Raw genomic sequence first — 72089 nt, 5'->3', positions numbered from 1 at the left:
ATGTCCCCCCCGCCCCGCAACCAGGAGACATATTCAAGGATGAAGCAAGTTCCATCATTGTTACTTTTCAGTCACTTCATACATGTACACATTTTTGACACTAGAAAGTATATAGCTTAGGGGAAGTTTGGGATTATTTATTTATTCATTCATCTTTATTATGTATATGGGTTCACCAGGGTCTTTTGCTACCACAAACAAATGCTCTCTATATGTGGATGGCTTGGGAATTTAACCCAGGCCAGCAGGCTTTGTAAAAAAGTACTTTTAGGGCTGGAGAGATGGCTTAGCGGTTAAGTGCTTGCCTGTGAAGCCTAAGGACCCCGGTTCGAGGCTCGGTTCCCCAGGTCCCATGTTAGCCAGATGCACAAGGGGGCACACGCGTCTGGAGTTCGTTTGCAGAGGCTGGAGGCCCTGGCGCGCCCATTCTCTCTCTCTCCCTCTATCTGTCTTTCTCTCTGTGTCTGTCGCTCTCAAATAAATAAATTTAAAAAAAAAGTACTTTTAAACACTGACCCGTCTCCCCAGACCCATGCAACTAAATAAATGAGAACAAGAGAAAGAAAATTACTTTAAAAGTTATTGATCTGGAAAAGCAGTTCCATATCTCATACTACAAAAGAAAAGCACTGAAAGTTATTGATATTATTCACTATGATTATTGTAATCCCAGATGTTAATAGGAAAACTGACTTTTACTTGCATTTATTTTATTTAGGTATGATAGCTTTGGTTAAATTAATCTGTAGTGAAATGGCCTGACAGAGGCATAGGAAATTTCTTTATTGTAAAGATCTCCAATGGACCCTCAGTGTGTAAAGAACTAGAGGAGCAGAAAAGTCTGGTACTGCACGGGTAAAGAGTGCCAAATAAAATAAGTACCTGAGTAGTTTCTGAAAACATAGTGGCATAGTCTCCCTATGGATGGTCCTGCCTTTAGAAATGCAGATATACACCATACACCACACATGTTCACATTCACACATACCACACCAAGAAAGGGCCACAATAAGACTGTGTATTTTTTACTTGAACATCTGATGTTTTCATTCATTTTCTCCCACCCTTGAGAGTAGAATAACCTGGTAAATCATAAGAACATTACACACAGCAATATGACATTTTGGTTTGTAGGAAAAAAAAGTGTGATGAGAATGGTATGATAGAAATATCCCAAGGCAGACAACATTTAGATAGAGGTATGTGAGTATCTCCAGAGTTTTTCTTAAATCATTGTTCTATTTTCTAAGACTTATCATCTTCTCCTATGGAATGTGGTACTTAGCTCCTGATAGTCCATCAGCATCACTATCACTACCGCCATCATGGAAGAAGACTGGAGAGTTTCAAGTGAAGAGATTTAGGATGATGGGTACATAGTTAAAAGTTATTCTGGTGAGGGGATATGACAAAGAGCAGAGTTATGAAGTGGAAAGTGGGGGAAGGGAGGGGAAGGAAATACCATGGTTTGTTATATGTAAGTATAGAAGTTGTCATACACACACACACACACACACACACACACACACACACATATCATATATATATATATATATATATATATATATATATATATATATATAATGTATAAAGTTATTCTGCACAGGTAAGGAGGTGCATACCATTGCAAGAATATGTCCTATTTATCTTAGAAGAACTATATAGATGTATAGGCATCTGGCTACTATGTAGCTAGATGATTTCCTCCCATCAAATTCTGCTCTTTGCCCTACTTAAGGCAAGCAGGTGACACACAAGGTAACTTTCATGGCCCTGATACTTTATTCCCTTCAACCTCTCCTCTCCTGTTCCTCCCTGTTTGTTTCTTCATTCTAACCTTTATGGCTTAATAAAACAATGGTGTCAAGTGAAGCTTAGCATGACAATAAAACTTGATTTCTTTACCTGGGATAATGATTATGATAACAATGTTGATTTAGTAGGAAGAATCCACAATTTTGAGCACTTTATAAGTAATCTTTATAAAAGTTTATACTTATTTGCTGTTTCCAACACTACCATATTCAGTCCTTATACTCCTATGATGGGCCCTTTTGATAGATGGAAAAATAAGGCATAAAATAATTTAACTATTTGTCTAGTATAAAAAAGAAAAAAAAGTAGTTGGGCACGGTGGTGCATGCCTTTAATCCCAGTATTCGGAAAGCAGAAGTTGGAGGATCAACAGGAGTTTGATGCTATCTTGAGACTACGTAATGTATTCCAGGTCAGCCTGGGCTATAGCAACACTCTAACACACACACACACACACACAAAGTTACCAATTATGAAAGCCAAATTTCCCTAATTCCAGACTTTGCATATGGAGGAATGTTAAGCCTCTTTTTATATAGCACAAGGTACAAAAGTTTTGCCTGTTTGGAATATGTTGGTAAGGGCTTCTGATATCGCAACATCCCACAGTGAAATATCCCAGGTCAGTCCTTACTGCCTTATGAGTGCATTAGCAGCTGAGCTTCCAGTTGCTTACAAGGATGACTAGAACAAGCATAACTTACAATGTTTGCTTTTATGTTAATATTTACCGGGGCAGTATGTTCAGTTGTTTCCAAGTATTATCACATTGATGAGCTTCTGTGGGCTCTTTTGCTCATGTGTGTGTGTAATGTTGTGTGTATGTATATGACTATGTGTAGTATGCATATGTATGTGCTCTTCGGATGAACTCTATGCTAGCATGTGGTGGGGGGTCACTTACCTGCAATGATCAGAGTGTAATGTTGGTTGTCCTGCTCTGTAGCTCTTCCGCCTGGTCTTGATTTTGAACCTGAGTCCCTTTACTGTTTTCAGAGCTTGTGGGGCTCGGTAGATTCTGAGATCTGTGTTCCCCTGTGGAATTGGGGTTATAGGAACCTTTGACCATGCCCATGCTGTTTTACATAGAATCTGGAGATTTAAACTTGGGCAGTCTCAGGCCCCCTCAGGCCACATGATTGTATAGGAAGTATACCTAACTGTTGAGCCATATCTACAGCCCACTGACAAGCTGTTATATTCAAAATTTACTGAATAAATCTATAGTCTATGTGAAGTCCATTATTCTGCAAGTGAGGAAAATAATGTCACTGAGGGAAGGCCTCATTGGTTCAGAATTATGAGAAGTCCCTGACTACATTACAATTTATCCAAATAATTCCTTAATCATTCCACAATATGTCAATTTTAACTGTTTGTACAAATGCTTCAGTTGCTTCTTGGGAGCCATTTTTCTACATAGAAAGTGTTCTTGAAAAATACAATATGGAACAAGAAAGTGTTCCAAGCTCAGAATGATAAAGTTTGTAAGTAGGCAGGAATTTTTCAGAAAATTTAAACATACAGTTAAGCCATATAAAATTCACTCTTATGACATGCATGGCTGTCAATGGAGGACTGGCTACAGAATGATCTCAAAGCACTGAGGAAACAGGGAATGAGAGCTAAGCATCTTCACCTGTGCATTACTAGAAGCACCTCAGGCAAAATGAGTTAAATGATGACTATCTCTTTGGTAGCAAATGTATTAACTAAGCATCTGTGTTTTTTTATTAGAAAATGTTTTATTTTTCTTATTGCAAAGGTTACATGACTATTTTCTAAAACTGCATATAAACCAACAGAGAAAACGCAGCATAATGTAATCAGATGAACATTTATTAATTCCATACTATTGAAATGTTGCCTCTGAACCTAGGTTAAACTAGGTTATGATAGATAAGAACTTTACAGGTGGTATTCATATGTATAAATATATAAATACAACAACTATTACATAGGGCATAAACATTTCAGCCTTACTTTTTTCAGTCAAGGTAATATGTATATCTCTGCATACAATTGTGTAAACTTTTAAGAATATTTTAATGATTGTGCAATCTGGAGTCATTTAATTGAAAAGTCCTTTGACAACTGATATGAAAATACACAAAATCATTTGATATTTTGACTTTCTTCAATTAATAATTGAGAAATTTTTATAAGTATATTTTTGTACTCATTACTTTTTAATTTTCTCCTTTTTATATAAGATGGTTTAATTGTTAGCAATCAGTTTCTAGTAAGTCATTGAGTGATCACTGAGATAAAGATTTGAAGCCTGTTTCCTTGGTAGAAGTAATACATAAGTTGGGGAGTAAGATCCCTGAAGAGTTTATGAAACAAGAACACAAAGTGGAAACTCCTCATAACATCATAAAAGTTCTGTACACAAATTGATTATAGCTAAAGCACATAGAGTACTGGGATACATCATTGAACATGACTTGCCAAGTTTGGGACAGCAAGGGGCTGAGTCATCCAACTTAGTGGACCATGGTGGAAAAACTCAGTGTTTCATATGTTTTTTTTTTTTTTTTTTTTTTAGAAAGATAAGCCAATAACTACAATTTTGTAATTTGTAACCCAACATAGATAAGAAGATGCTTTTCTTTTAAAAATACATATAGAAGAATTGACAGAGAGACTGGGGAGAAGGATGCAGCGTCAAAGTTGGAAAAATAAGACCTGTAATAATGATGAGCCCAATGTTTCCACTCAAGTAACATTGGCACAGTGTTTGTTACTATGTGTTTCATGAAATGTTAAAAATTTTATGATAAAACAAGATTCCTGTGGCCATATATGTCTTTAAACTAATATATCCAGCAAAGTTAAGTGTATCTATTATAAGACTTTCTTTTCTGTAATAAGCTGTTGTATATATGGAGTCTGTAAAAGGGAGATAGAATTTTGTGCTAAATTTGTGTCACTAGAGGACTCCTTGTGAAGCATTTTTCAGGAGTAGTAACAAATGGAAAACACTGGGAAAAGTACATCCTTAAACAAAGGTCAGATTAAGAGGATGGACAAGTAAAGTTTAGGTTCATCTTTCACATTGATCCATTTTCAAGGAAAGCAAGTTAGTACCACTCATGTAATTGTGTCCCTCCATGTACCAATGCACTCTCAGTGTCAGTGAGCACATCGACTATTTTTAATGGATACTTGTCTATGCTAGGCTCATAAGAGAATAAAATTTTCTACAAAAATGTGAAGAACATCCAGAGACAACAACTCCCATGCAGGGATAAAAGAGAAATTATCAACGAACATCATGTCTTTTGCTGGTTGAGCTTTGTGGATAAAAAAGCAATATTTAGATGTTAAAAATCCACCCAATCACATTGACTGTGCACATAGTATTTATTATTTACTGTTTTACTTTTGCACCCAGATATGAGTAGGTTTAGACTAGTCTTCATGAGACTGAATCATAGCTTTTCAGAGAGGTGGAGGAAGAAGGCCAAGAATGAATGAGCAGTTGAGCACAAATGATAAGAACTAAAAGTAAAGTAATGATTACTATGGGAACTGAAATAAAAGCCATGTAATCTGTATCAGAGATGCTCATAAAGACCTCATGAAAAAAAGAACAGGAACAAGTGGAAGATATTCAAGTAGACAGGGGCATCTAAGAAAGAAAGGCAGTATGCTAGCCACATAAAAGTGGTAAACAACATAGAACATGGCAGAGGGCTGGGTGCTGAAATTGCACAGATCTTTGCTGAGGAGTAGCTGAAATGAGGGAGAAAGGCAGTACCAGATTGTGAAGGACCAGATATGCAAGCCTAAGGTTTGTGCTTTATTCTTTAGATTATGGAAGGATGTATTGAAAAGTTTTAAATAAATGAGTCATGGTGTGGTAGTTTGACTACATGGCCCCCAATATATTCAGTGTTTTATCAGCTTGTAGTTTGGATCTGCAGCCACCTGGCTGGAGGTGGTGTCACAGGGTGGATTTTGGGTGTGGTTTTGGGTTTGAGATTTCAATCTAAAGATATGCAAAGTGTGCCTAGCAGGAGATCATGAAGTGAGCTGTGTGGTGTGGCTTTTGGCTTGGGACTTCTTTTCTCTCTGTTTGGTTCTGTGAAAGCAGGACAGCTTCTTCCACTATTGTGGAACTTACTCTGTATCTGTAAGCTTAAATAAATCCCTTCCTCTATAACTGTGCCTGGCCTGGAAGTTCATCTCAGTGAACCTGAAGCTGTCTGCTATACATAGGAACAGATTTAAAGATTTTCACAGGAAAGTCAAACTTTGGCCATGACATGAAGTATTGTTGAGTGGAAATGTGGAGAAAAGACTCTCAAGCTAGTGGCCATTTGTGGATAGTTTAGTTAAGAAATGACAAGACACTGAACTAAGAAAGTGATGTGAACTGCAAAATCAGGTTCAAACTTAAATGTCCACCTACGTGTTATGAGCATGTAAGGACCAGCATATGGTCCAGGGACAGTTTAGATAAATAAGTTTGTTTTTCTTTGTGTGTGAGAGTAAAAATGAAAAGTCAAACTTTGTAAGCAAAAAACTAAGAGTACAATGACATAGTAAGAGATTAGCAGAAGGTGTGTGTGGAACCCTAGATAAGTAGTGGAAAATACAAAAACCCCAGCTGCTCAGCAGCCGTTGTCCCAGTCCTCCCGACACCATGACTGACTGAACGGCTGCTCAGCAGTCCGGACTGAGACCTCCGCGAGACACATCACCGATCCAAATTCATCTGCCCGACATGCTGTCCGAACGACCGAGACGTGCCTTGAAACACTGCGAACCGAGAGAAAAGTCGGAGCATGGACCCGCGCCACCAGGTTGTAAAACGTCAGAAATCTCGCAGACCGAGTCTCGCGTTGAGACCGAGTCTCGCGATACTGCGTCCCAAGTCTCGCGATATCAGGTTGTATACATGTTAGACTCGTTAGAAATATTCTTGTGTTAGTAGTGATGAATATAATTTGGATATATATTATATTAGCTATAATATTAGTTGTGATAGTTTGGACTTGCTTGTGTGTGACTTTCATCCCAGTAAACTCCTTTGCGAGTACACCAGCGTCTGAGTATTATTGACCTTCGTGGGTGGAATCCTCTCAACCAATCATCTTGGAGAGTGCTCGTGACACTACGTTGAATGAGATTTTCTGAAAAGACAATGCTAATAGGAATAACAAGACAAACATTTAGCAGTAATATCAATTCCTTAATATTGACTGATGAAAACTGGCAAATATGTCGTCTTAGTCCTCGTTATATGTTCAATAAATATTCCTTAAGTTGCTCATAATTAGGAATATCAGTAGGATTTTTAGCAGGCATGCTTTGGGGACATTTTGACTCTGCTAATATTAGTGCTCTGATGATATAAAAGACTGAGTTCTGTCAGCCAGGATTATTGTAAATGACTCAGGAAGGAACTTGGGGGGGAGGTGACAATGATAGGGAAAATTTAAGTATTCAAATGTATGCATATGTTTAGAACATCAACTAGATCCTATCAGGAGATGTGGTTTTTAAGAAGTCCTGGAGGTTAAAAATTTCCTCTACTGGGCTGGAGTGATGGCTTAGCGGTTAAGCGCTTGCCTGTGAAGCCTAAGGACCCCAGTTCGAGGCTCGGTTCCCCAGGACCCACATTAGCCAGATGCACAAGGGGGTGTACGCATCTGGAGTTCGTTTGCAGTGGCTGGAAGCCCTGGCGCGCCCATTCTCTCTCTCTCCCACTTTCTCTGTCTGTCACTCTCCAATAAATAAAAATAAACAAAAAAAAAATTAAAAAAAAATTTCCTCTATAATAGGGGAGATTCCTGACTTTCTGATCCAGAGATCAGTCTGAGCCTGTTTCCAAGGAAAGGCTCACAGAGAGTCATTCTGGTGCTGGGCTAGAGCTGATTCAAACCTTCTTTTAATTCTCCATGCTGCTTTCTTCACCAAACTTTCTGTTTAGAACATGCTTAAAGAGAGATTACTTTGATCTTAGCTTCCCAGTCAAGTCATTAAAAATTTTCAAATAATTTCGGTGATAATTGAAAGACCTGGAAACCAGACTGGCGCCATGGCAGGCTTCAGTAAGACGCTGCCCCAGCTAGGCCTACGTTTCAAATTCCTGCTTAGACAAAGGACCTGAGTCAGTCCCTAGACATGTCCAAGCATGCCCAAGACTTGTCCCTTCTGCCTTTCTGCCCCAGGCAATCAAAGGAATACAAGTACAGTTATTGTTTAAACCAACCAATCATGTAACCACCTCCTACTTCTTTGTTCGAATCCCTATAAAAACCCTGCCCTCCTGCTATTTGGGGCTCTTGTACAGATCCACTGTGCTGGTGGAGTCAAGAGTCCCTGCTTAGTCCTGAAATAAAGCTCCTTACCTTTGCATATGTATTTGGTTCTTCTTGGTGGTCACTGAGGCTCTGAGAAGTGGGCATAACAATAATAAGCAGTTCGTATGATTTATTTCAAGTAGGTATCACTATGACCTGTGAAATAGATACAAATAGCATCCTGATTTTACAGATGAGATCAGTGAAGTCCAGATAAACCTGTTAAACTGATCAAGTAAAAGTATTTTGTCAACAGTAAAACTCAGCATGAACCAAAAGATCCTGGCTCCAGAGCCCTTGAGGCACTCACCTAACTCTTAGAGGCTTTTAGCAACAAGCCTATTGCCATCCTCCATGGGCCACAGGGGTTGGTTCATCTTAAATGGCTACTATATTTAAGGCTCAACTCATAATTTGAAAGCTAATTGAAAAGTAAGTATCTGCTACGATGAATATAATACTATTTCAAAAGTAGTAGTCACTTTCAATTTCTCAGAGTGCTCTTGGTTCAGATTATCATAGATGCCTAACAAATGATAGAAACATTTTCTACTTCAGGGCACTGACCTGCAATAAATAGATTTTATCCTTTTAAGAAAGTTGTGAATTCAAATGTACACTAGGTGTTTATCATGAATTGCATTAATGCTCTAAGATTTTGGATTATTTTATTTAAGCAGGAATTTATTACTAAAGCAACAGTATTTTTTGAATGCTATGAAATGAAAGTATAATGTTATTGATGTTTCCTTCTAAAGGGTTCTGTAGCAATGAAGACACAAAATCAGAACTCACAAAATTGTTGATAGGACAAATATTGGGGGAAGGATCTTTTGATTAAAGGCATGAAAGATGGCTCAAGTAAATATAAATAAATACATGCACTCATATGGACTTATCAGAAAGATAGCGATCTCCCACACACAACTTCTAGGTTACATGCACACACACACACTTCCAGTTCAATAACCTATCTGTCCTTGTTACCTTGATAGGATTGAACTCTTCAGCTTACTGATGAGGACGGATATGAAAGATAGCATCAAGGACAATAATATTTGTGCTTGTTTAATGATTATTGTATTGAATATTTACTTTTGAATTTGATCTAGACTTGGAATCTGAAAAAATAAAATTACTCTCATAAGAACTATAGCATAGGGGATTATGATAAAAAAGATTATTTCAATGAACCATTCCCAGCAAAAAATACACCTTATATTGAGAGGGATTATTGTTCAGAAGCTGGTAATTTCCATTTTAAATGAATCTGAAATTTCAACTATTTTTAGTGCTACAAAATTTTTACAACCTTTGACTGTGTCCCTCCTACTAAACATATCCTTTCAAAAGCATAAAATGTTGAAGGTCTGTCTATATTATTCAAACCAGCAATTAGAAACAGATGTTACTGCACTTTATATTTAGATACCACATTTCAATATCTAAAAAGGAAAGAATACTTGTGAAGGACAGAAAGAATAATTTATAAATGCAATTATAGCATATTGTTTAGATTCCTTCTCACTAATTTACCTGATTGCAAGGTAAAATTAAATGAATTCATATTTAAATGTAAAATTGGACCAGTGAGTAATGAATTTTTTTAAATTGTTTGCACAAGGATAAGATTCCAGGTATACAACTGTTGTGTAAGATGCATTCATTTGTTATACCCTTACTATAACATCTTCCATCTTATTTACAAGTCAGTCAAATGTTATATAGGATGGTGAGTATATTTTCTGTAAATTTAAAAGAAAATACATTAATCATTAAAAGCAACTTGAGGGGGATGGAGAGACAACTCAGCAGTTACAGGCACTTGCTTGCAAAATTTGCTGGCCAGGGGTTGATTCTTCGGTACCCATGTAAAGCCAGATGCACAAAATGGCACATGTATATCTAGAATTTGTTCTGGTGTGTGTTTCCCTCTCTACTTGCAAATAAATAGTAAAAATCTTTTTTTACAAGGAGTGACTTGAAACTATCTACATGCATTCTACAGCAGCAAAGCTTTTCATGTGGATCTATAAATGTTGCAAATATGACAAGCTTTACCTATAGCTTGAAATATTTCTCATTTAAGAAAACAATAGAATGGAAATACTAAGTTTCAGTCAATATTATCTGAAAGAATATTCCCTACATATGGAATAGTCATAACACATAAAATAGATTTAAATCCTAAAGCTTGTTGATCCACATTATTAGTGCTAAGAAAAATGGAATAGCTAAGCTCTTTACCCCTACAACAAACAATCTAGTTATTCTTTGTTGAAACTCTGAAAATATTGTAGTATTTTAATGGACTTTTAAGATTATGATTTGGTTTGGCTGATATATGTATAAAATTATTTGACCTGTTCAGAATGTATTCCTGTTGTTGGTGGCAGAGAAATAGCTCCCTTGCTTGTCTGCCACAAAGGATTCTGTAATGAATTAATAACCTGGTGGCATTGTTGGAGATGAGGAGATGAGCCCTGAACAGATCTTTGCCCTGAGATAACCTCTGCCTTGAGATAACTTCTGCCCTAAGCAACTTCCGACCTTTCCTCATCCCCCCACCCTGCCATACCTAACTGATTCCATCCCCTCACCCCGCCACACCTAACTAATTAACATCCTGCCTGGCGACTGCAGAGACATGAGAACTATACCGTGAATTCTTGGAATAACTGCAAACTGTCCTAGGCCAAAGGCCAAGAAGATTCTGTAACTTTCCACCACCTGCCTCCTCCAGCCCCCCCCCACCCAAGACCCTAATCCTAACCCTTAAAAAGGCCGCTGTGGCTCAATAAAATTGGACTCTTGACAAGTGTACATTTGCTTGAGTCTCTTCCTCTCTCTCGCCCATCTTATTTCAGGTTAGGGTCCCCCTCGCCCCCACGAATAACGAGGTCCCACGGGTCGGGACACGTGGCGCCCAACGTGGCGGCTCGAGGCACGGACCCCTGCTGGACGGAGAGCCCCCAGCACACGAGCTCCGGAGTGTTCCTGAATGGTCACCGCTTCTCCGCCCAAGAAGACGGCAAGACCTGGTAAGTTTTCCTTCTTCATTCCGTCCCATCAACATGGGCCATTCATTGTCTAAAGAGGCTTCTTTCATAAAGGATTTAAAAGCCTCTCTCAGAGAGCGAGGAATACGGGTAAAGAAAAAGGATCTTATACAGTTTTTTATTTTTGTTGATAAGAGATGTCCATGGTTTATGATTGATGGACCTAGCATTCATCCCAAGAAATGACAAAGAGTCAATAAAGAATTAAATTAAAAACTTACTACTAAAGAAATGGCAAAGAGTCGACACCTCTGTCTCCTGCGTGAGATATGTGTCGACCCCAGAGCTCTGGTTTCCTAAATAAAGCCTCATGCTTTTGCAGCAAGTTGGGTCTCCTGTGTGTCTTTGGGTGCGTGCTATCTCGAGACTTGAGTGAAGGTCTCCCTCTGGGGGTCTTTCAATTGAGGACTCGTCCAGGGATTTGCACGTCTACCCCGGACTCCAGAGACCCCCTTGGAGGTAAACAATGTAAATGTCTGCAGCGCTGCTTGTCTGAGTGTTTGTCTGAGTGTTTGAGTGATTTCTGTGGTTTCTGTTGCTCTGATCTGTTTTAATTTCAGTTTGGGCAGCTGTTGTTCAGGACCGTGAGGACCTGACAATGGTGGTTGGCAGGACCACAGGCTGCAATCCTGGGGGACGCCCCAGGATCTGAGGAGAGTCAGGGTGGCTGACAGTCTCCTATCTGGTAAAGGAAGATTGTGTATTTCTCCTTCAGGAGAAACCACAGAGGCATCTTCCATCTGAAACTGCATATGGTTTTCTGTTCTGGACGCATCAGAGGTGTCACGGTTTTTGGTTTCTTTTTGTCAGTATCTATTTTGTGTTTGTTTGTGGACTCTTGTTTCTAATTATGGTACAGACTGTGACGACTCCCCTGAGTCTGACGGTATCTCATTTCTCTGAAGTTAGAAGTAAGGCTCATGACTTATCTGTAAAAATTAAAAAAGGTAAATAACAGACTTTCTGCTCCTTTGGGTGGCTGCCAGAGGGAGCATTTGATCTAACCATTATTTCTGCTGTTAAGAATATTGTTTTTCAGAAGGGACCCATTCTCACCCAGATCAACAGCCATACATCCTGGTCTGGGAGAGCCTAGTGATGGATCCCCCGGCATGGGTCAAGCCCTGGATCCACCCCCCCCCACCACAGTCAGGCTCCCAAGTCCTGGCAGTGGCCCAACAAGCCACGAGAAAACCAAGCCGAGTGGCCCCAGACCCCTCGGCTCAACCCAAAATATATCCTGAAATAGAGGACCCTCCCGAGTGGCCCTCTGCCCTGATTCCATCTCCCCCACCTTAGCCCCCTGCTCTCCCTGCTCCAGCTTTGCCCGAGGGAGGAGGAGATGGGCCCGCTACAGGGACTAGAAACTGAAGGACCTGATTCTACCGTACAAGCCTTTGGTCCTCCCCCTGACCCTAGCATGTCTCAGGCCCAAATGAGTAGCCTACCTAGCTCCCAAATGAGATTGATGTGGGATTCCCTCTCACCCGACCTGAATGGAATTACAACTCAGCAGAAGGTAGGGAGCAACTGACAGTCTACCGCCAGGCTCTGATGGCAGGTCTCAGGGGGGCTGCTCGCTGCCCCGCGAATCTGGCTAAGGTAACCTCCCTCTATTTTTTTAGAATGCTTGATGGAGGCTTCCCGGAGATATACTCCTTTTGGCCCTACTTCTCCGGGTCAACAGGCAGCGATAACAATGACATAGATAAGGCAGTCCGCTCCAGACATTAAAAAGAAATTACAACATCTGGAGGGTTTACAAGATCTAGCTTTGACAGACATAATTAAGGAAGCTGAAAAGGTTTATCATAAGAGAGAGAGAAAAAGAAAAGAAAGAAAAAAAAGGAAGCAAAAGAGAGAAAAGGAGACAAGAAAGGAGCTTAAATAGGATATTGGCTGCAGTGATAGAAAAAAAAAATTTCAGGCTTAAGTATGTTGGGATAGTTTGCTTGAGCTTTATCAAATTTAAGTCATGGGCAAAACATAAAATTGTTTTATGTTAATAAAAAATTTCTGTGGTGCATGAAATCAATAGTTATCAAGTTTAAGCCAAAATCATTGGTTGTCAAATAATGTTTTTTTCTTTCAAAAAGATTTATCAAGGGTTATATTAATATTTAGCTAGCTGTTTGGGCTCAGAAAAGACCAGATTCTACTCTGTTATATGTAAAGTAACTGTCTCAATTTTGGCATCTTAAGTCCAGTGCTTATAACAAAATTAACCCTTAAGACATATTCCCTACTTTAGGGCACAGCCTCATGCTCAAACAATGGTCCTCATCTGAGAAAAAAAAACAAAAAAAAAACAAATCAAGCTCCATGGTTCTGTTTCCAATGTTCTCTGGGTAATTTGTACCCACACAGGTATCTGAACTAATCAAAGATGTTTTCACACAGGTGCTAAGACCTTATACTGTCTTACTTGTTTTCTAGGTTAAATAAGTTAAGTTTGTAAATCAACTGGTACTGTTTTCAAGACTGATAACAGGTTCTGCCTATACTTATAAATGTTGGATATTTAAAATGGGAGATGTGCCTACTTTCTATACCTCAGATATATGGCTTATGCTACCACAGTACAACAAAAATTTTAAAGATAGGACAAAATGATTTTAGAAGCCCTGTGCCATTCTTTAGTTAAGTCTATTTCAGTAATTAAATGTGCTCCATGTGTATGTACATCCAAGCTGATGTAACTACCTTTCTAAGTGTGTTAATCACCTATGTAGAAGCCAAAGCCAATTGGAATCATCGGAGTAAAAAGTGTCAATATTTTGCCCTGTGCTCCCATGTCATGAGGCCACTGGAGATGATGGGACACTTCTACACTGGCCCCCTGGTAAGTCACCTGTCTTCCTGAGCAGGGAGGATATGGAGACCCAAACAAAAGTGGTGTACAATGTAAAACAGGAGAGTCACAATTGAGAAGCAATCAGTCCTCCTGACTTCCCAAAGAAGGGAAAACTACTTGGCCAGCATGACCCTGACTCATCCTAACAGGCAAAAGACACCAGTAAGCTATGGGGCTACTCCTGTGTCCCGAAAGTCTCTTTGGAGAGCCATTAATGACCTCCAAAATTAATCCTTAATTAACTTTTGGCTATCTGCAAGGTCTTAAACACTAAGAGAAAAATGTATAACCAAAGATAAAAAATAGCTCTTTATTATTAAGATTAAATGTTATGTATATGTTTCTGATAACTCTGCTAGCATCTCATCTGTTTTACAAGCCATGTTAAATACTACTGTGCCATTTAATGATCAGTTATGAAAGAAAATCTCAGCCAGCTCATCCTCAGATGGTCCTGAGATGATCCAAGCCTGTCTACCTGGATTCCCTCGACCTACAAAAAGACCAGTTTGCTGTGTGTTCACTTCTCAGTAACTCCTTTTATTCTTTCTTTCCAAAGTTATCTTTCAAGATTATCTTCCTACACTCTGGGGTACATTAAAATAGTTCCCCTCTCTAGGAGAGATTCTCTAACTGCAACAAGTCTCCACTTTGTGTCCCGTTCAGCGGGAAGTAGTAAATGATCTGATGTCTTCGACCCAGCCCCCTAAAGCAGTTAGAGTGTCTTCTCATGAGAGGGAGAAATAAAAGGGAAATAGACTGTCTATACCATACGTTCCTGTTGTCATAGATAAAGTTTACTTAAAATAAGTTTATTTAAAGTTCCTCAAATAAAATTATAGAGCTTGATTGAAATGCCATACAGATTAAAAGTTCTAGGACCTCCCTTTTATGAGGGAATTGCCATCCTTACATCTTCTGTGTCTACTAACAGTGCAGAGGGATTATTCTGGCACTTTGCCCCAGAGGGGGGTATTACTCTTGCATCCATTTCCGGCCTCGGACTGTGTCTATTAGGCCCTGATATGCTCCCTCCTCTGACTCTTGAACCAGTATGCAACCAAACTGCTATTATCAATGACTCCTTTATATATACTAAAGCCCCTAGTAACTCCTATCTTGCTTGTTCCACGGGGCTGACTCCCTTTATTGTCAACAAGGACTTTTTACAGACTAAGGACTATTGTGTTGTAGTTATAGTTTTGCCACGATTTTTCATTCATGATTCTGAAAGTTTTACAACTACTATAGATCAAGGCATTGCCATTAGACCAAAAAGAGAGCCTTTAACTGCCCTCACCCTGACTGTGCTCCTGGGACTTAGTGCTGCAGGGGCTGGGACAGGTATTGCCTCGCTGGTAACCTCCCAACAGCATTTTTCACAACTCAGTGCCTTAGTGGACAGAGATCTTAACCTCATACATGAGGGGATACAAGATCTCAAAGATTCTTTGGCCTCGCTCTCTGAGGTTGTACTTCAAAACCGGAGAGGGCTAGATTTGGTGTTCTTAAAGGAAGGGGGACTCTGTGTGCCCTCAAAGAAGAATGTTGTTTTACTTAGATAAGACTGGGCTAATACAAAATAGCCTTGATAAAGTTAAAAGAAATCTAGAGGATAGAAAAAGGACTCGAGAACAACAAGAATTTTGGTATAAAAATTGGTTTTCCACATCTCCCTGGCTAACTACTTTGCTTCCCAGTCTTTTAGGCCCTTTTGTTGGATTCCTTTTGCTTATCTCCTTTGGCCCCTGGGCCTTCAGACGACTAACCAGTTTCATTAAGAGTCAGGTAGATTCTGCAATCAAGCCGATGGAAGTCCACTACCTCGCCTTGCCACAGAAGAAACATCTGCCGCTGACCTGCCAAAAGAACAAGACAACCCCCCATCTCGACCCTTAGACTTTACCTCCCTGCAAAAACCCACCCTGGGGTGGAAATTTTGGTCCCGCCCCTCCGAATAATAACTCAGGTCTCCGTGACCCCTCATACTAATTGGCTACCAAACATATTTCCTCCAGGATCCTTATGTGGCATTGACGGTCTTGTTGAGAGCAAAATGCATTACATTTCCACAAAGTGAGTGGTCTGGTAAGTCAGCGACAGAACGGGTGGCTAAGTCTCGACCTGCCTAAGACAGGATGACCTCGCCGAGAGGAGGCCGATCCAATGACGGGTAAGGGTCCAGCACTGCCCTTCTAACAGGCTCAGACCATTTGTGCCCCTTGTTCTAAGGTCAATCCAAATGACTTTATCGAAATCAATGACCTATGAGTAACAGCGCTCAACCTACTCTGGGGAACGCTCGCCTCTCTGATGTCAGGTTGCTGTCAGGTTGCTCCTCTGGATCCATTTCTACTCTTAAACAAAAATAATCGGCCACCAAAACAAGCCCTTCTTTGGGACATCATTAAGGGGTTGCGGTAACCTCCCTATCCTGGTCCTTGTATACAGAAGAGGGGGAGATGTTGGAGATGAGGAGATGAGCCCTGAACAGATCTTTGCCCTGAGATAACCTCTGCCCTGAGATAACTTCTCCCCTAAGCAACTTCTAACCTTTCCTCATCCCCCCACCCTGCCATACCTAACTGATTCCATCCCCTCACCCCGCCACACCTAACTAATTAACATCCTGCCTGGCGACTGCAGAGACATGAGAACTATACCGTGAATTCTTGGAATAACTGCAAACTGTCCTAGGCCAAAGGCCAAGAAGATTCTGTAACTTTCCACCACCTGCCTCCTCCAGCCCCCCCCCCCCACCCAAGACCCTAATCCTAACCCTTAAAAAGGCCGCTGTGGCTCAATAAAATTGGACTCTTGACAAGTGTACATTTGCTTGAGTCTCTTCCTCTCTCTCGCCCATCTTATTTCAGGTTAGGGTCCCCCTCGCCCCCACGAATAACGAGGTCCCGCGGGTCGGGACATGGCATGATACAAACACAGGGTTGAGAACTTAACCCATTGATTATGGAAAAAGTTGCTAATCAGTTGCAGAGACATTGTTTTCTATGACCCTGTGCCAGAGACACCATTTTATGTGGATATTCCATAGAGGACAAGGATTATAACCCTCTTTGGTCATGTTTCAGTCAGGCTCACATTGCTTGCAGAAAACACCAGATCAATAACATCTTGTAGGAAAAGAAAAGGTTTATTTTGACTTTGGGAAGCTCCATGATAGCAGGGAAAAGACATGATATGAGCAGAGAGTGGACATCACCTCCTGACAAACATCAGATGGACAACATCAGCAGAATGTGCCAAACACTGGCAATACGAAACTGGCTATGATACCCATAAGCCCACCCCAATAACATACTGCCTTCAAGAGGCATTAATTCCCAATTCTCCATCAGCTGGGACCCTAGCATTCAGAATATCTGAATCAAACCACCACATTCCACCCCTGGTTCCCATAAACTGATAACCATACATGATGTAAAATGTAATGCATTCATCCAACTTTGAATGTCCCCATACTTTTTAATCAATCCCAATGATGTTCAAACATCCCCATAGTCCAAGGTCTTTTAAATGACCCATAATAACAAAAATAAACCAAAAGCTTATAATGGCACAGAATACACATTCACACTGCAGAAGATGGCATTGGGCATGGCAAAGAAATGTTCAACAAATACAAGATTTAAATGGGGCAAACATCAAGCTCTGTAGCTCCAAGTCCAAGAACTCTAGTCAGTGACAAATTTCCAAACCTGATAATTTTTATCACTGTGAAATTTTTATAGTTTCAATTTTTCCCCTCAAGTCAGGCTACTCACAGTCCTGGAAAACTTAGCTAAATCCAACAGCTCTTCTTGCCAGCCATCTTGTAGTCTGGTCATCTCCACTGGGTCTGCACTGCAACCCACAGTCTGTCTTCATGGCTTCATTGGGTCTCCATGCAGACAATCATTAGCAGACCTGCTTCACACTGCCATGGCCGCTTCCAAAACACAAGACTATGTTGCAAATTCAATGACCCTTTTTTCCCTGAATTTCTTATACTCCATAATACCAAGTAGGGTGCCAATTTGTTAATCCAAGGGGGAATAAAACAGACTTTGAAGAACAGAACACTCCTTCAATATTCAGGCTCCCTCAAAAGACTGCATTCTTGCAGTTGTCCCAATGTAGGTCAGCTGGCCCAATCTCAATTGTCGTACTCTCTCATACAATTATAGCTGAACAAACAACAGTTTCAGCCCAAAGAGTTCTTTTTTTTTTTTTTTTCCCCATGCCATGTCTCTCTGCTCACACCAGTCTTTTTCTATGCAATGCAACCCTGGATAAATTATCAGTACATGGGCATAACAAGACTGTCACACCAACTGCTTGTAGCCTAGTCCAGGCAAAGCTCTTTCTCACCCTCATAAGCCAAACCTCACAGTCCATAGTTCTTACTACATTCAGGTCCTTCAACTCTAATCAGAATAGTCCATCAAGCTGTACTTACAGCACTGCAAGGTGTTTCTTAGGCCAAGATTTCAAATCCTTCCACATTCTTCTTGAAAGTCAGCTTCAAAGCTGCGTGTGGTAGCACATGCTTTTAATCTCAGCACTTATGAAGCAGAGGTAGGAGGATTGCCATGAGTTTGAGGCTACCCTGAGACTACCTAGTTAATTCCAGGTCAGCCTGGACTAAAGTGAGAACCTACCTCAACAAACAAACAAACAAACAACAATAACAAACAAACAAACAAAATAGTCAGCTCCCAAAGGCCAAAGCTACACTGTCAGGTTTCAAGCAGCAATGACATCACTCCTGGTACCAACTTTACTGTTGTAGTCAGGCTCCCATTGCTGGTAAAAAAAAAAAAAAAAAAAAAAAAAAAAAAAAAAAAACCAAAAAACAAAAAACAAACAAACAAAAAGCCAGACCAAGAGCAGCTTGTGGGGGAAAAAAAAGTTTATTTTTTATTTTTTGCCTTTGGCTTACAAACTCAAGGGGAAGCTCCATAATAGCAGGGAAAAATGATGACATGAGCAGAGGGTGTACATCACCTCCTGAACAACATCACGGTGACAACAGCAACAGGAATGTGTGCCAAACACTGACAAGTGAAAACTGGCTATAATACCCATTCCCAAATCTCCATCAGCTAGGAACCTAGCATTCAGAACACCTAGATTTATGGGTGACACCTGAATCAAACCACCACAGGTCTGTAATTCGTTTGTCCATAATTCAAGTGGTCAATGAATATTTTAGCATGCTTTATAGCCACTATTCTGTTTATTACTTCAAGTGAATTTACAGGTAAATGAAAAGCTTGCTCAGTCATTCAAAACAGTATGTATCCACATTATACCAAGCACTAATATATGTGGCTGAACATTTACATTAATTGTGATTAGCTTCCTTTGTGGTCTCAAAAATGTCAAAGCAAGTCAGGTGTGGTGATGCACGCCTTTAATCCCAGCATTTGTAGGAGGATCACCATGAGTTGAGGCCACCCTGAGACTACATAGTGAATTCTAGGTCACCCTGGACCAGAGTAAGACCCTACCTCAAAAAACAAAAACAACAACAAAAAATAAAAAAGAAAGAAGAAAAAGAAAAATCTGATATGGAAGAAAAGGAGAAGAACACGATTATGTATGAAAATACTGAAGAAAACATTGCCAAATGTGTGCTTTTCAGGACTCTCTTATTGTCTTTAGTGTGTCCTTCTAGTCATATTCTTTTCTTTACATTTATGTATGTATTGGTGTCCTCTTGTGTGTGAGTGAAAATGGGGGGGGGGGCTACGTGTGCATGTGTGCATGTGTGTGCAGGCCAGAGATAAATGTTGAGTGTCTTTTCAATCTCTTTTATCCCTTACCTTATTTTTTGAAGCAAGTTCTCTCACTGAGCCCAGAGCTTACTGCTTTTGCTAGACTCATTAGTCAGCTAGCTCCAGGGATCTGCTTGTTTCTACCTCCCCAATGCTAAGATTATAGGTATATGCCACTTGGTTGGATTTTACATGAGTGCTGGGGATCCAAACTCATGTCCTCATGCTGATATGGAAAGCACTATACCCATGGAGCCATCTCTCCATCCATATATATATAAATCCACATCCTTGTAAGTCATTGGTAGGATCCCTGTCATGAGATGTCTGAGGAACAGTTCCCACCAAGCTTTTTGGAAAACTTGACTAACAATATATAACATTCTTCACAGTGCAGATAACAAGTGTTTTCTACCTGTTTGGCACAAAACTGATTCAGTAAATTTTCATTAGAATACCTTTGTTTATCAAATTGGACAAAAGTTATTGTTTGCTAGTAATTATTATATGTGCACAACACTTTTCTTTAAACTTCCTCTTTATTTAATGGATGATTTTTAGATGTGAAACAATTCTGAAAGCTATACTCTTAAATGATTATTTTAAAACTGAACAAGGGACTCTGAAGATGGCTCAGTGGATAAAGTGTTTTCAACACAAGCATGAGTACTGCAGTTCAAATCCTCAGTACACTTGTAAATGCCACATATGCATGGCAGCTCATCTGTTATCCCAGTGCTCAGGAGGCAGAGAAAAGGGATCCCTGGGGCAAGCTGGCTAGCTATACTAGCCAAATTAGCAAGCTCTGGGTTGAAATGAAATGAAACACACTATCTCAGGAACTAAAGGGAAAAAGCAATTGAGGAAGACACACTTGACATAAACCTTTGGCTTCCACATGTATGTACACATATACCCATACAAATGTGCCCACATATGTACACACACATGAATGCATATGCATGTATACTATATACACACATCGATGGAAAAATAAAATTAAAAAAATACAATAAGAATTAACTAAAACTAAGGCCCCAATGTAGAGCGTCAAATGAGAAGCAATAAGGAATAAGGATGGTAGGGGAGTGGATATTCCTCCAAAATCAGTGAAATCCAGGAAATGGGGTTTTTAAACTCTTTTATATATCCAAATCTGGGATCTTGAATTAACCTAGGTACCAATGGCTATGCCTCAGAGAACATCCAGCTGATGTAGACACAAACAGACCTAAGCTGTAGGAAGATGGACAATGAACAGGTACTTTACAGCTGGAGATAACAGAGTGCAGTGAAGATAAGCTGCATCCAGCAGTTTGGTGTTCAGTGCTACCATTATTCAGGAGTGCTGTCTCAGTATGCTATGTTGAGCTGCTGATCAAGTGACAGCTAGTAATTTCCAGGTGGCATTTCTGACCCAAGACCACCCAAAGAATCACAGGTTAGTATTCTGTTGATGACCTGAGGCTCTTTGTATACCACCTTGGTTCTGTGGTGCTCCTTGTAGGCCATGTTGCCTCCAGGACAGTTGGTGATGGTTTACTTTTTATAGACCCAGATTTCCTATGTAACCTGCTGAAGTCTGAAGTCCAGGTGATTAGTGTCCTCATTCAGGAAGTTCATGTGGGGGATTATAACAAGCCATCAGGCCAGACACACTCAGCACTTCTGCTTACCAAACAGGTTCTGGATTGGGTTTACCTGCTATTTCCCAATGAGGTTATATCACACAATGATCTACCTCATCTACCACTTCTCCCTTGTTTCTGGGTAGCATGTCATCATGTACTCTAAAAGGGAAAGGTCCAAGTCCTTCTCCTCTTGTAAGTGCTGATGGCAACAGTGTATCTTGATGTAAAAGTGCTTTGGATCGTTTTGTCTGCATGAGGCAGCTCTCTAGTTAGCAGCTTCAAAGGAGTGGACTCTCCTGTACTGCTGAGTCATACCTGAGCCACTAGTGAGTCAAGGTCAACACCAAATTCTAGCTTCATGCAGATGTAAAGCCCATCTTTTGTATACCTGAAGCCCATGTTTAGCACAATAATGATGGGTAGTGCGATCTTGCCACATCATGGTAAATAAAATGACGTTATCTGACAGTTCACTGTCAGTCCCAATACTATCCCCTTCTGTAGCATATTCTTTTTTTCTTTGTGCCTGCTAGGCCATTGTGGCACCGCCAGGACAAAACTAGCAATGTAGTTCCTCATGTATGCAATATGATCATGTTATCAGTAGAACCAGTCCATTTGGTTCTCCTCCAGCTCCAGCTGTCCAGCTGTTTCTTCAAATATTGCTCATAGTTACTTGTATAATACTTCAGATTCTCATTGTGCATATGGAGGATATTGGTGTAGACCTCATGTAGGAAATCCTGAGAATAGGTCACAAAGACCAGAATGAACTTAAGATTCTTTAGTTTCTCTTCTACCTATTCATCACAAGTGTCTAGGTCCCAGTGTTTGGTGGGTTTGCACAGAAACAGCATAAAGGGTCAGGTAAAGAAGTCTCTGCAAAGGGGAGCCTCATTTTCCAGCCCCTATTGGAGTCTTTTTGTTTCTTATGCTGCATGGCAGGTATGAAATTTAGTCCATGCAAGATTTGTGAGGTTCTCACCTCAACATTATTGGCATCCAGCTCCTCAAGTCACTTATAGAATTCAAAGAGCTTCATACATTCCACATTCTCATCGGTCAGCTGCTCAGGTTCTGTCTCCAGCATGGCGTGCTCTGTGACCACTTCTATCACTTAGCACAAAGGAGTTTCACCACTAGGACACATATGATTCAGATAATAGATGTCAGTGTACACAGGGATGAGTACTTCATGTGTCCTGGAAGCAGAGAGCAGCATGGACTTCCCAATTTCATGCAAACCAATGAGGCCATAATGATGGGCTGAATTTAATTCCATTTTGGTGTCACTGAGAAGCTCTTGCCCATGAAAAGTGAGAGGTTGACAATATGGATATTAGTATGTAAGGCTGAGAGGCCAGGACAGCAGTAACGTCTTGAGCAGCAGCTTTCTTTATCTCAAAGTACTTTAGCAATTCCATTCCTATGGTCTCTCTGCATTGGCTTCTTCACTCTTCTCCTCTGTCACCTGTGATTCTGTGATAGAACCTGTGGACCTGCATTTGTTCTGTGTCACCCCCTTCCTGCCTGGGCCACTACCAAACGTTGGTGGCTTCCCTTTTTATTTTCTTGACTGCCTTATTCTTGGGCAGATCACAGGGCACAATGATGAGCCTCAAAGGTAAGTTACTATTCTTTTACAGATCTTGGCTTCACCACTTGGCCTCTGTTGCCATAGATATATGTATGCTCTTTTATTCCTGGATTATTTGACAAAAGTGAAACAGAGCTATTGATTAAGAATACAGAAAGGGGGCTGGGGATATGAATCAGTAGTTAAACATGCTTGCTTGCAAAGCCTGCAGGCTCAATACCCTGATAAAGCCACCTGCACAAAGGATTCAGAAAAAAATATCTAGGATAAGACAATGAATCAGAGTTATGCTGAAAATTCTCATAATTTCAAATCAACATTTAAACAAAAGACCATTGGTTTGAAATATTATGGACAATAGGGTGTAGTGGGGCATGCCTTTAATGCCGGCACTTGGAAGGCAGAGGTGGGAGGATCACTCTGAGTTTGAGGCCACCTTGAGACTACAGAGTGAATTCCAGGTCAGCCTGGGCTAGAGCAAGACCCTACCTCAAAAAAAAAAAGTTAAAAAAAAGAAATATTATGGACATATTATGGTATATATTCCATATATATGGAAATATTATGGTCTCTCTCCAAAATGTATCATTATTTCAGATCACAATGGAGACATGCTCACTAGGAAACATAATTGCTCTCCTGTACTTTGTACTTTCATCAAAGGAAGGTTCTTTTAATAATAAATGCAACCATCCTATTCACAACTTGTGACTTTCTTATTAATGACTACTCTTTGCAAATAGAGTATTTTTTTTTCTGTTTTTTAAAGTCTTTAATTATGTTATATTCTCCTAGAAGTTGAAAGGAAGTAAGACTTGATACCACAAAATACAATGCCAAAGTTCCACAGCTCCGTGTCCCTGGAAATAGTATAAAGTAATAGCAGGGAGCACTCTTTCCTTTTTTTTTTTTGGATTTATTTTCAAAGGATCCTGGGAGCATGAGGATGGACTTAGAAAGAGCAGATGCTGACTTGGAGACAGTTTTATTGTTGGAGCATGTATGAAATAAACCAGTTTGCTCTTGATTTCCCTCACTTTGACTTTCTAAGCCCTCCCATGCTTGTACTGATTCTGCTTTCTTGTCTATCATAAGCTCTTTTATGTTGTAGTGAGGCAGCAGAAGCCACCAATAGTCTGTGTGCTAGTTTTATCTGTTTTTAAAATAAGAGCAAGATTCTTGCTCTATCAGTAATTTTCAGAGAGAAAAATTTACATGAATAGCTGTCCAACAGAAAAAAAACTTTTGAGCTAGCACTTACAAATCAGAAGTGCCTTGGTTAATGGCATACTTTTGGCATTATCCTTAACTTCTTCATGAGCTACATACTGGCATACTTGGTTCCTATGTGAATTGCCTCAAAGCTCTCCAATGATAGTAATCCTCTACTCAAGCTATGAATAACCAAATATAAATCTTTTGATTTTGAAAACCATAGCAATCAAACATAGGAAGGTTTAGTTTAAGAATTTCCCAGCCTTTTAAAATGTGTAATCCATGTGGGTACTTCTATCAAGGCAGATTTGTGAACTTCATATGGAAGTGGGCACATAGCCCATGGAAGATTAAGCCAGCTCTTCCTAACCGAATGATGGAGACTGATAGAAGATCTGAGTGTTCTTTGAATCTATCAAAGAACATGGCAGTCAACTTCTGTCATATGTAACTTTATATGTTAAGTTACCTAAGAAAAAAACATTAAATGAATTGGAAGTTCTTTGTCCAACTACATGCTGTTCCTAAAGGACCTTAATAGCCTTAATGTACCTGTGGCACTATCAATGGAAAAATAATCTCTCATTAGTATTTTATATGGCCTTTTACTTATCCTAGGTATTTGGGAGATAGTATTTTATAGATATGTTCTAGTAATTTTGTTAACCAGAATATTAACCTAAATAGTGCAACACCCAGTTTAGCTGAATAAGTTTAATGTCATTGTTTAGACAAATGAAGCACAGTTGCTATATGGTCAAAAAATACCACACTAAATGAAAATTTTAAGAGGTCCATAAATGAGAACCAGACATGGTGGCTCATACTTATAATCCCAGTATTTGGGAAGCTGAGAAATTGGGATATAGAAGGATTGCCAGGCATTTGAGGCCAGTCTGGGCTGAGCAACATAGTGAATTCTAGGCCAGCTTGGAGTACAGAGAGAGAGAAAGACTCCATCTTGATAGATAGATTGAAATATAAATAATAAAACAAAAAATAAATCCAAAAATCAAAGTCTTTAAAACGATGATTATCTCATCTTTGTGTTGTCATACAGAATACCACAGACTGGGTAATTAACAAATAAAAGAAATATGTGTCTTACAATTCAGTTCTGGAGGCTGCAAAGTGCAGACTTATGAGTCCTGAATCTGGTAAATTCTTCTTGATTACAAGCCCGAAAAAATGTATGCATGAGAAAGGAGAGAGATCTAACTATTCTTTTTATTGAGAACCTATTCCCATGATAACGAATCTATTACTGAAATAATGGCATTGAATCCATTCAGATGAGCAGAGCCTTTATCATGTAATCATCTCTTAAAGCCCCCATTCTTTCAATAATATTGTATTAGCAATTAGGTTCTTAAACACATGAATTTTGGGGGACACATTTAAGTTAAACAAGTACCTCTTACAAAAAACAGCGTGTTCTTTACTTGAACATTAGCAACAAGAATTTCAAAGGACAGAGACTATAAGGTTCAGGAGTGACCAAGACCACAGAGACCACTCTGAGGTCAAGATGAAAGCTTTTATTCAGTGAAAACATGAGCTGCCCGGACTGACTCTCAAGAACTGAGCACAATCAACTTTGAGGTTACAGATAGTGGGCTACATAGAGTTCTTCAGTTGGGAGAAGGTGAGGAAGGGAAATAGCTAGGGTGTGAGAACCAGAATAGTGAACAGGTGGGAGACAAGGAGGCAGGAAACCTAGACCTGGGGCATTGTTAGGCAAGGAAGGGATCAATGGCTGAGCTGTTCTCTGAGGAATGTGAATGACCCACTTCCTTATGTCTCTGTTGTCCTATGTCCCCATTGACTCCGTTTTGTCCTGACCTAACAGAAACCACTAAACTTTAAAACTTTACAAAAAAAAACTATAACCAAGACAATATGGTACTTGGAAGAGTATTGACTAGACAGTAAAATGAAAATGAATAATGAAACCAGAAATAAACTCACAGAAATAGTCAACTGACCATACACAAAGGAATAAAGGCAATTCAGTAAAGAAAGTTTTGAAAAAAAAATAATTCTACAATAACTGAATATACAAAAACAGCCTTTGTTATCACCACTACACCTTCATAGAAGTTAACTCAAACAGAAGTACAAGATGCAGTATGATTTTTTTTATATAAATTTTTATTAACATTTTCCATGATTATAAAATATATCCCATGGTAATTCCCTCCCTCCCCACCCCCACACTTTCCCATTTGAAATTCCATTCTCCATCATATTACCTCCCCATTACAATAATTGTAATTACATATATACAATATCAACCTATTAAGTATCCTCCTCCCTTCCTTTCTCTTCCCTTTATGTCTCCTTTTCAACTTACTGGCCTCTGCTACTAAGTATTTTCATTCTCACACAGAAGCCCAATCATCTGTAGGTAGGATCCACATATGAGAGAGAACATGTGGCGCTTGGCTTTCTGGGCCTGGGTTACCTCACTTAGTATAATACTTTCCAGGTCCATCCATTTTTCTGCAAATTTCATAACTTCATTTTTCTATACTGCTGAGTAGAACTCCATTGTATAAATGTGCCACATCTTCATTATCCACTCATCTGTTGAGGGACATCTAGGCTGGTTCCATTTCCCAGCTATTATAAATTGAGCAGCAATAAACATGGTTGAGCACGTACTTCTAAGGAAATGAGATGAGTCCTTTGGATGGATATATGCCTAGGAGTGCTATAGCTGGGTCATATGGTAGATTGTGGTGGTTTGATTCAGGTGTTCCCCCATAAACTTAGGTGTTCTGAATGCTAGCTCCCCAGCTGATGGATATTTGGGAATTAATGCCTCCTGGAGGGAGTGTATTGTTGGGGGCGGGCTTATGGGCTTTATAGCCAGTTTCCCCATGCCAGTGTTTGGCACACCCTCCTGTTACTGTGTTCCAACTTACGTTGGCCAGGGGGTGATGTCCACCCACTGCTCATGCCATCGTTTTTCCCTGCCATTGTGGAGCTTCCCCTCGAGCCTGTAAGCCAAAATAAATCTCTTTTTCCCAGAAGCTGCTCTTACTTGGGTGATTTCTACCAGCAATGCGAACCGGACTGCAACAGTAAAGTGGTACCGAGGAGTGGGATTGCTGCTAGACACCTCACTATGTGGCTTCAGCCTTTTGTAGCTTATTTTCAAGAGGAATGTGGAAGGATTTGAAACCTTGGCCTAAGAGATGCCTTGCAGTTCTGTAAGTACAGCCTGATGGACTATTCTGGTCTGAGCTGCAAGACCTGAAGGCAGTAAGAACTATGGACTGTGAGGTTTGGCTTATGAGGGTGAGAAAGAGCTTTGCTTGGACTGGGCTAGCAGTTTGTGTGAGAAGCTTGCTCTTGTGCCCATGTCCTGAGAAGTTGTGCAGGGTTGCTTTGCGTAGAAATGAACTGGTGTGTGCAGAGGGATATGGCACAGAAAGAAAAATCTTTGGGTGAACTATTGCCCGTTCAGCTGCAACTGAGAGATTACAACCTTTGAGACTGGGCTAGCTGACCTGCGCTAGGGCAACAAGAAGAATGTAGACTCTTTAGAAGGGGCCTGAGTGCTCAAGGAGTGTCCTGTTCTTCAAAGTCTGCTTTATTCCCCCTGGATTAACAAATTGGCACCCTACCTGGTATCGTGGAGTATAAGAAATGCTGGAAAGAGGGTCATTGAGTTTGCAACACGGTCTTGTGTTTTGGAAATGACCATGGGCAGTGTGAAGCAGGTTTGCTGGTTGCCTGTATAGAGACCCCATGGGGCCATGAGGATGAACCGTGGATTGCAGTGGAACCCAGTGGAGATGCCAGGACCATGAGATGGCTGCTGAGGAGCTGCCGGTCCTGATGAAGTTTTCCAGGACTGTGAGTAGCCTAGCTGGAGGGGCGGAATTGGAATGCCAGAGACTTGTTGCTGGTTAGAATTATCGGATTTGAAGATTTGTCACTGGCTAGAGTTGCTGGACTTGAAGCTACAGAGTTTGATATTTGCCCTGGTTGTTTTAAATCTTGTATTGGTTGATTGTTTCTTTGCTATGCCCAATGCCATCTTTTGCAGTGTGAATATTTATTCTGTGCCATTATGGGTTTTTTGAGGTTATATTTTGGTATTATGGCTCAGTTAAAAGATCTTGAACTATGGAGATGTATGAACATCATTGGAATTGATAAAAACTATGGGGACTTTTAAAGTCAGACTGAATGCATTGTATTTTACATCATGTATGGATATCAGTTTATGGGGGCCAGGGGCGGAATGTGGTTTGATTCAGGTGTCCCCCATAAACTTAGGTGTTCTGAATGCTAGCTCCCCAGCTGATGGATATTTGGGAATTAATGCCTCCTGGAGGGAGTGTATTGTTGGGGGCGGGCTTATGGGCTTTATAGCCAGTTTCCCCATGCCAGTGTTTGGCACACCCTCCTGTTGCTGTGTTCCACCTTACGTTGGCCAGGGGGTGATGTCCACCCTCTGCTCATGCCATCGTTTTTCCCTGCCATTGTGGAGCTTCCCCTCGAGCCTGTAAGCCAAAATAAATCTCTTTTTCCCAGAAGCTGCTCTTGGTTGGGTGATTTCTACCAGCAATGCGAACCGGATTGCAACATAGATCAATCTCTAGCTGTTTTGGGAACCTCCAAACTGTTTTCCACAATGGCTGGACCAGATTGCATTCCCACCAGCAGTGCAGAAGGGTTCCTTTTTTTCCACATCCCCGCCAACATTTATGATCATTTGTTTTCATGATGGTGGCCAATCTGACAGGAGTGAGATAGAATCTCAATGTAGTTTTAATCTGCATTTCCCTGATGACTAGTGGCGTAGAACATTTTTTTAGATGCTTATATGCCATTCGTATTTCTTCCTTTGAGAACTCTCTATTTAGCTCCATAGCCCATTTTTTGATTGGCTTCTTTGATTCCTTATTATTTAACTTTTTGAGTTCTTTGTATATCCTAGATATTAATCCTCTATCAGATATATAGCTGGCGAAGATTTTTTCCCATTCTGTAGGTTGTCTCTTTGCTTTTTTCACTGTGTCCTTTGCGGTGCAAAATCTTTGTAATTTCATTAGGTGGTTTTATTGCCTGAGCAATTGGGGTTGTATTCAGAAAGTCTTTGCCAAGACCAGTATGTTGAATGGTTTCCCCTACTTTTTCCTCTAGCAGTTTCAGAGATTCCGGTCTGATGTAAGTCTGGGAATACAAGGAACATATCTCAATATAATAAAGGCTATTTATGACAAGCCTACAGCCAACATATTACTAAATGGGGAAAAACTGGAAGCTTTTCCACTAAAATCAGGAACAAGACAAGGGTGTCCACTGTCCCCACTTTTATTTAATATAGTTTTGGAAGTCTTAGCCATAGCAATAAGGCAAGAGACACACATAAAAGGGATACAAATTGGAAAGGAAGAGATCAAGTTATCATTATTTGCAGATGACATGATTCTATACATAAAGGACCCTAAAGACTCTACTAGCAAGCTGTTAGAGCTGATCAAAACCTACAGCAATGTAGCAGGATACAAAATAAATACACAGAAATCAGTAGCCTTCATATATGCTAACAACAAACACACAGAGGATGAAATCAGAGAATCACTCCCATTCACAATTGCATAAAAAAAAAATAAAGTACCTTGGAATAAACCTAACCAAGGAAGTAAAGAATCTATACAATGAGAACTTTAAAACACTCAAGCGAGAAATTGCAGAAGACACTAGAAAGTGGAGAAACATCCCTTGTTCCTGGATTGGAAGAATCAATATCGTGAAAATGGCAATCTTACCTAAAGCAATCTACACATTTAATGCAATCCCTATCAAAATTCCAAAGGCTTTCTTCATGGAAATAGAAAAAACAATCCAAAAATTCATTTGGAATCACAAAAAACCTCGAATATCTAAAATAATACTGAGCAACAAAAAAGAGGCTGGTGGTATCACCATACCTGATTTTAACCTATACTACAGAGCCATAGTAACAAAAACAGCATGGTACTGGCACAAAAACAGACATGTAGATCAGTGGAACAGAATAGAGGACCCAGATGTAAGCCCAAGTAGCTATAGCCACCTGATATTCTATAAAAATGCCAAAAATACTCATTGGAGAAGAGACAGCCTCTTCAGCAAATGGTGTTTTGAAAACTGGATATATATCTGCAGAAGGATGAAAATAGATTCTTCTCTCTCACCATGCACAAGAATTAAGTCCAAATGGATTAAAGACCTTAACATCAGACTGGAATCTCTGAAACTGTAGTATGTTTTAAATATAAGATGTAAAACTGTAAAACAGTTGCATGTAACATTAGGGGAAATCTAGACGACAGTAGGTTTGACAAAGACTTTTAGATATAAAACCAAAAACATAATCCATGAAAAACAATATTGTTAAAATGGATGATATTAAAATTAAACACTGCTCTATAATAGGTGGTATCAAAAAAATGAAAAAGCACTGGGCATGGTGACACACGCCTATGATTCCAGAACTCAGGAGGCATAAGAAGGTGGATCTCTGTGAGTTTGTGGTCACCCTGAGTCTACATAGTAAATTCCAGGTCACGCTGGGCTAAAGCATGATCCTACCTTGAAAAACCAAAAAATAAATAAAGAAGAAAAAAAAAATGAAGGAAGGAAGGAAATGAGAATGCAAGCTATTGGTGAGAGGAAATATTTGCAAAATATACATTTCTTTTTTTTAAATTTTTATTTATTTATTTGAGAGCGACAGACACAGAAAGAAAGACAGATAGAGGGAGAGAGAGAGAATGGGCGTGCCAGGGCTTCCAGCCTCTGCAAACGAACTCCAGACGTGTGCGTCCCCTTGTGCATCTGACTAACTGGGACCTGGGAACCGAGCCTCGAACTGGGGTCCTTAGGCTTCACAGGCAAGCGTTTAACCACTAAGGCATCTCTCCAGCCCCAAATATACATTTCTTAAAAGACTCATCCAAAATATACAAAGAACTTTCAATATTCATCAGTGAGAAAATAGATAACCTGAAGCTGATAAGATTCTTCACTGGATAAAATGCTTCCCACAGAAATGTGAGTACCAGAGTTTGTATCTCCAGCCCCCATGTGAAGCTGGACACTATAGCATAAGCATTTGCAAGACTAGCACACATGCAGCATGAAGCGAGGCAGTGACAGGAGAATCACCTGGAAGCTCCCTGGGCCAGCTAGCCTGGTAAACAAAGTGGTTAACAATGAGAGACTCTGCTTCAAACAAGATGGCATATGAGGACCAATGCCCAAAGGTGACCTTTGACCTCCACACAAGCACTGTGGCACTCATGCCCACCTGCATTCACACACATCATATACTCACACATGCTAAGTCATAAAAATAAGTACATTCTTAAAAAAAATTAAAAATGGGTAAATGATCTAACACTTCACCAAAGATAATGTGCAGAAGGTAAATAAATAAATGAAAAGATGTTTAACATCATGTTATTCAGAAATCAAAACAATGATGTCTAAATTCAGAAACATAGACAATACCAAACTATACTTAGGTTATTTAGTTCATTCCTGATGGAAATTCAAAATGCTAATATCTCTTTGGCAAACAATTTGATGTTTATTTTTTCTTTTTACAAAATTAAACATTATGTTACTGTACTATCTAGAAATTGTGCTCTTTAGTATTCATCCAAAGGTGACGAAAACATTAAGACCACACAAAACCTGTAATTTATTCTTTAAAATTTTTTATTTGTAACTACCAAAATGTGGAAGTTGCCAAATATTTTTTTCAAAAGATGAGTACATAAATGAATTATAATACATTCAGGGAATATAACATTTGCCACTAAAAATGAACTATCACTGAAAGATATAAATCATATCGCAAAATGTAATAGCCCAGTTAAATGATTTCTACTATATAGCAACTTTAAAAAGGCAAAACTGCAGAGACAACAAAAGAAACAGTAGATATTAGGAGTTTGAGGGGAGGGGAGGCAATCAGGTGGAATATGGCTTATTAAGGACATTGAAACTCTTTTGTATAACACTTAAATGGTGTTGCTAAAATATATTTCATGATACATTTATCTAAACCCATGCAATGTACCTCTCTGAAGTGAACTTTAATATAATTTATGGGTTTTGGCTGATAATGATGTGTCAATATTTTTTTCATTGATTGTAATAAATATACCACATGATATGGAGCATGTTAAAAAGGGGTATGTTTTATATGTGAGGACTCTCTGTACTTTCAGTTTTTTTGTGAACCTAACATTACTTCAAAAGTAACACTTAATAATTTTTAATAAATCTATCAAAGATAAAAGTGAGAACAAACAAAAAGGATCTAAGTCAGGAAATAGGTAGTTTCTTCTCTAAAATGCAGGAGGCAGTAGAGACAAAACTTGGAAGAAACCAGCTGTCAGTAGCATGAAGAACACCAAACACCCCCAAAAGAAGAGACTTCAGAGAAGGTCCAACAGCTAGCATAGAGCACATTTGAAGAAAACTCCTGGCACTGTGGTCCATTGCATGAACAGCAGGGAAGATCTCTGACCTCTAGGAAGAAAACAGAGCAAGTAGCATTGAAGTAGCCATTAAAAACAAATAGCAACAAGTGGGTATTAATAGGGGCAACTTGCCATATCCACTTAAAATCTTTTCCTGAATATGTGAATGTAGGTAGTTACTAACCAATATGTATCTCGTTTTAATAGCCATAATTATATGATGCTACTAAATACCATCATTTCCTTTCTCATATTATCTCTGTTTATCTCTTGGACTTATATTAACCTAACAGAATCATTGATTGGTGTTACCAATAGTGCAATTAAGGATGGTGTTTAAGATGCTGTAATTTCTTACAGCTAGCTGGAGTATGTTTAAATAGTAACATCTTTATCATGTATTCAGCAAACATTGAGCAATTAAATTTTGAGGTCTGTATTTCACCAGTTGTTTTTCTGCTGTCTTATCAGCAGCTGAGGGTGGTTTGCTGAAAGGTGACACTGGCTATTTAAGGTGGAACAAGTTATCTATCCTCAGCTTTATGAAGGGTAAGACAGGTTGTTTGCTGCTAAGTAGGTGAGAGCGTGAGTTGCTTGGACGATATTGGTCATTTTCCCCCAGTCGCCCATGTAGCACCTTCTGGCACTAGACGCACTGACTATCTGGGGATTGACTCTCTTCTAGCTTCCAGCCATGCCATTGCATTTTATGTGTCAACCGCATAAGGTGTCTTTGGCAGTAGGGTCTTACCACTAACCTTTGGTGGGTCATCAAGTACTCTGACAGAAATCTGTCTTTCTTTTAGGAAACCTTGTAGGTCTTTCTGATCAAAAGCTCATTGTGGATGATAGCCACATGCTGGTACTGGGAGTTACAGGTCAGTGCCCATTAAGAAAAGGAAGAAAAAGATAACTAATATAAAAGAGATAGAGAGAAGAGACAGAGAGAGAGAGGGAGGGAGAGAGGCTGTAGAAGATTAAGGTCAGTCTTCATCATATCCTCTCCAGTGTCTTGTGGGTCAGATGTTCCCACTAAGGGCCTAGTGAAGGTTCAGCCATTTGGTCTGCCTTTGAGGATGTAGGATTTTATGGTACCATTGCCATTTGGGTCTAGATTTGTGTTTCCCTCCCTCTCCTTCTCCCTCCCCTCCTGCTCCACTCATCCTACTGTCTAGTCCACAAGAAGCTTGTTACAATAGTGGCACACAGCCATGGTGGGAAACCAACTGCTCTTGATTCAGCTTACTGATCCCCTCAGTGGTACAGGTCCCATAGCTGGAGCTGGGAAACAAGTCAGAACCATATCCAAACATAAGCCTGCAACCACCAATCATGGGCTACAAGAGGGCCTACAGCTATTAAATTCTCTATAAAAAAGTAGGGGTTATCTCATTTGTCTGCTGCTAACTCCCTCTCCATTGGAGAATGTGCTTCTCTTTTTCAGATAGATGTAGATCCTAAGGAGAGTACCACCCCATCAAACCTCAAAAGGGCCCTGGCTAAAAGTAAGAAAGAACAATTGGTGAAACAAGCAAGGGTGCTGTTTTCTTGGTGAACCAGGTACCAGCCCAAGGGTGAAGGAGATCAACAGAGATAAAAGTCAACTCCTACCAAATCAGAGATCCAGAGGTCCAGAGGTCCCCAACACCTCATCACTGAAGCAGACCATCCATACTAATAACTGGGGGCTAACTCCACAATGCACGACCCATTTTCAATAACAAGGAGGGTCTAATGGGAGGGGGTAGATCACAGATGAGCCTAAATAATGGTACCAAACTGCCTGTATTTACTGAAAAGAAAACTAATAAATTAAATTAAAAAAAAAAAAGAAAAAAAAATGAACCCAACATGGCTCAGGGAAATTTTGCAGAAGAGGAGGTGGAAAGAATGTCAGAGCCACATGTTGGGTCATGATATGCAGACATTTATCCTACTCATAAGTGTGGGCTAACTCCAGAATGAATGACCCATATACTTCAACAAGGAGTGGCCAAGGGGAGGGGGTAGGTAATGGATGAGCCTAGTAATGGTACCAAACTGACTGTATTCACTGAGTACAAAACTCATTAATAATTTTAAAAAAAGTAAGACAGGACCTGGTTCTGGAAATACAAGGATCACAGTTTGTCCACATGACATGTATATGAGAGAATGTTTTCATGTATTAGCTACAATGTTCTGACATACTCCCCTGTCCCTAATTGTCAGTATTAAATGTCTTGGGTGTGTGAGAGACCAGCCAAATTCTGATTGGGTATGCTTGGAGAGAAGGGATTGAAGCTTCAGAGAATCAGAACTATCTTAAATTACTAATGACAATGACTGAGAGAAAATGAGTTACACAGAAAGAAATGAGGAAATACATAGTGTATGAGGAGAATTAGAGGAAGTCCTCTTCATAGACATTAGCCATTATCTCTGTGGAGTCACAGAGGCTAGGGAAATTGTCTAGTGTCATCAATAAAAAGCATCTAAATACTGTAAGCAAGATCTTGCCTGAGGGGTGGACCACATCACCTGGGAGTCCCAGCAGAGAACAAAGAAGTAGATGGTAGCTGCCTCACTGTGGTGGTGTGCTGGCTAGGAAGTGGTGGTATCAACCACAGGGATGTTTAGAAAGTGGGTAAACTTCTGTTAGGAAATTAGAGGCCATGGTATACTATTTAACATTAAATATGACCTAGGAGAGGTACAACTTCTTTGACAGCAAGCATTAGGGAAATGTTCTATGTAAGTCAAAGTTTATGTTTACATAAAGCAAGAATCTATCCAAGTATAGGAAAGGTACCTCTATAGCAGGTACTGCTTGTTTGATTTGAAGTATCTATACTTAAAATTGGAATCCAGGAAGAGCCACAGTTGAAAGCCTAGCTATATAAAGGAAACTATTTGTGCACTAGTAAGATTTCTATGAAGTGTGTTGATTACATCATAATAATACTGAATCTAAATAAACTTTTCAAGTTTGATTATTTCACTATGGTCATGTAAGAGAATGTCCTTATTTATGAGAAATGTTCACTGGAATACTTTGGGAAAATGCACTGTCACAGGTAACTTTTCCCTTGGGGAGATATAAACACGTCTTCATCCCAAATAGGGCAAAGATAGCAATCTGTTGCAGTCCAGTTCACATTGCTGGTAGAAATCACCCAACCAAGAGCAGCTTCTGGGAAAAAGAGATTTATTTTTGCTTACAGGCTAGAGGGAAAGCTCCATGATGGCAGGGGAAAATGATGGCATGAGCAGAGGGTGGATATCACCCCCCTGGCCAACATAAGGTGGACAACAGGAACAGGAGGGTGTCCTAAACACTGGCATGGGGAAACTGGCTTTAACACCCATAAGCCCACTCCCAACAATACACTCAATACTGGGAATCTACCATTTAGAACACCTAAGTTTATGGGGGACACCTGAATCAAACCACCACACAGACCAAAGTACAACTACACCAATATCAGTTGAGTGAATCAATGAGTTTATTGGGGGTAATGTATAGATAATGGAGTAGGGTTGTTTTAGGAATATAAAGCCCTCAAAACAGCAACTTTGATAGGATTCCCATGTCAAGATTATGTTTTATATGCTCCTTCCTCAGTCTCAGCATGAGGGCTAACTTACAGAGCATGTGGACCTCAGAGCAGCTATAATACTGAGAAGTCTCATCCTACTCTGAATGAGGACTTCCCTGTTGCTACTTCCATAAGCTCCTTGTCCCTGTCCCTGTCCAGGAGTGTAGGACCACAGAGCAGCCCTTAAGTGGGGCTCACTATCTGGATTACCCTTGTGGGTGCTGCTCTCTCAGTCTCAGGTTGAAGGCTTATTTACAGAGCATGAGACCCCAAAGCAGCACATCAATGGTGCTCACTATATTGGGGTTACCACCCACTTCTCCCTCAGCTTGAGGTAAGGGTTGATTTATAGAGCCTGGAGACTCTAGAGATACCACTTCAGTGGAGTTCATTGCCCCTTGATCTTTTACCCTCTATACACTCCATCTCCCCATAAGGTCATAAGACTTCATGCATTTTTGTATACAGCTGGCACAGGGGCACCTGAATCTCTGGTAGGGTCTGATGATCTTCCCCACACCTTCACTCGAGTTGACCCAGCTGCTTATGATAAATCTGGGAATAGTTTACACCTTTCAATGTGGAGGAAATTTGCCATGTAACATGAGCTATTCTATTTATAATATTCAAATGTCTCAGAGAAGAGTATGTGAAGAAAGGGGTGGGGAGAGATATAGTGAAATGATAAAAACAAATGTGGCAAAATATTAAGAGTCAAGTCACTTGGGTAAAGGTTTCACAGAGATTCTCTGTATTATTTTTATAATCTCTCTGAACTTATTTTAAAATGTTTTTCTAACAAGGCTTTTTCCAACATACAGCAAGACAAGTAAAAATAAATTGAAGCTGTTCTTAGAGATAGATTATGACTTCTTAAGACCGCGTTTGGTAGTGTTACATGCTCACTGTAAAACATAATCTGTCTCCCACCCCACATCTTTAATGCTACAGCACTCATCCCTAGGAGTTAAAACATTGTCCAGAAATCTCTCTGAAGAAATAAAAATGTTTCAGTTGAAAGGGTAATGTCTTAATTTCTGTTCATTATTTCTCTGAAAGAAAGCAGGACCTTAAGTTTTTCCTCTCTGGCTTTTGTCATGTTATTTTATTTATATATTTTGACCTTGCCCCTTAATTCATGAATATAGGCTTTGGTTTTATTAGTTGTGGAAAAATCACATTAAGTTTCCTGTGGAAGAACAGTAACATTTAATGTCAAAATAATTTCTATTGATTTGTATGCCATGATTCTGGGCTGTTTCTAAGTCTTGTCTGTGCTTCCTATAATCACAAGACAATATACCAATGGACTGATAGATTATCTACAAGCTTCTTATTCTAAATACATGAAATATTCGGTATTGAAGTTCTAGTTCAATAATAATCTTTATAGTGAATTTAAGGTAATCATTTGCTGCTTCTTTCATGTTTTAATTGTGAAACTTGATATTTAATCATGAAACTTGATCTAAATGGATGAACAGACAGATGAACGGACAGCAGGTTCAGATAGATGAAAGGGCAAGTGGATGAACAGTAATTTGAGTAAGCCATGTGGACAGCGGAGAACATGATGAACTGAAGCCCCAGAGAGAGTTGGGCATTCTTTATCTATTGGTCCTTAGATGCACACAATAGGTGGCTAGATGACAGGTCCTGAGGTTCATCACCACCACAGTGTTTGGTGTTCTCCTCTTTATGGGGTCCAGGTGAGTGTTGCACTCTTTCCTCAATCTGATGTATTTTCTAGGTTCTGGGGCTTTGTTTACCTAATATGCTCAAGTGCCCATATGCCCCAAGTTTACTCAATAAATTCATAAGGTGGCATAATTTTTACTTTTTAAGAATAATTTATTTATCAGTCTGTGCTTTGTGGGGATGTCAGAGAGATACCAAGGTGCAGAGTCATCCTGTCTCTATGTTTACACTAAAATGGAGTCAAACGTTGTTTGCAAAATTGAGTCTCAGGACAAGGTGCAACCTGAAATAAACACTATCTTGTGCATGAAGAAGTGACCTATTTGGGCACAGCCTGAAGCCAACAGTTAACTTCTATCACTTAGTTTGAATCAGAAAAAAAAAAGAGAATTAAATGATTTATAATAGAGAAAACTTGATACATGGTCTTGTTTCTCCAGTTGATAAAAGTGATGAAAAGACAAGTGAATGACAGGGACACAGTCTAGAGATCAGTAGCAGCCCAGAACCCCAATGGCCAGAGCTGTGAATCTGAAGCCACCATAGATCTGTCCAATTAGAACCACAAAAGAAAACTCAGTCATTAAGAGAGATGCTACCTGAATCAGACAGAACAGAAAGATTCTGGTCTCTCCTCTTCACCTTTTCTCTGCAGTGCCAGCCTTTCATTGACTAAATCTGAGTAGAAATCAACAGATACAAGAGCTGAGGAAACCCAGACTGCAGGAAGTATACCCTATGTACCCACTCCCTCCAGGGTATAGTACAGCAGGCTTTGTGAAAGAAGAGAGGCTCACAGTTCAGTGTGATGAGTGATAAGCCACAGAGACTGGAAAGGCTTCTAAAATGGAGTGGCTCCAAAGAGTCTTTTCCAAAAAAGTCAAAGTTCAGCATAAGCAATAGTCACAAATCATCAAATGCCTCAGGGCAGCTTATGTTTATTCCAATGCTTTCTAAGCAGAAGAACAAAGTACACAAGAACTGTGCCATTCTGCTCTTCCTTTCTTCTTCCCAAACCGTAAGAAGAAATGAATAACAAGATTTTAGAAAATTTTCTGAGAATCTCAATTATGGTTAATTTAGTGCTCTTCCCATCATTCTCCTTGCCTAGAAACACTGCTCTCCACACATCAGTATACAAAGTGGTGTGCTTTCATGTGATATTCTTGCTGAGTTTCCCTTCTTTCCTTCTTTGAAATTGGGAGAAGAGGGCAGGAGAGATGGCTTAATGGCTAAGGCATCTGCCTGCAAAGCCTGATGACCTAGGTTCAATTCCCCATTACCCAACTAAGCCAGATACACAAGGAGCCTCAAGTGTCTGGAGTTCATTTGCAGTGGCTAGAGGCCTCAGTGCACTCATTCTCTCTATATATACCTGCCTCTGTGTCTCTCAAGTATATAAAGTTTGGAGAGGATGGACTAGAGAGATGGCTCAGAGATTAAAGCACTTGCTTGTAGACTCTGATGACTTAAGTTCGATTCTCCAATGCCCATGTGCAGCCAGATGCCCCAAGTGGTGCATGCATCTGGGATCAATTTACATCAACGGGTGACCCAGTACCCATTCTCTCTATCTATCTCTTTTCCCTCTCTGTATGCAAATAAGTAAATAAAATAATTTTAACAAATATGGAAAGAAAAAGAAATAAATAATCTAACAAATGAAGAAACCAAGAAAAATAGTTTTCTATGTTAAGAACTCCAAATTAGAATTATTTCATATTTGAGTAGCTTCATGTGAAGTTATAAGACTGAGAAGACAAAATAATTAAAGAAAGCATAGTAATTTTATGTAGTATGTCATTACAAAATACTAAGTGTTTGTTTTAAGAGAATATAACTTGCAGGGCATGGTTGTGTGTGCCTTTAGTCCAGCATTAGAGAGGCTAAGGTAATAAGATTGCCATAAATTTCTGTTAAGCTTGAGCTACAGAGATCTAAGTCAGCCTGGGATAGATACAGTGAGACCTTGCTTCATACACAAAGAAAGGAGGGTATAATTTGACTTGTATGATTTATAAGAGAAAAAATTCATTCTCTGGCCTCCTAGTCCACAATACTTGACACTATCAATAAAGGTTTTGTCTCAATCCTAAATATAAAACTAAAACAAGGAGGCCTCAGAACTCAAGAATGAGACTAGGTAACAATCAAGTCCATTCAGGAGTAGAAATTTTATTAGTTGACTGGATAAAGTGTATTTTTTGAATATATAGAAGGACAAAAAGAATTTGGTGTATATAGTGTTAATGTACTACTTAGAAGGACAAAGGGAGTTTCCTTATAGACTCATAACATACTATTTGTCTAAATCATCTCATCATACGCCATTACTTATATAGTGGACAGGTCGCACACCTTTAAGGGACTTCTTTTTCTTCTGATATTGGTGTAACAGATCTATTTATTCATTTCTTCCTTTAGCATTGCCTTCACTTCCTCTATCCTTATGTAAGAGGTTTGGGGCTACAAATGAGGAGGTATTTTTTAGATTAACAGAGTTCTTTCCTGTTGAATTTTGTATCTTGAAGCACGGTCCTCTGTGGGATACTTAGCACTTCTAATAACAACAAAGCCATCTACAAAATTATTTATACTATTATCCAGACATTTCTTTTAATTTATTCATTTATTAATTTTTAAATTATTCATTTAAAATTATTAATCATAATTGATTGATGGACAATGCTCACTTTATTATGCAATTGATTTAATTTGTTTTATAGGGACATGTACATTTTTTAAGATGCTATAAATTAAATGTTGAGAAAAAAGTAAAGAAAAAGAAATAATAAGGTGAAATGTGCTTGAAGTGAAGAAAATGTCAACACACACACACACACACACACAGTGCATTGGTATCAAAACAATAACACTTTAACAAGTGCCCTAGAAGTTTATTTGTAAGCTTTTTAACAGACAATATAAAATTGAAAACATGACCAGTTGATCCTTTCTAAAATGCATAAGATCCATGGGGTGAGAACAACTAATGTTGATATGAAAATTGAAATAAAATTCAATTATGTAATATAATTATATATTAACAATAAAAACTCATAAAATACAATTATCATATTGTATAAGCCTTTCTCATAATGTTCTTCAATACAAGCTAATATCATCATGTTGAAGCCCACATCTTCAAAAGAGCAGAAGTAGGAGAGCACAAATGGGCCCACAAATAGTAGAATTATCTCTGCTGTCATAAATGAATTAAAAAAAGAGGTTTCACCTCAAATGGAAGCAAAAAATGGACTGTTAAAGGTACTAAAAATCCTCAAAGGTTAGTTCTTTCATCTGATCTTTCACAGCTATAAAGGAATATTATGTTCACCATTTAGTCCCTTGACTATTGCTCTTTTGTGATTTTAGTTATAAAGCAATCTTCACTTCTTGACATTAGAGGTAGATTTTTCTAAGGGTACTCTTTCATAAAAATTTCACCTTACAAAAAAAATGTATCTTACTCCTGCTCTGAAACTGACCAAGAAGAGGGTCAAAGGCTTTTTTTCCAGGCTAAAGGATTGTAAAGACCCATAGTTCTATCTTGCTTCACTTGCTTTAATATATTTGGCTTGGAAACTTTGTGAGTTCACACATTCAATAAGTGCCAAGTGAGCCCCTGCAATTCTTCCAACCTTTTTCTAGATGCTGGGAAAGTAATGGAGAGCAAGACATAAAAACCCTGTCCTGACTGGGAATGGTAACTCACATCTGTAGTCCTGGCACTTGGGAGGTAGAGGTAGGTGAGTAACTGTAAATTAAAGGTCAGCCTGGGTCTACAGAATGAGAGCCAAGTCAGCCTGAGTGAGAATGAGACTCACTCTCAAAAACAAAAAACAAACAACAACAACAACAATAACAAAAACAATTCCTATCTTCAAGGATCTTTGTGGGTCCTTTCCAGTGGACACTTGCATTGGTCATCAACAAAAAGCCTATTTCAAATACAATCAAAGTGTGTTATATGTATGTATTAAAATGTCAAAATGAAGACCAATGTTTTGTATAATTAACATATGTTAATAAAAAAAGAAAAGTCAGGGTTGGAGGGATAGCTTAGCAGCTAAGTCCTTTTCCTGCAAAGCCAAAGGACCCAGGTTCAATTCCCCAGGACCCGTGTTAGCTAGATGCACAAGGGGGTGCATGTGTCTGGATTTTGTTTGCAGTGGCTGGAGGCCCTGGTACACCCATTCATTCTATCTCTCTCTCCTCTCTTTCTCTGCAAATAAAAAAGAAAGAAGGAAAAAAAAGAAAGAAAGAAAGCTCAGTTTCAAGTTTATTCTCCAAAATAAGCTATTTGAAAAACAAAAATTATATTCTATTGTGTAATGTGTACTTTTTTAAAACTTCAGTGTCTTTTTTTTTAAAAAAAAAAGGATCCATTTTTGTTTATTTCTTATGGACATAGAGAGAGAGAAAGAGAAAAAGGGTGATAATGGGCATGCCAGGGCTTCTAGCCGCTGCAAACGAACTCCAGATGCATTCTCCACCTCATGCATCTGGCTGACATGGGTCCTGGGGAATTGAACCAGGGTCCTTTGTCTTTGCAGGCAAGTGCCTTAACTGTTAAGCCAACTCTCCAGCCCTTCATTGTCTTTTCTGATGTTGCTTTGAATGTCATTACTGTTCTTATCATCTGTTAACTCATGGGCTTTTATCAGCAATTTTTATAAAGGAAGTCCTACTATGAATACTTATTCTGAGTATAAAAATTATCATTTTATGGGCTGGAGGGATGGCTTAATGGTTAAAGTGATTGCCTGCAAAGCCCAAGGACCCAGATTCAATTCCCCAGGACCCATGTCAGCCAGATGCATGAGGGAGTGCATGTGTCTGGAGTTCGTTTGCAGTGGCTAGAAGCCCTGGTGTGCCCATTCTCACTCTCTTTTGCTCCGCCCCCTGACTCTAATAAATAAATTTTTAAAAAATTATCATTTTACAGCAGCCTATAAATGATGATATTAAAGTTGTGGTGGGGCATATTTTACTATTTTCTTGACAACTGACATTTCAAAGGAATTTTATCAGGTTTTCAGAAACCCACTGTCATCTTATTAGCAAGTACTGATTGCTTTGTAAGAATATCTATTCTCTGTGGTAATTTACATAAATTAATTCTAATTTGCTATGCCTTGAATTTTTGCTATATATAATTTTGTAAACTAACTGAATACTAGATTCTGTTTAGGAAAGTATTGTCCTTGATTGTAGGTATTATTAAAGAAGGGAGATGATAGATAACAATTTCATTACAATTTATTTTTGTAAAAGATCTGATATCTAATTCATACAATAATACAGAATTATAAAAGAGCTATACAATGCAGTAATGACTGATGCCCAGATATACTTAACAAAAAATATTCACAAAAAATATACCTGGTCCATAATTAAGCTATATTAAATTTAGAAGAAGCAAAAATAAACAAATGATAAAATTTAATAATACATAGAAAATGTTTTATACTCAAAGAATTAGAAATATTCCATTTGATCATTGTTTTAATGAGGAATATATTACAATCACTATGTGATGCAAATAGCTTGGAAATTCTACATTTGTTATTTTATAAGAAATGTTTTATTTACTAAGAAATTATCATTGGAGACTTCCAATTGCAGTGAAATATTATTTAGGAACATCTTAAATGTCATGAAAAGAGACAAAAAATAGGAAGGCATATCATAGTATTCAGAACCTTCTCTCAATATCTAGAATACTATAAAATGTATTATCATTTAATCCCTGTATCTACTTGTCATAGCAAATCTTTGAGAGTAAATTTAATAAAGTATTATAAATAGTTTCAAATATGCCCCAAATTAGAAGATACTGGACAACTTAAAAACACACAAAGGGGTATTATTTTCAACAAACTGATAATTAGGAAATTCATAAGTAGGAAAATTGGCTCTACTTTACTGTACAATTTTCTCTAAAAGCAAAAATTATCAAATGGACAAAAGCAAAGAATTATGTTATCAATAATAAAAGCAAAAAGATCTTTAAAAGACAAAAAGTCAGATTAAAAGCACAATGGTTAACATATTTACATATTGATCACCTGGTCTATGTACTAATCATCCAATATGCACTCATTTAGCCATCAAAATAATCCACTGGGTTTAGCATTATTATTATCCTCATTTTCCAGGGGATGAAACTAGTAAGTTTTGAAGCTGGGGCTTGAACTCAGATATCTTGTATCCAGAAACTATATAGTAGTCTTAATATTTTTTTTTGAATTTTTTTTATTTAATTTTTATTAACATTTTCCATGATTATAAAATATATCCCATGGTAATTCCCTCCTTCCCCACCCCCACACTTTCCCGTTTGAAATTCCATTCTCCATCATATTACCTCACCATTACAATAATTGTAATTACATATATACAATATCAACCTATTAAGTATCCTCCTCCCTTCCTTTCTCCACCCTTTATGTCTCCTTTTCAACTTACTGGCCTCTGCTACTAAGTATTTTCATTCTCACGCAGAAGCCCAGTCATCTGTAGCTAGGATCCACATATGAGAGAGAACATGTGGCTCTTGGCTTTCTGGGCCTGCATTACATCACTTCGTATAATACTTTCCAGGTCCATCCATTTTTCTGCAAATTTCCTAACTTCATTTTTCTTTACCGCTGAGTAGAACTCCATTGTATAAATGTACCACATCTTCATTATCCACTCATTTGTTGAGGGACATCTAGGCTGGTTCCATTTCCCAGCTATTATAAATTGAGCAGCAATAAACATGGTTGAGCATGTACTTCTCAGGAAATGAGATGAGTCCTTTGGATATATGCCTAGGAGCGCTATAGCTGGGTCATATGGTAGATCAATCTCTAGCTACGTTAGGAACCTCCACACTGTTTTCCACAATGGCTGGACCAGATTGCATTCCCACCAGCAGTGCAGAAGGGTTCCTTTTTTCCACATCCCCGCCAACATTTATGATCATTTGTTTTCATGATGGTGGCCAATCTGACAGGAGTGAGATGGAATCTCAATGTAGTTTTAATCTGCATTTCCATGATGACTAGTGGCGTAGAACATTTTTTTAGATGCTTATATGCCATTCGTATTTCTTCCTTTGAGAACTCTCTATTTAGCTCCATAGCCCATTTTTTGATTGGCTTGTTTGATTCCTTATTATTTAACTTTTTGAGTTCTTTGTATATCCTAGATATTAATCCTCTATCAGATATATAGCTGGCGAAGATTTTTTCCCATTCTGTAGGTTGCCTCTTTGCTTTTTTCACTGTGTCCTTTGCGGTGCAAAATCTTTGTAATTTCATTAGGTCCCAGTGGTTAATTTGTGGTTTTATTGCCTGAGCAATTGGGGTTGTATTCAGAAAGTCTTTGCCAAGACCAATATGTTGAAGGGTTTCCCCTACTTTTTCCTCTAGCAGTTTCAAAGTTTCCGGTCTGATGTTAAGGTCTTTAATACATTTGGACTTAATTCTTGTGCATGGCGAGAGAGAAGAATCTATTTTCATCCTTCTGCAGATATTTATCCAGTTTTAAACACCATTTGCTGAAGAGGCTGTCTCTTCTCCAATGAGTATTTTTGGCATTTTTATCGAATATCAGGTGGCTATAGCTACTTGGGCTTACATCTGGGTCATCTATTCTGTTCCACTGATCTACATGTCTGTTTTTGTGCCAGTACCATGCTGTTTTTGTTACTATGGCTCTGTAGTATAGGTTAAAATCAGGTATGGTGATACCACCAGCCTCTTTTTTGTTGCTCAGTATTATTTTAGATATTCGAGGTTTTTTGTGATTCCAAATGAATTTTTGGATTGTTTTTTCTATTTCCATGAAGAAAGCCTTTGGAATTTTGATAGGGATTGCATTAAATGTGTAGATTGCTTTAGGTAAGATTGCCATTTTCACGATATTGATTCTTCAAATCCAGGAACAAGGGATGTTTCTCCACTTTCTAGTGTCTTCTGCAATTTCTCGCTTGAGTATTTTAAAGTTCTCATTGTATAGATTCTTTACTTCCTTGGTTAGGTTTATTCCAAGGTATTTTATTTTTCTTGGTGCAATTGTGAATGGGAGTGATTCTCTGATTTCATCCTCTGTGTGTTTGTTGTTAGCATATATGAAGGCTACTGATTTCTGTGTATTTATTTTGTATCCTGCTACATTGCTGTAGGTTTTGATCAGCTCTAACAGCTTGCTAGTAGAGTCTTTAGGGTCCTTTATGTATAGAATCATGTCATCTGCAAATAATGATAACTTGATTTCTTCCTTTCCAATTTGTATCCCTTTTATGTGTGTCTCTTGCCTTATTGCTATGGCTAAGACTTCCAAAAGTATATTAAATAGAAGTGGGGACAGTGGACACCCTTGTCTTCTTCCTGATTTCAGTGGAAAAGCTTCCAGTTTTTCCCCATTTAGTAATATGTTGGCTGTAGGCTTGTCATAAATAGCCTTTATTATATTGAGATATGTTCCTTCTATTCCCAGTCTCTGTAGGACTTTTATCATGAAGGGATGTTGGATTTTGTCAAATGCTTTCTCTGCATCTAATGAGATGATCATGTGATTTTTGTCCTTCAACCCATTTATGTAATGTATTACATTTATAGATTTGCGTATATTGAACCATCCCTGCATCTGGGATAAAGCCTACTTGGTCAGGGTGAATGATCTTTTTGATATACTCTTGTATTCTGTTTGCCAATATTTTGTTGAGAATTTTTGCATCTATGTTCATGAGGGAGATTGGTCTGTAATTTTCTTTTTTTGTTCTAGCTTTGCCTGGTTTTGGTATCAGGGTGATGCTGGCCTCATAGAAGGAGTTTGGTAGAATTCCTTCTTTTTCTATTTCCTGGAAAAGCTTAAGAAGCAATGGTGTTAGCTCTTGCTTAAAAGTCTGGTAAAATTCAACACTGAATCCATCCGGGCCTGGGCTTTTTTTAGTTGGGAGATTATTGATAACTGTTCGGATCTCCATGTTTGTTATAGGTCTATTTAAGTGATTAATCTCATTTTGATTTAATTTAGGTAGGTCATATTTGATCAAGGAACACATCCATTTCTTTCAGATTTTCATACTTTGTGGAGTATATGCTTTTATAGTATGTCCCTATGATTTTTTGAATTTCTCTGGAATCTGTTGTGATGTTACCTTGTTCATCTCTGATTTTATTAATTTGTGTCTCTTCTCTCTTTCTTTTGGTCAGATTTGCTAAGGGTTTATCAATCTTGTTTATCCTTTCAAAGAACCAACTCTTTGTTTCATTAATTCTTTGGATTGTTCTTTTTGTTTCTATTTCATTAATTTCTGCCCTAATCTTTATTATTTCTTCCCGTCTACTAATTTTTGGTTTGCCTTGTTCTTCTTTTTCCAAGGCTTTAAGGTGAAGCATTAGGTCATTTACTTGCGACCTTTCTAATTTCTTAATATAGGCACTTAAGGCTATAAATTTACCTCTTAGAACTGCCTTCATTGTGTCCCAGAGATTTTGGTATGTTGTGTTCTCATTATCATTTGACTCTATAAATTTTTTGATTTCCTTTGTGATTTCTTCATTGACCCACTCATCATTTAGTAGTGTATTGTTTAGTTTCCATGATTTTGTGTATGCTCTATAGCCTTTCTTGCTACTGATTTGTAGTTTAATTCCATTGTGGTCAGATAGAATGCAAGGAATTATTTCAATTTTCTTGAATTTGTTAAGATTTGCTTTGTGTCCTAATATATGGTCTATTTTAGAGAATGTTCCATGTGCTGTTGAAAAGAATGTATATTCTGCAGCCTTTGGATGAAATGTCCTGTATATATCTGTTAAGTCCATTCCTTGTATGACCTCATTTAGTCCAGATGCCTCTCTGTTTATTCTTTCCCTGGATGACCTGTCAATTGATGAGAGTGGGGTGTTAAAGTCAACCACCACCACTGTGTTTGGTGTTATCTGTGACCTTAGTTCTAGTAGTGTTTGTTTGACGAATTTGGGAGCCCCCATGTTAGGTGCATATATGTTTAGGATTGTAATGTCCTCCTGTTGGAGTGTGCCCTTAATCAATATAAAGTGACCTTCCTTATCTTTCTTGACTAACGTCGGACTAAAGTCCACCCTGTCTGATATTAGGATAGCAACCCCTGCTTGTTTTCTAGGCCCATTTGCTTGAATCACCGTCTTCCAACCTTTCACCCTAAGATAATGTCTATCCTTTGTAGAAAGGTGAGTTTCTTGGAGACAACAAATTGTAGGATCCTGCTTTTTAACCCAGTGTGCAAATATATGTCTTTTTGTTGGGGCATTGAGACCGTTGATATTAAGAGATATTATTGAAAGGTGTGTATTTATGTTTGCCATTTTTGTGTGTGTGTGTGTGTGTTACTGGTTCTACCTGTGCTCTCTTCTGTTAACTGGTATTTGAGTATAGCTTGTTTTTTCTAGGTTCCTTATATATGTGCTTTTCCTTTTGTTCAGCATGGAGGATTCTACCAAGTATTTTCTGTAGAGCTGGTTTTGTCTTCAAATACTCCTTTAACCTGCTTTTGTCATGGAATGTCTTTATTTCTGCATCTATTTGAATGGATAACTTTGCAGGATAAAATAACCTTGGTTGACAGTTGTTATCTTACAGAACTTGGAATATATCACTCCAAGCCCTTCTGGCTTTAAAAGTTTGTGTTGAATAATCTGCTGTAATCCTGATGGGCTTACTTTTGTAGGTAGCTTGATTTTTCTCTCTAACTGCTTTCAATATTTTTTCTTTGGTTTGTGTGTTTGGAAGTTTGATTATAATATGGCAAGGAGAGGTTCTTTCCAGATTTTGTCTGGCTGGGGTTCTAAAGGCTTCCTGTATCTGTATTGGCACCTCTTTCCCAATTTGGGGAAAATTTTCCTCTATGATTTTGTTGAAGATGCCTACTATGCCTCTGGAGTGGAGTTCTTCTCCTTCTACTATGCCCTGAATTCTTATATTGGATCTTTTCATAGTGTCCCGAATATCTTGAAATTCCCACTCATACTTTTCTATAAGTTTGTCTTTCTCTTTGTTGGACTGCATTAGGTCTGCCACCTGGTCTTCTAGCTTAGATATTCTGTCCTCTCCCTCATCCATCCTACTGGTGAGATTTTCTACAGTTTTTTATTTCATTAACTGTGTTCTTCATTGCTAGTAATTCTGACTGGTTTTTCTTTATTATTTCTATTTCCCTATTTATGTCTTGTATTGCCTTCTTTATTTCATTAAAGTGGTGTCCTGCCTCTTCTTTGATTCCTTTGATTTCCTGTTTGATTTCTTCTTTGATTGTTTTTATGTGTTCTTTGACCTCTTTGAACATATTTATAATTATTCTTTTGAACTCTTTCTCAGGCATTTCCTCTAACTCTTTCTCACTGGAGGACATTTCTGATGCATTAATACTTTTAGGTGGATTTATATCGTCTTGCTTTTTAGTGTTTCTTGTGTTATAATGTATATATTTTTGCATCTTGGATTAAGTTAATGCTTGGATTTTCTAGCTAGCTGTGTCTTCTTAGCTGTATCAATTGATTTGATGTAATATATTTTCAGGGTAGGACCTTAAGGTATTAGGTGTGGCTCTTAAGACTCTCAGAGTATCTACAAAGATGTTCTTAGGGGTTGAGTTTCCCTGCTATAGGAGTTTTCAAGCAGGCTGAGTGGAATAAAATACAGGTAGATTCTAAAATTTAACTAAACACTGTACACATTCAATCAAAATCAGCCCCGAGTATGTATGCAAGAGTAGTTATTATAATGACCAGATCCTCTATCAACAAAGAGGTTTAGATTTCTGGTCTGTTGAGGGATCCAAGTCAGCTTGTGACCAAGTGAGACCCTTCCCTGGTGCAATCCCAGTTACCTTGGGTTTTTTTGGTCTCAGTCAAGTTGCTGCCTGGGTCGTTGGGCTGCTGTTCTGATTTCTGGAGCTGGGCACTTGCTTTTCCTACGGGGCAACCTGAGCCGCTGCTGCTGCCTCTGCTGCTGCCGTAGCTGCCACCACCGGAGCCACCACTGCTGCTGAAGCTGCCGCTGCCGTGTCCACCGCCGCTGCTCCCCCCGAAGCTGCTGCTGCGGGATCTGCCGCCGCTGCCGCTCCTGGGGCCGCTGCTGCTGGGGCCGCTGGTACCGGTGCTGGAGCCGCTGAAGTTGCTGCCGAACTCTGCTCCTGCTTGGGTCCTGCTGTCAGCCCAAGTTGACGCGGCCTGGTCCCGGGCTGCTGCTGTGTTCGCTGGGGCTGGGTTCAGGCGGTGGGGGAGGGGAGGCAGCTGCGGCTGCTCTGGTTGTCTCGCTGCTCCCTGTGTGCTTCTACCTCGCGGTCTTCTCCTCCACTGCTCGCTGCCACTCTCCAGTCTTAATATTTTTATTACAAATATTTAAAAATAAAAATTATAGATAAATTTATAAATTAATAAGAAGATGGTCACGTCTATTGTATAATTTATTGTTGTAAATTTAGAAGCGGAGGAAGGATGAGAAAAAGGAAAGAAATTAACCATATTTTAAGGGGATATTTAAAAAAAAAAACCTAAAACTTATCTACCTAAGAAAATTGTTGGTGTGAAAGTAAGTTCACTAGGATATATGTGCGCATGTGAAAGCACATGTAACAAAGCTTCAACAAATGTTTGTTGAACACATGAATGACTATATAGATATTAATGGGCTCCAATTTTCAATGGTGCAATTTGAAACTACCCTTGACTTCTAGATTTTTATGTTGGTACAGAGTACTCATATGTGGCATGATTCTCTTCAGATGAATATAGTGTCAACAGCAGTAGCTCCCAGTCTGGCATGTGATTGTGAGGGCCAACAACTGACAATCTACAGTGTGCTGTGCTGAAATTCTAGATGTTGATAGGTGTGGTGTATTAAATACACTGTAACTAAAATATTTTCAACTTGTAATGAGTTTATCAGTACATAACTCCATAATAAATTGAGGACATTTGTATGTGCTTTTTTGGGAGCTTTGTTCAAACTATTCAGAATGCCTCTTTTCGGTAATGTTCTGCTGCAATTTTCATGTTTTAATACTGTCCCTTACTTTAACTTTATATAAACTGACTTCATGTAATTCACTGTCAGTTACCCAAGAGAATAAAGACTTTTCCTTTTGGGTCAAAACGAAAAAGAGTATGCTATAAATTTCCAGTTCATGAACATAAATAGATTTTTAAAAAACACATTTTTTTTGTTTTGTTTTGTTTCTTTCAAGGTAGGGTTTCACTCTAGCCCAGGCTGACCTGGAATTTACCAAGGAGTCTTAGGATGGCGTCGAACTCATGGCGATCCTCCTACCTCTTCCTTCCAAGTGCTGGGATTATAGGCGTGTGCCACCATGCCCAGATTAAAAAACACATTTTTTATTTATATTAAAAAAATTAAAACAGAGCAGTCAGACACACCTTTAATCCCAGCACTCAAGAAGCAGAGGTAGGAGGATCACCGTGAGTTTGAGAACACCCTGAGACTCCATAGTGAAATCCAGGTCAGCCTGGGCTAGAGTGAAACTCTAGCTTGGGGGGGGGGGTGGTAACCAGAGGTGAAAGGATCACCACAGTCAGGTGATAAATATAATTACCTATATTTTTTCATTATGCATAAGTGCTATTTTCCACTAAACTTTTTTCATTTGTCCCATACATATTTTTCTTACCAGCTATAATTTAACTAAATATTAAAACTAGAATCCACTTAGAAATGATCTTATTCCCTAGTCTTCTCATCTTTCAGTAATTGCTGTACCTGTGGGCAGGTGGTATAAAGATTATGAAGTATTTTAACAAATTTTTTTTTGGTTTCATGATTAACTGGTACAAAACTGAAGTGTTACCCTTCTTACATGTAATCAAGAAGAGATTATGGTTTTGATTAGCCATTGAATAGGTCCAGAAACATAATCAGATACTTGCCTATTTTGTCAACCTCTGAATTAGAATCTTATTGCAATTGAATGGCCTTAATCTACTAACAAATGAGATATCTGATTTAAGTAGACAAGGAAGAAAATGGTTTTACTATGAAAAGTTTTTGTCTCTCTTATGCAGAGATGGACTAAAATCTCCCTGATGATCTATTAAGGACCATATGAATTTTATACAGAAATTGAGATGACTTTCAGTGTTCTAAGTCATTTTTACTTTATCACTCATTTTCATGTCAATCAAAAAAGACATAGACCTAGATATACAAACATGCTTCTTGCTGTGATTTAGCCCACAGGAACCCTCTCAGAAGCCTGTATCATTGCTGGTTGGACCTTGTGTCTCAAGAATCATGAGTCAAAATAAGCATCTTTTAAAATATGAATTAGCATGCCCATGGAGTTTTGTTACAGAAATTAAAAGCTGTCTTAAGGCCTACTTCTACAATTGACATTCTCCTTTTTTTTATATTTTCACAAATAAATTTCTCCCCTACCCACCTACCTAATTTAGATGTCAGATTCTTAAACAGCAGACGTCACAGTCTCATTCAAAGGGGACACTCAGGAAGTATCAAGATGTGTCAGGACAAAAAGTCAAAATGGCATAGGAAGCACACAGGCCTCTATCACGAAGGTCTGATCTGCTTTTACTGATAGAAGACTAAATGATATTACTAGGAGAAAAAGCAGAAGATGTCAGAGTTCATACAAGGACCAAATTGCCAGTGAGATGTTAGATATTTCCAAGAGGTATCATGTTAGGGACAATAAGTAAGTTGTACTCAGTTAGGGGTAAAATAATCAGTAACCTTAGATCTTTACCACCCCTTCTCATTCCTAGGTCTGGACAGTATCCCTCATAAAGTGTTTAGTGAGAGAACTCCTTTAACTTTTAATCTTGTCACAAATTACACTCTTTGGACATTAGAGAGAAAGGTGATGTTGTTTCTTAGCAGCCTTTAGGCTACTTGAGAGTCATCAAACCTCTATCTATATCTATTACAAAGAGATAGTGTTGTGACTCTTGTGTATGCTTTGCTCTCCCTAAGTGACTCTTGCAAAGCACACACTTGAACTTCCTGTGTTGCAACAGCTTACTCTCTGTTTAATGAAAACTCCATCTCTGCCTGGAGTACTCTTCTGCACTGAAATCAGGTATCCTGGGGTGTGTCTGGGTTGAAATCTCTGAAAAGGGAACTCCTCAGGCTATTGAGAGAGGAATCCACTAGGTGTGTCTCAGTCTCCTTACTGCTGACAAAGGAACAAAGAAATTTTTTTTAAAAAGTCTTATTTGCTATTTTAGCCATACTTAGGTAAGGAGGAAGGGAGAGGTGGAGAAAGGGAGGGAAGGAGAGAAAGAGGGAAGGAGAGAGAAGAGATACAAACATTCTGCTTTTCCAACACTTTATCTGAACACTTTAAACCTGTCACAACTTCCTCAAAATAAGACTTTTAAAATACAATGCTAAATACTGAGATAGGTGAAATAGCTTATTGAATTCACTATACACTGGGAATATCAGAATAGAGGGAAGGACAACTGCAAAGAGGATTTTGTTCTGTACAATTTTATGAGAGCAGTAACTGCCACTATAACCTCTCTAGTAAGCAATGGGAATTTCCAGTCAAATCATCTTCATCTGATTCTTATTCTTTTAGATGTTACAGTAAAGGTGAGACTACTCTCAACCTCAAAACCAAAAAAAGTCACTTTTTCTAGCTTTTAAAACAGAGAACATGAGCATGAGCTCTCTTCTATCATCCATTTGACAGTGGGTACATCCATTTGACATTAAGTATTTTATCTAACCCAAATAAACTTGGTGTATTACATTGAGAAAAAAAGGGGGAAAGGAGAGTCTAGAAATATGAATATATTTTACAACTTATTTCTATATTCAGAGTAGGATTTATTTAATATTTAATAACCTATGTTTTTTGTCATTTCCAAATGAATGACTATATCATGTTTAGATTTTTAAAAAAATTATATTATTGTGTACATTATAACAAGTTACACTTTTTTATGCCCTTGCCCCTCTTCCCATTTCATTGGGGTCCTCCTCACTGAAGTCATGAAGGTCCCAGTCAGTCTCTGAGATATAATGAGGGAACTGTGCTTCGGGTATTCCTTATAACTCTGTGGTTTCTAAAGTCTTTCCAACCTCTCTTCTACAATGTTCCCTGAACTATGACATGCCTATTGGCAGTCTAATTTTGTGTTGAGCTCTCTGTAGTCTCTAGATTTCTGCTTTGATGGGTTTTGATCAATTGCTATGCCTGTTACCATGACCTGGATTTTGTTTCCAGGCTAGCAGTAAGAGCAGTATTCATGTCTCTGCTTCCTCTGAAATTTCTCCTGAACCTTGGCAGTTGTGGCAGAGCTGGCACATCTCATAGTGGGCAGTCAGCTATCCTTTTTGTCTTATAGAGAGATCTTGGTTCTTCATTTTCTCTGCCTTCTGTAAAATAAAACAGATTCTCCAATCAAGAGTGAAAGCAGCTTGGGGATATGCAAAATTATTTGATATAAATATAATTTTTATGCAAGCCCACATTTCTTCCTCAGACAGCAGTAGGGCTTCTCTTTGACGTCTATGAGTTTCCTGACAATGAGATTCTGACTTGTTTTCCAGTACCAGGTGAGTGGATCTCATGTCCAATCACAGAACAGTTGGTTACTCACAGACACTCTGTGTCTATTGCACAAATGTGTACTTCTTGTCCAGCTGATGGTTTATTTCATAGTCTTCATGGTCCCTTGCTTATTCATGGTGTTAGAGACTGTTTTCTTCCAGCAGCTCCTACAGTACTTTCCAACACTGTGGGGCTAACCAGGAGGGAGCTAATTTCCCTTTGATTCCAGCATGGTATTCTGATGTCAGGTGATCACAGCTTGTGGTATCTTCAACAATAGGGTCTTACCTTTTAGCAGAGTTTTCTTTTCTTTTCTTTTTTTTTTTTTTGAACAGCATTTAGCTTATTTGTAATATTTCTTGAGTCTGAACTCTTCTATTAGAATAATATGACTTATTACTACAAAGACTGAAGGACTGTATATCTACTATTTTTCTATTTCTTTTTTCTTATGTTTATATTTTCTTATTTTTATTATTATTATTGTTAACAACATATTTCATATAGATACATCATATGTTGATACCTTCTTTTCCCTCACTCTGCCCCAATTCCCTTGGGAACCCTCCTTACTGGGGTTATAGGTATTCTCTATGAGGTTATGGTTTATGCATTGTGGGAGCAGCAGTCAGTTATATTTTGGGGAAGGGAATGCTCTGAGCAAGATGTCCCAACCTGTGGCTCTTATAATCTTTCTGCCTCCTCTTCTGAACTATTCCCTGAGCTGTGGTGGGTGAGTTTTAAGTAAACTTCAGTGATAATTTCTTATGAGCTTCAGGATCTCTGCTTTGGTAGGTGCTGAATGTCCTCAGGGTCTGTTTCCTACACCATGCCACAGATTATCAGGTTCATCATGGAATCAGCACTCAGGCACAGCTTCCCAATTCCTCTGTGGTTTTAGCTGTGGTTTGACTGAAGTGAGAGGGATAGTTTATCTCCTTGTCTCTGGCTACCTTCTGAAAAGAAAAAACAGATTCTCCAATGGTGACTGAAGTCAGCATAGATCAAATAGGATAAACATTATTAATTTAGGGAGAATTTGATGTATGTAGCCCCTCTTTCAGACAAAGACTAATGAGAGCTAGACACTAGAGAACATAATCTTTGTCTCCATAGGATTCTGATCTGGTTCCCAGTTCCAGATATGGGTACCCTTACATTGAGCAGATCTCTTAGCCAGTCAGAAAGCTATTGCTTGAAGTCAGAAGAAAGCCAGTGCCCACACAGTTAGCCTGTCTAGTGCTGGAACACACTACATGAGCTACTGGGGGAAAGTGGCCAACAACAGTCTGAGCAACCAGAGGTCTAAGCTACTCAGAAGCAATAACCTTGACATGATGTACACACCAGTGCAATAATGGCACACAGCCTCAGTGGGTAACCAATAGCTTTCTAATTGGCTAAGAGGTTATCTTTTTTAAAGTACTTTTTTTCCAAATCAGTGGGATGAAATTACTATATCTTTCAGCAACATAAAATAGTTTTACAGTTTAATCCTTGGCAAACAGCCTCCACCAAACACCAGAGTAACAGGTACTTTAGTTTAAAGTGGAATTTCACCAGTTGGTGACAAAACAGTTTTGTCCTTTTAGTTTCTTGTATGTCTTCTCATCAGAAGGTGTTAAGTTGAAGGTAAGACCAATCTCTAGACACTATTTCACACACTTGTAGCACCTAGGAAGTAAGTAATCAAGAATGTTTCTCTGAAAATATTGCTTGAAGAAAATTCTTTGAGTCCATTATCTGTTTAGCATCTTCATAAGAAGAAATATTTAGTAATTGAATATATATAGGCTGAAACTTCCAATAGTGGCACACTTTTGAAAGGGATAAAGCTATTTAATCCTTGCACGTTGTCAATATATTAACATACAAATCACTTATTCTCCAAACACCCTAAAGTACAGAATTCAGTGTTCTTCTATACTCAAATACTACTTTCTGTCAAGATGTTTATATTTTCCCATTATTTCAGGACAAAGCTTACTGTGTGATAAAATATGCCGAAATTATTATTTTTACAGATATCAATCTTTAGTATAATAAATAAATATATAATATGAACAAACTTAATTTTTAGATTCAGACTATAATATGTACATATGTTAATAGTATATTATTTACCATATCATTATATAGTGAAAGGAAGAAATGTTATACAATTTTTTCAAACCAGCAAAAAATTTCCTTTTATCACTCCTAAATTAGGGAATAATGCATTGCACAATGAAGAGCTCCAGTAAAATTCCAGGAAACATAAATAAGAGAGCTAAATCAGTTTATATGTTTATCAAAAACATAGTATTAAGCATCTTCTCTGTGCCAAGTAATGGTGATATACTGTTTACAACTTATTGCCAATGAACAGGTGTGATCCCAAGAATAGAGATTTAAGAAGGCCATTCCTACATTCCCCAAGGTGGAAGAGAAAGATTCTCAGGCACCGTAAGCACATCTCACTTGCTCTATCTAGGAATCCTAGTCAATATCACTTATTCACCAGTTCTTTCTAACAAGAGTGGACCGAAGATGTCAACTACATTGAAACTGCCATCAAAGTATGTCATTTCTTGTAGGATGTAATGTTCATTAATTTGCAAAAAAATTATAAGAAACTACTAAAATGCAGTTCATAAATGTGAGTCCTCATTAGCATATATTAAATATTATTTATCAGAATGTTTGTAGTTAATTAGTTTTAAAAGTAGTTATCAAACCACTTTATACTATTAAGTAGAATTAATGAAGAGGGATTTCAGAGCTTGCTCTAAAATCCTCTCACTCTTTTTTTTTTTATTACTTATGTACATACTCAGTGTGTAAATAGCCATGTTGGTACCATCATTTGCCTCCCCCTTCTGAAGTGACCCTCCTTTTTGGAGACTGTGGGTCATACATTGTGGGGGTAGCCATCAGTTATGGGGAGGAGGTAATGTCTCTGTGCATAATGTTGTAACATGTGGTTCTAACAATCTTTTCTCCCAACTCTTGAGCAAATTTTCCTGATCCATATTAGGTTTATTTTAGGTCTGCTTCAGTAATGAGGGAGCCTCTGTGTCTCTGGATATCTAGTTTGGTAGGAGTTGAGTGTTCTCTGTGTCTATCTCCTTCATCCTTGGGCTGATATGAGGTTCACCAAGAAAGCAGCATTCTTGTTCATTTCCTCAATTACTGTATGGTTTCAGCTGAGGCCCTAGTGAGGTGCAATGGTCTGAATCTCTCCTCAGGTTCTGCATCCATCTGAAGCAGATTATACATTGGAGAGTGAAGTCAGAACCAGATAAATTGGACCATTATTATTTTAGAGGGAATTTAATAGGTTAGGCCCTCTTGTAGCCCAAGATTGGTAGGAGCTTCATATTGGAGAGCAGACTTGATTTTTGGATATAGTTATGACTTGTTTCCCAGCTCTAGCTATGGGTTCCAAAAAGTTGTTATTAAGAAAACAGTGTCAGAAGCCGGAAATGGTGGCACACACCTTTAATCCCAACACTCGTGAGGCAGAGGTAGGAGGATCACCATGCGTTCCAGGCCACCCTGAGATTACATAGTGAATTCCAGGTCAGTCTGAGCTAGAGTGAAACCCTACCTCGAAAACCAGAAAAAAAAAAAAAAAAAAAGTGTCAGGCTGGATATGAAGCCAAATGACCCAGGTTTGATTTCTGAGGACCCACATAAGCCAAATGCAAGTGACACATGATGCATCTGGAGTTTGTTTGCAGTGGCAGAAGGTCCTTGTATGCCCATTCTCTCCTTCTCTCTTTCTGCACATCTCTCTCTCTCAAATAAATAAATAAAAATAAACTTATTTTTATAAAATAAGGAAAAACAGTGTGAAGTCAGGGTTTTTATGTTAAACACAGCTCAATTATTGGACAGAAGAACTTTAGATAACAACCATTTCATCATTCAGGTACTAAGACCTCTTATATCAGAAAACAAAGTGTTAGGGTCATCACATCTGGCAAAGGGCAGTGTTCTAAGCATCTGGGCCAGGTTGGAAGGTGCTCTCTCCAGTAGCATGTTCCCCTTAGGTATCCTGGAGTAAAAATGCGGTTCATGCACTCTGAGTTCCCTGAGGATAGAGTCAGCATCTCATTCATCTGTGCATGTTGACATCCAGGACAGTACATAACACAGGTAACACTGTGGTTACTTGCAGACTTTTCCTTTCACATAACCATTTAGACCACTGGGCTCCAGAGATTGCTCAATGCTTAAGATGCTTGCCAAGCTTAATGACCTGAGTTGTTCAATTCCCCAGTACCCACACAAGCTGGATGCACAGATTGGTATATGTATCTGGAGTTCTTTTGCAGTGGCTAGAGGCCCTGTTAGACCCATACTTGCTTTCTCTCTCTCTCTCTCTCTCTCATATCTCTGCTTGCAAATAAATATTTTTAAAAAAAATTTGAGCAGTGAGTGTCAGCTATGAAAATGTGTTATGAAATAGAAGATAATAGCAATGTCTGTTTCTGTTGGTAAGACATGAAAGCACTAAGCATGTACTCTGGATTCTGAGAAAAAAAAAATTAGATGAGACTTTAGTTCACTGTCACCTGAACCACTCCAAACTTTTCAACACCCTGAGGGCACAGGGTTCCACACCACAGATAAAAACTAAATTTTTCTTTCTCATGACAAAGATGCCAGGAATTTTCAAAGATTTATTCTTTGCACTGCCTTAAGGAACAAGCTAGGACTGGGGAAAGGTAAGAAAAGATGGATGAACCAAAATTTGAAGAGATAACCACTCTCAGGGTTATGGAAGGGCTCCTATGTGCTTTCACACTATGAAGAAAGCATCTCCCTAATTGTTCCTCTAGATGAATGCCTGACTTCCAGTCTTAGTGGAGAACACCCTTTAAGTAGATGAACAACCTTGAAACTATGGAGGCCAGCTAGCCTGTAAGAGTATTGACACCCCATTTTCTAGAAGAGGCATAGTAAGACATTAAATTTCTTATGATATTTTGGACCCAGAAATGTAGACACAGAAGGGAGAAGACAGTGTAAAGAAAGGGGTGACATTGCAGTGATGTATTACAAGCTAAGGAACAGCCAGTATAGTCAACAACTACCAGAAGCTAAAAGAGGGAAAGAAGAATTCTCTTAAAGCCTCTGAAGAGAGTGTAGCCCTGCTGATACCTTAATTATGGATCTCTAGCCTCTACAGTGGAGAGACAATATATTTTTGTAATTTAAAGCTCTACATTTTGTTTTGATTTTATAAAAGTTCTAGGAAGTTGATGCACTGTTCCATCATCATCTGTGTGCAAAGAAGGCAGAGCTTGGTCAGTATTCTTGACAATTTCTACATACAATTATTAAGCTTCTGAATTCCAAAAATAAATTTACAGAGTCTATTCTTAAAACACAAGTTGGCTATATTTATCTACTTGTCACAACGTGAGATGTGCTTAAAACTGAAGACAACACAATGCATCAAAAATTATCCTTTCCTTGTATGGTTTCTGAGTTCCTAATGCATAGATATTCCACATTTTTTATGTTCACATGTTCTTTTTCATTGAGATGATCAGAAATGCACAACAGATACTGATAAAATTGATCAAAGCCAAGTATAGTTTGAAACATTTTGTTTTTAGCCAACCCCATGAAACTGTAGTATAGTATGGTAATTTAAATGTATGTACCCCATAGACTCATATGTTTTATTAAAGCTTGCAACGTGGGTCCTTGCTATTTGCTGCCCACTTGTGTTTGCTGCTGTTTGGTGTTTGCTGGCTGATAATGGTCTCTCTCTGCTTGGATGTATGGACACAGCTTCTTTTTTTTTTTTAATGTTTTTTGCCATTGATTGTACTTTCCCCTGTATCTATAAGCTTGAAATATATCCCTTCCTGTCCTAAACTATTCCTGGTTTGGATGTTCATCCTAGCAACATGGAACTTCCTACAGTATATAGCTAATATGGAAACAGAAAGGGAATCCCTTGCAAACTTTTGGCCACAAACCAGTGATCCTTGGAAAAGAGACTTACATTTTCATAAAAGAGCACGGCCTTTTAGTTTTATCATTAAAAAAAGGTGCAAGCCCACACCCTTACACTGTCTGGGAAGATGATGTAGAATAAGTGAGGCTGACAGTGACCTTACTAGAACTCTTCTTGTACATGAGTTGAGTATTCTTAGAAGTGAGACACACATACCCACACAGACCCAGCAAAGGACATGAGTGATTGAGTTTGGATTATAAAACCTGGCACCTCTCATGCCTTCAGGAAGGAAGCATAAAATAAAGGTGCTTGCACCATGAAATTGTCAAACATGTTCTTCAGAATTCAGATTTAAATTATTCATTGACTGGAGCATTTTTAAGGAGAATAAAAGGTGAAAAATTCTCTAATCTCTCTCACATAAAATAAAATATCAGCTGCAATGTTCATATTCACCCTCAGACCACAGTATAATTCCATATTGTATCTAATTTTGTAAAAGGTCTATGCAAATTAATATAAACAAAAGAAAAGGAAAGCAGCTGAGTATTAAAAATAGCTAACAGCAAATGACATTTCAAAGGAAGGAAAGAAAATCTATACTATTTTGTTCTATACTTAAATAGATGGAGACCAGAAATGCACTGAAGGCATTTGATAATCAATTTAACATTACCCTGAAAGCCATTTACACTATAATCTAAAAAACAAAACTCAAGGAAATGGAACATTTAAATTAGAACTTTCAGCAACAAACTGATTTTAAAAAAAAACTTTAATGTAGTTTTATATCTGAGAACTCTTAACTCTAGAGTTATTTTTCACAGCCAGTTTTGCCAAGCAATGTGAAGGGAGGGAAAAAAATATATCTTTGGTCTTTCCTGTCACTGTAGCCTTCATAATCACCACAATTCAAAATGACACCATAACTTGTAAGAAATTCTCCCTGGCATCCATTTCAGTGGACACTAATTGGAAAGTTCAGTGAACAGAAAAAGGCTGTGAACAATATATATTTCAACATGCTGTTTCAGAACCTGACCTTAAATTACAAGGATTAAAAAAACTGGTCCAACATATCTACCTTCAGTTCTGCATTGTGAAGCCATGATGTGAGTTAGAACCAAAGAAAATGCTGAGCTCATGTGAGGCCTGAATAATATGTGAAACAACCATAAGAATCAATTTGATCCATTTGTGTGACTCCATACAAGGCACATGCATGCCATCTAAGAACTTGGAACTTGGCTACAGGTGGATGAGATGTTCAAGGCCTGTTTTGGCTACGTAGGAAGTTCAAATCATATGACTATCTGTCAGAAAGAAAGAAAGAGAGACAGAGAGAGAAGGAGGGAGGGAAGGAAGAAAGGGAGGGTGAGAGGAAGGAAGAAAGGAAGGGAGGGAGGGAGGGAGGGAGGGACGGAAGGAGGGGGAAAGGAAGGAAGGAAGGAGCTAGAGAGATGGCTCCATAGTTAAAGGCACTTGTTTGCAAAACCTGATGGCCCTGTTTCAATTTCCTATTACTCACTCAAGTAAAGGCATATGCACACAATGGCACATAGCTCCACAATTTGTTTGCAGTGGCAAGAAGTGAAGTGCTTGTTAATATTCATTATTCATTCCCTCTCCTTCTTTCAGCTTAAATATAAATATTTTTTTTTTTAGAAAAAAGAGAAAAAGGAAGATAGGGAAAGAGAGGAGAAAAAAGAGAGAGGCCAAATGGATTATTTGAGTCTTAGTCCTCTGCCCTGAAGTTTCAGGCTACAAAGGTAAGGCATTGCAACTAAGACAGCATGGAAACCTTGAGCTTTCCAGACACCCAAGCAGGGAACCCAGTTTTGGCTCTGCAATGTCCTCTGGCACAGCACTTAACTTCTCAGCCCTATTTTCTATAAAGTGGGACGGTGGTAACAATGAACTTCCAATCACACACAAAGTAAATGTTGCATAGCACCTGCAGATAGTAAGTGCTGTCCTACTCCTAGCTGGCACACACTGAGGGATCACATTACACTCCAGCTTTGTTCCACTTTAACCTTATGAGGTAAGTATTATGATTGTCCCCATTTTTCTGAGGAAAAGACTGACACAGCTGGTAGTGGTACTTAAAGTAAACATTCTGTTTCCAGCTTTCACATGTTATTTTTTTGTTTAGGTTATTGAATCAATAAAAAAAATGAATGAACAAGTGGCAGTTATTTTTATTCCGGAAGATCTCATAGCCTTACTGGGAAATGAATAGCTAATTTCAAACTTCCAGAGGATTAAGTCTTACAAACAACAAAGAGAAAGAAAGGGTTAAAAAAAAGCATTGAAAGAGCCCCCCACTGCCATTGATCTACACATGCACTGAGCTTCAAACAAGGCAGCAGGGTTGCCCCATTTTAGCAACCTCTTGGTAATTCACCCTCAGTGGTAGGTTTCTATTAAAATATTTTTCTGACTATTTGGTGAATAGAGGCAGTTAGCCCATCCAGTATGAACTGGCTTGGGGTGCACACAAAACAAGGCAAACTGTGACCTTTGAATGAACTGTCAGGGAAGATCCCCTACTTACCATCTTATGCATATGCATGATTGAACATGCATATGATTAAAATCAGATGATTCATGGGAAAGGACATGTTCAGTAAATAAAGGCTTATCTAACCCAAGCCTTTCAATCAAAACAGAAATCACTCACATCACACACCCCTTAGCAACCAACTCCTTCTCCTCCTCTTGGGCCCCCAAAAGGGAAGCCCCACACAATAATCGATGCTCTTGAGTATTCTGACTCAAGAAGCCAACTACTTTCCTGGAGTACCTCCAGCTTCTACTTTTATTTTGCTCTTTACTAAAACTTCTTGCTACTTTACCATCTCTGTATGTCTGCACTGTTTTAATTCTTGGAATAAGATGCTAAGAACCTGCACAGAAACCACTGGTAACAAGGGAAACCCAGTAGTAGGACAGAAAAGAATGACTACTTGGAGAAGATCTCAGGCAACCTGATTTTTGTTCATAACAGCCCTTCCCTCCTGGACTTTTGGATGGTCTCAGTGTCCTGCCAATAGATTTTCTTCCTGAATGGAGTGGGAGACTGCATGTTTAGCTTATATCCTGCATGCCCAAACCTCCAAATACACAAGATTCTGTGTCTAGACCTATACTAATCTTCTAAATCTATCCTTGGATGGTGCAGAACATGGTCAGAGTGCAGTGCAAAAGGTAGCTTTTTGGAGAGTAAAGCAGAGAATACTCTCAAGAAGCGAGACAGGACAATGACCAGAAGGACCATTGTGCCCATTTATATTTCTAGGTAGACTTCATATCATTTCTAAAGTCTCTGGAAAAGACAGCTTCATCAAAGGGGTGTTTTTCTGCCCAAGTGAATGACAGGCCCATTTAGATTAATTCCTAAGGTAAGGGACAATGGTATACCCCTGTTCTTTATCAGAAAACCTCCAGCTAGATAATAATTATGACCTTACAAGCAGTTCCAAATGTCATGTTTCCATCCAGGGACAGAGATACAACTCAGATACCATTCATAGGACCAGTTATCAGCATTCTATAGTCTTAGTTCCTGGTTTTATAAGTTAGTGATTGAGACATGGACATCCCCAATGACAAGCCTGCTGATATCTGACTGAGGTAATGTATTTCTTTTCTTGACTAGACTTGGCCTGCCACAAAAGAGTCTTACTATTCCCTATTTAAGGTTTTAATTAAATTTATACTTGTCTGAAAACTTGTTGACTTATTTATCTTATCATTACTTACCTGCAACACTGAGAGGGGGTCATGTAGCTTTGTTAGGCAATTAGGGTGACTGGGTCCTTGAAAGTATACTTGCAGTATCCACTTTGCTAGAGATAAAAGTATGATAGGATTTCTTATGTCTTCCCAAGTTCTGTTTTAGTACAAACAACCCGAGCCCCTCCTAGGAAGGAGGTCTTTCCTAGGATTTAAACCTAATCCTAACATTGTGGTTGGTCAAGCTTAGACCCCAGAACTTGGCATCATGACTCGCCTATTCCTGTGCTAGCATCTAGCCCAGACCAACTAGCTGTCTCTTTGGCTCACCTGAGCCAGAAGTTAAAACCTACCACATTAAGGTTATAAGTGAATGCATGCAAGCCAGGCATGGTGGCACACGCCTTTAATCCCAGCACTCAGGGGGAAGAGATAGGAGGATCACTATGACTTTGAGGCTACCCTGAGACTACATAGCGAACTCTAGGACAGCCTGGGCTAGAGAGAAACCCCACCTCAAAAAATAAATAAATAAATAAAACAAAATTAAATAAATAAGTGGATGCATGCACGGGGACAAGCCTCTCTCTGGGCTGCCTAACCACTCATGAACCTCCAAATTCTGGTGAGCTTTTCCTCGTCTCAGCTCAGCCAGGAGAACCTCTTGAACCCCCTACTTCACACATGGATTCTCTACCTTCTCCTGCCCTTCACATGGCAGGAGATCTTTTAACATTTCCTTCCTCTCTAACTTTCTTTTTATGGTTTCTCCAGGCCCATCACATGTTCTTTCAGACCATGTGGGTGCATTCATTTTCCTTCTCTTGGTTCACACTTTCCTCAATAAATATAATAATTTAATAATTATCCTTCTTAGTCTTATTTATTTATTTATTTATTTATTGGTTAAAAGTAGGCACAAACTTAGGGTTTGGGGATCAAGGGCTTTCCTGAACCCCTACCATCCCATTTCACCATTATTCCCTGCATAAGAATGTAAACTCTAGGACAGAAAAAATCTGATGTGTTTCACTAATTCTAGCACCTAGGAGATGGCCATGAATGTAGACATTCAGTAAAACATGGAGAGAGTAGGTGTACAAATGAGTGAATGGCTAAGGCAGAGGGCTGGGGAACAGAGGCTGGGGCAGACACGTATATGGGCAAGGGACCTGAATTCCATTCACACAGGTGGTCTGTTTCCCTAGCCTCCAAGTGAGATTTTCTATGTCTATCCACCTTTTCATTTGCTATAAGTTCCATGCACAAGTTTTCTTAGACAGGAATTGGGAAAGAAAGAAACTCAAACAAGTGATAATAGAATATAGATCTTGTTTCAAGGGATAGGATAAGAGGATACATTTAAGTTTAAATGTTTAAGATCCTAGATTCATTATAAATGTTTGTTGAAATTGACATTATAAGATTTTATTCAGTGCTCCTTCACTGGTTTTTCTATTGAAGAGGATTAGTTTCATCTTAGCGACACTATCACCTGTCAGGAAAATACAAATCAACTTTAGAAGTATAGGTGTTACTACTTACTATGTAAATAATTATCTATCACAACAAATGATGAAAAAGTACTAGTAGTGTACCTACTCTAGACAGATGATAAGTGACTTGCCAAAGACCATCATAGTTACCTTCTCATTGCTGGGACAAAATACCCAGCCAAAACAGCTGATGGGAAAGAGTTTATTTTGACTTACAGTCTCAAATGGAAGTTTCACTATGGCAAGGCAAGGATAGTAGAGCAAAGACTGAGTGTCATGTCTGGCCACAGTAGCTAGAAGAAAGTACAAAGAGTGAAATGAGCTCTGAGTACGGGGAGATGGGTGATAACACCCTAAAGCCCATCTCCAGCAATACATTTCCTCTAGCAAGGCTTCACATCCAAAATTGCCACCAACTGGGGACCAAGCATTTAAAACACATGAAGCTCTGGAGGACATGTGATTCAAATCATCACAGTCATACAGCCCAGAATGGGTAAAATCGAGATTTAAAAGAGAACAGATTCCAGCATCTTTGCTCTTACTCGGTGAGTCTTTTATATACTAGATTGTCTAGGGACTGCTGTATAGTAATGTCACAAGCAAAAAGAATAGCCAAAGAAAGCATTAGTTGTATTCATTTATCTTATAAAATGTAGCAGTTTATAGCTGTCGAAAGACAGGTGTAAGCCCGAGGAGACCAGGCTCCTGATGCTCCTGTGCTCACCTTATACTGAACCTTACATCCATTTATACAAAACAGAACCATCTTCCCTCCACAAAAAACTTAAATTAAAAAGTATATAAATAAAAATAAAAAGCCAAAGGAGAGATTATTATGGGATAATATATTTTAAAGCATTTACTATCTGTTGTATGCTTCTCTAGATTCTTAGGATGAAATGAACCAGTCTCCTTGAGACTTGCATTCAGTTGGAAGGACCAGCCACTAGGTAAACAAATTGGTAAAACCATTCATTGCAGATATTGATAGGAGGGGAACGAATCTGATGTTGTGTTAAAAGAGAAGTAGAATTTGTGGGGAATATCTACTTTTATTGCTTAGCCAAGGCTTCGCTGAGCAGGGACTTTGCTCTGAGTCCTAAAAGGAAGAGACAAGCCATGCTGTGATAGGCATTTTAGATAGAGAAATTAGGAAACACACACACAAACTAGGACCTTAAAGAGAGACAAAAGATGGGGTGAAGTGAGCTAACAAGAGGGAGAGAAGAGGGTGAAGGTGTGTGGGTGGAACCTGGTGGTTCTGAACTTTCTAGATTTCATTCTCAACATAATGGGAACCCTTTGTAGAGTTTGAGCAGGAGTTATTTTTATTATCTAAGGTACTCTTTGACTATTGTTTGAATAATGACTGCCGAGGATATGGAAGAATAATGAATGGAAACTCCTCATACCTTGGAATCCAGCTATTGGCATTGGGCTTCAATTTGCACAGGGATTTCAGCTAGCTTATTAAATAAGGTCCCTATTCCAAAACCCCAAGCACCACAAGGTTTACATTACAATAATTTCTTTCTATGGGAAAGTAGACTCATATTTACAGACAGAGAATACCTAATTTAAAAACATGAACTATAAATAATATTCCAACTGGAAGGTTTTGAGCATGCCAATGATATACAAGTGGGAAATTCCATAATTGACCTGACTTCAAAGTCAAAACACAGGTTCACTAAAAAATATAAAAATAAAAATAAAAAATAAAATTCACTACAGGCTATGTGTATAAGAAATATACATAAATGTTGTGTTTAGACTTGAGTCTCATCTTCAAGATATCTCATATGGATGCAAATCAGTGATTTTCAAAATCTGAAAAACAAATCTGAATCATTTCTGAATCCAAATATTATAAGTAAAGGACTCAGTATTCAACCTGTTATGTTATTTTGAAGGCAAGATGACAAAGCCTTCAGCAGAAAAATAATATAATGAAAGGATGATGACTTTCAGGTTTTGAGGTGACTCAGTGTTGGAGAAGGAGAACTGGTTGTGTAGAGAAGAACAATGGAGATGAAGAGAATTGAGAAAAGTTTTTAAAGCCTATTTTATTAAAAAATAATTTGAACTTGACTTGTTACATAATGAACATGTTTTCAAATAAATCTTATTATTTTCTCATTTTGATTTGGGTAAATTTTTATTGAAGTATGGATAACACAAAGGGCTGATAGCTACACTGGAAGACTTAAGCCATCAAGTCTCATGCTGAATTAATGCTCTCTTGTCAAAAAATTCTTTCGAAATTTATCTTCAAATTTGTGTTTCATGAACGAAATTCAATGACTAAACATGTATGTGAACAGATGAAATTGACAAAATGTGTGTAGACTGTTTCTTGACATTCCATTTATGCATGTCACACTTATGGTAGACCATGGGCATTAAATTCCACAAGATCCATGGCAGATAATAGTACAAAAAAGGGGTGTATAGGTCATACTACCACAGGTTGTTGGTGGCATGTGCACACATCAGAAAGAGAGACAGAGAGAGATTGTGTTACTTGTAGTGCTTTGGGAACTCAATGACAGCTGATGCTAGCTTGTTAATTTAATGCACAACCAGATCAGATCTGGCCAACCTTTTTACTATTGTCACTTTTGGGAATAAGTACTGGAAATATTATCTTGAGAGATACACGAACATTAATTTTTTAAATTATATAAATCATAGGTTATATAAAGAAAGATTGAGCCAAAATAGGAATAATCAGGTCCTACAGACACAGAAGCTATAGAATTATACATCAGGAGAAAAAGATCCAAGATATGAGAGTGGGGAATAAAAATGGCATACAAGCACACAGGTGATATTAAATATATACAGAACTTTAGCACAGACCATCAGAGTAGCACATGATGAGTACATAAGCAAAAACAGACTGAATCCTGTGAATCCCACTGTTCTTGCTACCAATATGATGGAGGCAAATTATGTAATCTCATTGTGCATCTTTTTACTCAGGCATTAAGTAGAATTCATTTGTTGATGATTAAATGTGCTAATACCAATTCAGTATTGACTATGATGCCTGGTGCATAGCCAGTACTTAATAAATAGAAGCTATAAGAAAAATTGGTAAATGCAACAGGGGCCCAATACTGATCACTTCTTCAGGCACTTTACCTAAAGTATGGATAGGAAGAATGAAGAGAACATAACTGGAATCAACAATATGTGGGTAAGGATCTGGGGATCTTTGCCTTCCAAATACCAGCTTTAGTTTGGAGATAAATCAATCTGATGTATTGTAGCCTGAGAGAGATTCACTGAATCCACCTGGATGAAGCCTGGATATAATTTTCATATTTTTAATTCTGCATTTTAAAATTTTGCTCCACTATCATGACAGACAAGTCTTTAATCTCTTTGTTTAATCATTCATAAAATATGTACCATAAGGTTCTCTGTGAAATGAAATTACCTGTGTGAGAGCATTCTACAATGTTATAGAAAATTTTCATCATTCAGAATTATTTAGGTTACAAGTATAGGGAAATCCAAAAGCTATGAAGGTAAGTAGTGTTAAATGACGAAAATGATAAGAATATTGAGAGTATCAAAAGACTGTAGGTTAGGGCTGGGGAGATGGCTTAGTGGTTAAGTGCTTGCCTGTGAAGCCTAAGGACCTTGGTTCAAAGCTCGATTCCCCAGGACCCACATTACCCAGATGCACAAGGGGGCTCAAGCATCTGGAATTCATCTGCAGTGGCTGGAAGCCCTGGCATGCCCATTCTCTCTCCCTCTCTGCCTCTTTCTCTGTCTGTCGCTCTCAAATGAATAAATAAAAATAAAACAAAAAAAAGTTTTTTAAAAAAGACTGTAGGTTAAACTGTATGATCCTTATCCCAAGAAGCTAGGACAAGGTATTCAAAATCCCTAGATGTCTTTCCCCTTCATTAAGAATACTTTGTGGCACAATTCCAGAGAGTGTTGTTCACATGGTATTCTAAAAGAATAGCCAGGTGACATATATTCACCTCTCCATGGCCTTATCCCTCTGGTCTCATATTATCCTCTACATCAGGTAGGTTTTTTTCCCAAACACTGAGAAATATAGGCACAATGAGCTAAAGATTTTGTTTCTAACACCTCAACAGAAAGGAAAAGAGAATCTCAAATAGGAAGCTTGTGGGAAAACAAAACAAAACAAAACAAAACAAACAAAAAAAAACTACAGTTACAGTGGCCTGGGGAATGAGACTTTTTGATTGGATGAGCCTAGGTCATGTGTCCACCATATGGTGTATATGATGCTGGTGTATATGATCACTACAGGAGGCTCTTTAGTTATGGGAAATTGAAATGGATTTGTTACCTGAAGAAGAGAATATGAGAGACAATCAAGTGTTATTGTAGTCCACCATAAATCAAATCATTATTATTTTTTCATGCTTGAAATTACTCATCTCTTCCTATTTATCCCCAGCATTAAATTTGGAGTCTCTTGTGTAGTGGCTGTAGTTATATGCCTATGTGATTCATATTATGCCTAGATTTCCCTATTGGGAAAATAAACTTCTTGGTAAGTCAAAATATTTCACAGCAGCAGTACTATTTTTCTTTAGCATTACCCTTTCAGAGCACTTTAATACCATAGTGAATGAGATATTACCTTTCTATCTACTACCGCCATGTTGATATGATTTAAACTTCCTAAAAGAAGTGGTAACTGTCTCTGTTTCTAAAAAGGAAGGTAAAAGTAGAGAGTCAAAGGGATTATTTGCTAGCTACGTCTCCTGGGTGTGTTCATACATACCAAGAAGCTTGTGTGGCTTCAGGAAAGCAAATGTGCATTTATCAGAGACACTTGCTGAAGTACGGAAACAAATAACACTGGGACCTTGGAAATTGTATGTGATATGTTTGTTGAAATTTAAATAGAAGTGTTATTCAGTGATTAAAAGTTTCCAGAATGCATGACCCATATACCTCAATAAGGAGGGGCCTGGGGGAGGGGGTAGGACATGGATGAGCCTAACAATGGTACCAAATTGACTGCATTCACTGAGTACAAATCTAATTAATACAAAAATAAAAAAATAAAAAGTCTGTGCCTGGAATACATATGTGGATAACAGCTTATATTAAAAATCCAGGGCTAGAGGGCTGGAGAGATGGCGTAGCGGTTAAGCACTTGCCTGTGAAGCCTAAGGACCCTGGTTCGAGGCTCGGTTTCCCAGGTCCCACGTTAGCCAGATGCACAAGGGGGCACATGCGTCTGGAGTTCGTTTGCAGAGGCTGGAAGCCCTGGCGCGCCCATTCTCTCTCTCTCCCTCTACCTGTCTTTCTCTCTGTGTCTGTCGCTCTCAAATAAATAAATAAAAAATTTAAAAAAAAATCCAGGGGTAGAGAGATGCCTTAGAAGTTAAGGCCTGTGAAGCCTAAGGATCCAGGCTTGATTCTCCAGGTCCCACATAAGACAAAGGCACAAGGTGGCACAAGCATCTGGAGTTTGTTTGCAATGGCTAGAAGCCCTGGCATGTTCATTCCCTCTCTCTCTTTCTTTCTCTCTGTCTGTCTCTAATAAACAAGTAAAATAAAATAAATATTTTTAATTTTTTTATTAATTAGTTTTATATTCAGCAAATACAGTCACTTTGGTACCATTATTAGGCTCATCCATGATTTACCCAATCCCCTTGGCCCCTCCTTGTTGAGGTATATGGGTCATGCATTGTGGAGTTAGCCCTCAGTTATGTGTAGGATAAATGTCTCTGCATATCATGAACCAACATGTGGCTCTGACATACTGTCCACCCCCTCTTCCACAAAATTTCCCTGAGCCATGTTGGGTGTATTTTTGATCCACTTCAGTGATGAGGTGTTGGGGGCCTCTGGGTCTCTGGCTCTCTGATTTGGTAGGAGTTGATTTTTCTCTCTGTTGATCTCCTTTACTCTTGTGCTGATATCTGGCTCACCAGGGTAACAACACCCTTGCTTGTTTCACCAGTTGTTCTTAGTTTTAGCTGGGGCCCGTTTGAGGTATGATGGGGTGGCTCTCCCCTTAGGATCTACATCTATCTGAAAAAGAGAAGCAGATTCTCCAACAGAGAGTAAGTTAGTACCAGGACAAATGAGATAACACTTACTTTTTTTTTTTATAGAGAATTTAATAGGTGTGGGCCTTCTTGTAGCCCATGATTGATGGTAGCTTGACAATGGAGAGAGGGCTTATGTTTGGATATGGTTCTGGCTTATTTCCTAGCTCCACCTATGTGTATCATACCACTGAGGGGATCAGTCACCCAGATTAAGAGCAGTTG

At 38.6% G+C, this 72089-nt stretch overlaps 1 pseudogene; it reads right to left on the bottom strand.

Moving 5' to 3' along the window:
- Positions 1 to 21208: 21208 nt before the first annotated feature.
- LOC101603552 lies at positions 21209 to 70459 on the bottom strand (annotated as a pseudogene).
- Positions 70460 to 72089: the final 1630 nt, after the last annotated feature.

Source organism: Jaculus jaculus, chromosome 4, assembly GCF_020740685.1.
Source record: "Jaculus jaculus isolate mJacJac1 chromosome 4, mJacJac1.mat.Y.cur, whole genome shotgun sequence".
Lineage (NCBI taxonomy): Eukaryota > Metazoa > Chordata > Mammalia > Rodentia > Dipodidae > Jaculus > Jaculus jaculus.
The sequence above is the reverse complement of the archived record's forward strand: the minus strand, read 5'-3'. Positions and strand labels throughout refer to the sequence as shown.